Genomic DNA, 72,089 nt, shown 5'->3' on the forward strand with positions numbered 1-72,089 from the left:
GTGGAAAATCAACATGTAGTAGATCGTAGTAATTGGTTGTGGTATGAAATGTGGGGCATGAGCCATTGCTTTTTGCAAAGACTGAACTGAAGAGAATGCTGAAGAGGTTGGCCTTCATGGTTTCATCATTACAGTCTTTCCCATTTGTCCCTTTTAGTGGTAAAAAGGATCTTGATTCTTTAAGTTTGTTGTTTACAAAATTATAGAAGGCCCGGGTAGATTTTGTGTGCAGTAGGTTTTCCTCTTGTTTGTGGTGATAACTGATGCATTCTGCCTTTCCCTGTCGGCATAAGGTTATGTAGCGAGAAAATGAAGGAGCAAGAAATGGGTGGGACCTGAAAGTCATTTCTTCACTTCCATCTCAGAGCTTTTCTTCTTCTTCTTCTTCTTCTTCTTCTTCTTCTTCTTCTTCTTCTTCTTCTTCTTCTTCTTCTTCTTCTTCTTCTTCTTCTTCTTCTTCTTCTTCTTCTTCTTCTTCTTCCCCATTCAGTCTTGTCGAGGTTAACGGTGTCTGGAAACGTGGAAGAAGACATTGAAGAACTTCGGCAAGAGAGACTCTTAGAGGAGGAAGAGAAGAAGAGCAATATAATTAAATTGGGCAGAATCTCAAGCCACTCACAGAGCCTCTTCAACGTGATTTTCATAATGGCCGGGTCACAGATTATTGGCTTTCATGAAGTAAGTCAGACACAGGAGTGAAATCTGGTAGGTTCTGGAGAACCGGTAGCGGAAATTTTGAGTGGTTCAGAGAACCAGTAGCAGGAATTTTGAGTAGTTTGGAGAACCGGCAAATGCCACTTCTGGCTGTTCCCAGACCGGGATGGGAATGGAGATTTTTGCAGTATCTTTCCCCTGCCACACCCACCAAGCCATGGCCACAGAACTGGTAGTAAAAAAAAAATTGAATTTCACCATCAACTTTTGCAGCCTTTCATCCATTGTGGGAATCCAAGTATTCTTCCATGTTTGTGCATTAAGCATTCTTGTTGCCATCTTTTTTTTTAATCTGTTGTTGTTTTGGTTCCTTTTTGTGGGGAGAGGGGAGGAGAAAGCCCTTTACTTTTGAAGAAGTGTTCTGGGAAGATGTCATGATTTAGTCTGCAAATTTGGGGAAATGAACCTAATAGGAATAGCAGTAGCACTTAGATTTACATACCACTTCATAATGCTTTACAGCCCTCTCTAAGCAGTTTACACATTCAACCTCTTTCCCCCAACAATCTGGGTCCTCATTTTACCCACCTCGGAAGGATGGAAGGCTGAGTCAGCCTTGAGCCTGGTGAGATTTGAACTGCCAAACTACAGGCAGCTGGTGATCACCAGAAGTAGCCTGCAATACTGCACTCTAACTACTGCACCACTGACCTCTAAAACACTTGTCTTCTACTTGATAGCTTCCAGATGTGTAGCCTCTTAGTCCTAGAAATCAGGGTAGAAATTCGTTCTCTGAGCTTGGGAGTTGGTTTCCAAACATTTCATTACCAGGCTGGGTAACATCTTCAGTGCAGTTTGGGGAATGTTGGTGTTGGTGTTTTTCTGCTTATCAGAGCTTCCTGTGAACAGTAGACCCTATGATGGAAGGGTCATGTCAGGTGAAGGTCTTATAACGGGTCTTGTAAGAGACTTGTGAGGAGTCAGGTGTGAGTCACATCAGGTGAGGACCTTGCGATGGGTCTTGTGTTGGGCAGGTAACATCAAGTGAGGGTCATTGGGAGATGAAGTTCTGGTGGAATGGTTGCGTAGGTTGATAGAGGGTCTATGCCATTGCTGGTTGCTTGTGTGGTGGATTTGAATTCTCAAGGCCTTGTAGGCTGGTTGTAGGTCGAAGCCTGGCACTCTGCAAGCAATTCCATCCACAGAAACATCGACCCACAACCAACCTATGATTCTCTAAGAACTCAAATCCACCACACAACCAACCAGCGAAATCTCTGAGGGAACAGCTGGGAGTTATCCACACAATAGTTTACCACATCTGGAGAAATCTAGGATATGGAAGGCTGGTTTCAGACAAACAATATTCTCTAGGAAATAAAGATACTCAAAAGGCAGCTGACCCTCCTGTTTCAACTGGTTTACCAGGTTCTCAAAACATTCATATTAGAAGCAGACATGGGGTAGCATTGAAGATTCTGCTGAACTCCCAGTACCCCTTAATTTTAATCTATTCTTCCTCGGCAGGGAGTTATAGTTTAGAAACATCTTGAGTTCTGTCAGTTTTCTACCAAAGCATTAAAGCTTCAATAGATTCTTCCTTTATTTATTTATTTATTTATTTATTTATTTATTTATTTGTTTGTTTGTTTGTCTGTCTTGTATGCCGCCCACTCCCGGAGGACTCCGGGCGGCTCACAAAAGACAAGGGAAAGGGGGGGAACGAGACAAAGACAACATATTAAAAACAAAACCAACATTCACAATTTCCGTGGAGGTAGATGCTTCTCAGCTCCCCCCAGCCTGCTGGAACAGCCAGGACTTGGTGGCTTTGTGGAAGGCTGGGAGGGTAGTAAGGGTCCGGATCTCAACAGGGAGCTCGTTCCAGAGGGCCGGAGCTGCAACAGAGAAGGCCCTCCCCCGGGGAGTCGCCAGCCGACATTGGCTGGCAGATGGAATCCAGAGGAGACCCAACCTGTGCGATCTAATTGGTCTGAGAGAGGTAATCGGCAGGAGGCGGTCTCTCAGGTACCCAGGTCCGATGCCATGTAGGGCTTTATAGGTAGTGACCAGCACCTTGAAGCGGATTCGGAGACTAATAGGTAGCCAGTGCAGCTCGTGGAGGATAGGTGTAACATGGGTGTACCTTGGTGCACCCACAATCGCTCGCGCGGCTGCATTCTGGACTAATTGGAGTCTTCGAACACTCTTCAAGGGCAGCCCCAAGTAGAGCGCATTACAATAATCCAGTCTTGAGGTCACAAGGGCGTGAGTGACTGTCTGAAGGGCCTCCCGATCCAGGTAGGGTCGCAATTGGTGCACCAGGCGAACCTGGGCAAAGGTCCCCCTGGTCATAGCCGACAGATGATGTTCTAGAGTCAGCTGTGAGTCCAGGAGGACTCCCAAATTGCGAACCCTCTCTAAGGGGCATATAATTTCGCCCCCCAGCCTGAGAGATGGAACAGTTGGACAATCTTTTGGAGGGATCATCAGAAGCCACTCCGTCTTGTCTGGATTGAGTGCCAACTTGTTTGCTCCCATCCAGACTCTAACAGCCTCCAGGCACTGGCACATCACTTCTACTGCTTCGCTGAGTTGGCATGGGGCAGACAGATACAGCTGCGTATCGTTTGCATATTGGTGATACTTAATCCCGTGCCGGCGTATGATCTCACCCAGCGGCTTCATGTAGATGTTAAATAGGAGGGGGGACAGGACAGAACCCTGCGGCACCCCATACTTGAGGGGCCTTGGGATTGATCTCTGCCCTCCGACCAACACTGACTGCGACCTGTCCGAGAGGTACGAGGAGAACCACCGCAAAACGGTGCCTCCCACCCCCACCTCTCGCAACCGTCGCAGAAGGATACCATGGTCGATGGTATCGAAGGCTGCTGAGAGGTCAAGAAGCACAAGGATAGAGGGGTGACCCCTATCCCTGGCCCGCCAGAGATCATCGATCAGCGCGACCAAAGCAGTTTCCGTGCTGTAACCAGGCCTGAACCTGACTGAAAAGAGTCTAGATAATCGGCTTCATCCAAGGACCGTTGGAGTTGCGAGGCCACCACTTTTTCAACAACCTTCCCTACAAAAGGAAGGTTGGAGACTGGATGATAGTTACTCAAAATGGCTGGGTCCAAAGACGATTTCTTCAGGAGGGGTCTCACCACCGCATCCTTTAGGAGGGGTGGGAAGATTCCCTCCCGGAGAGAGGTGTTCACAATAGTCTGGATCCAGCCGCGTGTCACCTCCCTGCTGGTCGAGACCAGCCAAGAGGGACATGGGTCCAGTATACAAGTGGAGGCACTCACCGCTCCCATGGCCTTGTCCACTTCATCAGGAGAAGCCCGTTGAAACTCACCTAAAACTGTTTAATTGCTCTGCTTGTCTGCTTTCAGTTATATTATCATAATCAGGACATTTTGCAAAACACAAAACTGAATCACAACTCCGTGTGGATCCTGAAAACAGCCACAAGTTTTTTTCTCTGCCTCACATCTTTGCTTGCGGTAAGTTTTTGTTTTTTCCTTCCTTCCTCTTAACTTCTAATTCAAGAATGGATGCTCTGCATCCTCTGATTTGCAGCTTGGATCCCAAATAATATTGTCCCTCCTGATGAGATTCTACTCCTGGCATTCAATGATAAGCTATCAAAATCTTCTGTTGTTGTGGTTTTTCTCTTTGCAAAATAGAAGTGTTGAACCCTTACATATTTAAAAATATTGAAACCAAATATTGTAATTTTCCTTGGTGGCAAAATAATGCTCAGCTTTATATAGAAAGGGATATGCCAGGAGTTCAGGATGGTTTTTGAAAAGAGACAGTATTATTAATGCACATGGGATAATTAGAAAAGGTCCAAAATGATCAAAAAGTAGTCAGTATGTGTCTTGTCGATTAAAGACATTTGATTATGTTAAGTGTCAGTCTGTGGAACATCTAATTGTCCTCATGATAAATTTATATACAGGACAGGTAGCCATAGTCTAGATATAATATGATGAAACAGAGAGGTTTAAGGCTGTCTGTCTCATCATATTATCCTGGAACAGTAGAAAAAGGAAATGGAGCATCTATGTAACATATTTCAACAAAAATGGATACCCACGGAACTTTATCAAACTGTCAACAGTTCCAAGAAGGCTCCACACCAATTTGCACCACTTGGGTGACCCTGATGATACAGATAAGCCTCCAAGTGACCTTAAAGTTATAGGTTCCCCTTGCATATATGTGTTAGTCATTCCCGACTCTAGGAGCCAGACCAGTGCTCATCTCCGTTTCAAAGCTGAAGAGCCAGTGCTGTCCGAAGATGTTTCCGTGGTCATGTGGCCAGCATAACTAAATGCCAAAGACGCCCGGAGCGCTGTTAACTTCCCACCAAAGGTGGTTCCTAATATTTTACTTGAATTTTTATGTACTTTCGAATTGCTAGGTTGGCAGAGCTGGGACAAGTAATGGGAGCTCACTTTGTTACGCAACACTAGGGATTTGAATCGCCGAACAGCTGACTTTTCTGATTGACAAGCTCAGCGTCTTAGCCACTGACTCACCATATCCCTTCCAAGTGAGCTTAATGATCTGCTGAAAGAATGCAAATGACCAGCTGTCTGGAAGGAGTATGAATCCTTTCATTTCCCAATATCCAATCAGAGCTGAAGAAGCTTCTTGGATGAGAAGCGAAATGTCTTCAAAGAAAAACCAGGAAGTCCACTTGCCTCTTTAAAAAAAGGGCCTTTGGGACAATGAATAGGGCACTTGAAACCAGAAGTGGAGGCAATTGAAACACAAGTAGATTTGCATAGGGGTACACCTAGTTTATCCTTCTGGCTGCTACCTGCTCTTCAAAACCTTTTGTTATAGGGTTACATATACCATACTTTTTGGAGTATAAGGCACACCTTTTTCGCTCAAAAAAGAGGCTGAAAATCTGGGTGTGTCTTATACACTGAATACAGCATTTTTTGCCTCCCGAAACCCTGCCCCTTTCACCAAAATGGCCGTGCATAGCCTTTAGGAGGCTTTCAGAGAGCTCCTGGGGGCTGGGGAGGGCAAAAATGCGCAAAAAACAGGCCGCTTTTTACTCAATTTTGCCCCCCAGCTTCCTAAAGGCTATCCATGCCCCATTTTGGGCAAAAAACGGGCCCGTTTTCATGAAAAACAGGCTGCTTTTTGCTCATTTTTCTCCCCCCACCCCCCAAGAGTACTCTACAAGCCTCCTAAGGGCTATTCATGCCCTTTTATGAAAAAAAAAACCAACGGGCCTGTTTTCACAAAAAATGGGCCATTTTGGGGGGGGGGGGGTCTGCAGAGTGCAAAAACTTTTTTTTTAAAAAATTGCCTCTTCAAAACCTTGGTGCATCTTATACTCCAAAAAATACGGTAGATTGCTGTTGTGTTAACCTATCACCTGTTCATGCTAATATTATAATATTTTTCAGGCATATCTTGTTGACTACGTGGGCCGAAGAATTCTTTATCTGACTGGCCTTGCCGTTTGTATGGTCACAATCGTTTTGATGGTTATGGCGCTTGAATTCATGCGACAGCAGGTACAGTACCAAAGACAGAGTTGCGGGGAAGCTAAGAATGATACAAGCTCCACATATCACAGTTGGCTGTCAAACTTTCAGGGCCCTTAAAGGAAAGTTATAGATAGGAGCAACAGCTTCTGAAAATGCCTGAACGTTTGAATAAGAAGTTATGGAGGAAGAGATTGGACAGAAGGGTTGCTTTAGAATCTAACATTTGCTGCCAAAGTCTCAGTTTTTCATGTCATTTTTCAATCTCCTTCTTGTGCCATATCTGTCATCGGACGTTGATGATCCTATTTTTATCGTCAGCAGCACAAAAAAGTGCTGCTGAGTTTTCTTTAGATTTGGGAGCCATGATGATTTGAGCCAGCTGCGTGCAGCAGCTGCCAAAAAAAAAGCCAATACAATTCTAGGCTGCATCAACAGAGGGATAGAATCAAGATCACGTGAAGGGTTCATACCACTTTATAAGGCCTTGGTAAGGCCACTCTTGGAATACGGCATTCAGTTTTGGTTACCACGATTTGGAAAAGATGTGGAGACTCTAGGCTGGAGCCTCTAGGCTGGAGTACTGCAATGTGCTCTACATGGGGCTGCCCTTGAAGAGTATCCGGCGACTTCAGCTAGTCCAGAATGCGGCCGCGCGAGCGATCGTGGGTGCACCTCGTTTCACCCACACAACACCTATCCTCCGTGAGCTGCACTGGCTACCTGTCGATCTCCGGGTGCGCTTCAAGGTGCTACTTGTCACCTACAAAGCCCTGCATGGTATTGGATCCTAAGAGCCAAGGTGGCGCAGTGGTTAAATGCAGCACTGCAGGCTACTGCTAGATCAGCAGGTCAGCGGTTCAAATCTCACCGGCTCAGGGTTGACTCAGCCTTCCATCCTTCCGAGGTGGGTAAAATGAGGACCCAGATTGTTGGGGGCAATATGCTGACTCTCTGTAAACCGCTTAGAGAGGCCTGAAAGGCCTATGAAGCGGTATATAAGTCTACTGCTATTGGATCTGGGTACTTGAGAGACCGCCTACTGCCAATTACCTCCACTCGACCAATTAGATCCCATAGATTAGGCCTCCTCCGAGTTCCATCAGCCGGTCAATGTCGACTGGCAACCACGCGGAGGAGAGCCTTCTCGGTGGCAGCTCCGACCCTATGGAACGAACTCCCCGTGGAGATTCGTACCCTCACCACCCTCCAGACCTTCCGCATAGCCCTTAAAACCTGGCTGTCCCGACAGGCCTGGGGCTAAAGACCTTAACCCCACCCAAATTGTATGAATGTTGTGCTTTTAACAATGTATTGTCTTATGTGTTTAACTTGGTTTGTCCTCCCTCCCTTTGAACTGTGAGCCGCCCTGAGTCCCCCCAGGGAAAAGGGCGGCATACAAATAAAATACCTATACCTATACTTATATACTCTAGAAAGAGTGCAGAGAAGAGCAACAAAGATGATTAGGGGACTGGAGACTAAAACATATGAAGAACGGTTGCGGAAATTGGGTATGTCAAGTCAGACCCATAGTCAGCTCCATAGGCTCACCTCTACAGAATCTTGCCAAATTCCTTGCCAAACAACTCCAACCCTACGCAGAATCCACCACCTCACACGTACAAAACTCACTCCACTTCATAGAAACAAAAAAGAAACAAAACCGACAACCCAGCGACCTACTCGTGAGTTTCGATGTCATATCCCTCTTCACCCAAGTGCCTATAAAAGAAGCCTTGACAGCTATCCAGAACAAACACAACCCCCTAAACACATCCTGGACCTGACCAGCCACTGCCTAACCAACACATACCTCATCCATAATGGACAAAGATACAAACAGATAGAAGGAGCACTCATGGGATCACCCCTCTCACCGTCATTGCAAACTTAAACATGGAACATTTTGAAACTAACGCCTTAGATAAATCTGAACACAAACCTGTTCTGACCCCACCCACCCCATTCTCCGCTCGTTCACAGACGACAGGCAGACAGACTTCAAAGGAAAGAACTTTATCAGCCTCGGCTCACGCTGGCTGTGAGCCCAAAGCTAAATATAAATAAAGTCTCTGGCAAGAAGATAACAGAATGCAAAACCAAAGATCTCTTACGGCCAAACCAGGTGTACAGAAAGAAAGCAGATCACTTCTCCAAGTGCCTCTCACAAACAAACCACGACCGATGAACAATGAACCATGAACGAACGATGACCGTTGACTTCTGCAACCAGGGCGTGACACCATCAGTCCTTTTATCCCCAGAAGACCACGCTAATGAGCTCCAGCTGCATTGTTATTCCTGCATCCTGACTCAACTCACAGCAACTTCTGCTGAGTCACAACACAAACCCAAACTCTGGCTTAGATATATTGATGACACTTTCATGATTTGGCCGCATGGGAAAGAAAAACTGGACAACTTCCTCACACATCTCAACAGCCTACACCCCAAAATACTATTCACTCCGGAACTAGAAGCAAACAACCAACTTCCCTTTCTGGACATCCCAATCTACAAAAAACCCAATGGCTCTCTAGGACACACCATCTACCAGAAAAAAACATACACCAACCACCACTTAAATGCACAATCCCATCACCACTCTGCACAGATCAACTCTGCAGCCAAGCCCCTTATCTCCAGAACCAAACGCCTAGCCAACAAAGACCACCTGAAAACTGAATTACACACTCTCACAAACGTATTAATCTCCAACGGATTCCAAAGAAAAACAATTACCAACCTAATCCAAAGGGAGACTCCCCCCCCCCAAGAACCGAGACACAGAACAGTACAACTGCATCGCCCTCCTCCCTTACATCAAAGGCACCACAGATGAAATCAGCAAAATTCTCCACAAACTCAATATCAAGACAGCCTTCAACACTGACCAAAAAATAGCCAACATCTTAAGAATCCCCAAAGACAAAATCCAGAAAACCAAGGAGTCTACGAAATACCATGCAAAATCTGCCCTGCAACATACATAAGAGAAATGAACAGGAGAATAAATGTACGCATCGCAGAACACAAGAACGCAGTAAGAAAAAAAGAAAAAAACTTCCTCCCTTTTCCAGTGCCTTAAAGCTACAGGACATGAAATTAATTTTGAAGGATCCAGGTTAATCTCCAAAACTGAGCACTTCAAGAAGAGAATAATTATGGAAGCTATTGGAATAGAGAAACACCCCCACAACATGAATAAACGTGATGATACTTCCCGCCTACCAGACATCTGGAAACCAGCCCTAGTCAACAAACAAGCCCCACCTACCACCCAGGCCATTACAACATGAAACAACAACGGACCCACAGCCAGCACCAATCAGCACCAATCTCCCAATCCCGATACAGCTACACATCCAATCAATTCACTTACTGAAATAATGCCAGCACTCCACATACACCCACCAAGATTTATGGAAAGATGGCAGCTCTGGCCACGCTTTAAGCCAAAAACACCAGCCTGAGGATGGCAAGTGAGACCTTGCCGAAACGTTGCCAAGATAATCTGAATCTTACATGGGAAAAGACCCGAATACAACAAGACCGACATACCTACACATGTGAAAATCTACGAAATATATATACACATACATACACACACATATACACATGTATGTGTGTGTGTTCCCTGCTGAAACATTTTTGAAGAAATTTATTTTACATCAATTGAAAGTAAAGAGGGTCTTTTCAAAAGAGGAAGCAGTACCTAATTTAATGCTCTGGATTTTGAATAAAGATCTCTAAGGTGAACGTAAGCTTTCCCGCAAGAAATTTGCTTGCTTGAAACGTTCAGCTCCTCCTGGATGTGATTTGTCAGGTGCAAACTAGACTCCCATTTGAAGAATATAATTGGCTGTTTTATCGGTCAGGTCTATAACACAGGAATCTTCTGAGGTTGGTGATTTGCATAGGGGTCAGAGTAGATAAAGTTCAACAGCATTTGAACTGGGGTGGGGTTAGACTCTTGTGCCCATGTAGAGATTCTAGATCAGTGATGGTGAACCGTTGGGGCACTGAGTGCCCAAACCAGAATGTGTGTGTATACGGAATCCTGAAGACCAGCTGGTTGGTGCACATCTTTGGGTTTTGGCATGCACGTTGACCACTTTGTCACACACACACTTTAAAAAAAAAACGGGCCCAGTTTCATGAAAAAGAAGCCGTTTTTGGGAGGTTTGCAGAGTGCAAAAACCTTTTTTTTTCCTTTTTGGAAAGCTCTTTAACTGATTGATGAGAATTACATTGATCAAGTGCTGGGCCAGCAGAAACAAAGTCTTAGGTGCTGCAGATTGTCAGCGATTTCCTTCTCCAGCCCATGGATAAATACACCTGGAAATATCTACCTGCCTACCTACCTACCTACTCTCTCTCTTCCTACCTACCTACCTATTATATTTCTCTCTCTCTCTCTCTCTCTCTCTCTCTCTCTCTCTCTTTCTTTCTTTCTCTCTATCCCTCTACCTACCAACCTACCTACTCTCTTTCTCTCTCTCCCCATAGCAATAGCAATAGCAGTTAGACTTATATACCGCTTCATAGGGCTTTCAGTCCTCTCTAAGCGGTTTACAGAGTCAGCATATTGCCCCCAACAACAATCCGGGTTCTCATTTTACCCACCTCGGAAGGATGGAAGGCTGAGTCAACCCTGAGCCGGTGAGATTTGAACAGCCGAACTGCAGAACTGCAGTCAGCTGAAGTAGCCTGCAGTGCTGCATTTAACCACTGCGCCACCTCGGCCCATCTATCTACTGTATTTCTCTCTCTCTCTCTCTTTCTATTTCTCTCTCTCTATCTCTCTACCTACCTACTTACCTACATACTCTCTCCCTACCTACCTACTGTATTTCTCTCGATATATATTTATCTGTCTCTCTCTACCTACCTACCTAACTAACCACTCTCTCTTTCCCTACCACTGTATTTCTCTCTCTTTCTCTCCCTCTCTATCCCTCTATCTATCTATCTATCTATCTATCTATCTATCTATCTATCTATCTATCTATCTATCTACCTACCTACCTACCTACCTACCTACCTACCTACATTTTTTTAATTTGCCTCTTCAAAACCTTGGTGCGTCTTATACTCAGGTGCATCTTATACTCCAAAAAATACGATAGATAGATAGATAGATAGATAGATAGATAGATAGATAGATAGAGATGTATGCGGTATATATGTATAGATAAAAGACATAATGGATGTTTAAAAGATGTAGAAGTGTTGCAAAGATTATATAAATATATACTAAAAATTAAAAAAAAAATTAAAAAGGCCACTGGCCTACAGCTGATTCTTGCTCGACCACCTACAGTATGTCAGTGGACCTCACTGCAATGGGTTATTACTGTAAGTTGTGTTATGATGGTTGTTTATGTTGCAAATTATTAGCAAAATAAACCTCTGAGTCTCAAAGTAAGAATTGTTTGTTTTGTGTTGCTGCTGTTTGTTTCTTTCATTGGATTTCCCCGGTTCCACCACAAATGTGCGAACAACAAAAGCGTGCCTGACTAAAGCGCGGTGACAAAACCGTGCCAACAAAACCGCATGACGAATGAGCGACGAATTAGCCCTGAAGCGCGCCGACAAAAGCACGCCAACAGAAGCGCGCTGTAACGCAACCCTAAACCTAACCCTAAACCTAACTCTAACCCTAACCCTAACCCTAACCCTAACCCTAACCCTAACCCTAACCCTAAACCTAACCCTAAACCTAATCCTAAAACTTACCTTAACTTAAATCGCGCTTCTGTCGGCATGCTGTTGTTGGCGCGCTTTTGACATCGTGGTTTTAGCGCCGCGTTTTTGCCGGCGCGCTTATGACGTTCGCACTTTTGTCGGGTCACGGATTTCCCCACCACAACCTTCAGAATGTTCCTTTCCAACAGTTCATAGGGTGCTTTGCTCAATTCTGACCAATTTTCTCCCACAGATGTCCAGTGCGTCGTTATGTTATATCTGCATCAGCCTGCTTCTGGTGTTCACTGCTGCATTTAGCTTAGGACCAAGTAAGTGCATGAAACACAAGTTGTGAGAAGAGATGTGGATGGGGGGGCAGGGGAGAGGAGCATCTTAGTCAATGGGAAAGAACATTCCGTGACTCACATCTTTTTCTCTCTACCAAGATATGATTTCAGTAATAGTTTCACTGGAGATGTTCCTTCAGTCATCGCGTGCATCAGCTGTTGCTTTTGCAGGATCTATATACTGCGTGGTCAGTATTACCCTAACATTGATGCAAGATAAAATAAAGGTGAGTGAGTTTGAAGCTTAGTGGAAATGGCATGGCTTATTAAACAGAATTTATTATGATACAGAAGGATCTTGACAGACTTGAATATTGGCTGCTATCTACTGTAACAAAATGAAATTCAATGGTGGAAAAAGTAAGGTTCTACATTTAGGCAAGAAAAACGAAATGCACAGGTACAGTATAGGTGGTACCTTGTTGAACAGTAGTAACTGTGAAAAGGATCTTTGAGTCCTAGTGGACAACCATTTAAATATGAGCCAGCTGTGTGCAGCAGCTGCCAAAAAAGCCAACACAGTTCTAGGCTGCATCAACAGAGGGATAGAATCAAGATCAGGTGAAGTGTTAATACCACTTTATAATCCCTTGGTAAGGCCACACTTGGAATACTGCATTCAGTTTTGGTTGCCACGATGTAAAAAAGATGTGGAGACTCTAGAAAGAGTGCAGAGAAGAGCAACAAAGAGGATTAGAGGGCTGGAGGCTAAAACATATGAAGGAACTGGGTATGTGTAATGAAAAGGAGGATTAAGGGTGACATGATAGCACTGTTCCAATATCTCAGGATATTGGAACACAAAGAAGAGGGAGTCAAACATGTATTATTTTATACATGTATTATTTCATTTAATAAGTTAACAATGTACATTTTGGGTTGCTTTATTTACCATCCCTTCTTCCTGTGGTAACACCACCACATTTTCCCTTTCTTTTCTTCCTCCTTCCCTTCTCTACTTTCTTCCTTTTTCCTCTCCTTCCCCTTCCTTCCTCCCTTGCCTTCCTCCCACTCTTCTTCTTCCTTTTCCTCTTCCTACCTTCTCTCCTTCTCTTCCTCTCCCTTCCATCCTCCTCTCCTCGCCTCTTTCTTCTTTCCCCCATCTTCCTTTCGTGTCCTCCTCCATTCTCTTTCTTTTCTATTATTGTAGGTGTCTCTTTCTGCCCTCAATTTGTATTTCCTTGAGATGGTATTTCCGCAGACCCAAATATAATTTGATATCATTACTTATTCCCTTTCCTTCACTAATCTATCCTAGCTATATTTTCCTCCCCTTTATATCTCGTTTTCGGCTGTATACTTATATATTTAATATTTTCTTTCTGTTTTCCCCTTCTTCCCCCCCCCTTTTCCATTTAACAGTGCCTCGTCTGGGTTCTATATCTTTTCTCTATTTTCTTTTCTTGTTTCCTTTCTCTAGCCAATCAGAGAATCTTCCCCATGTCTTGAAGTACTCCAATTCCTCTTTATCCTTTATTTTCAGTGTCAATCTATTCATCGGAGTCATGTTTTTTTTAAAGGGGCTTAGGTATGTGTCGGGTGTCATCTGTGAAGTTTATTCCCATGAACATGTATTTCTTTTAGGAGACTGTTTTAATTAAATCTACTTGTGTTTACAGACCTTCTCCTTTGATGTGTGAATTGAATCTGGGTAATTTATTGGGGGGGGTTCAAGGAAGGTTTTATTATGATTTTTTATTCTCTTACATAGCATTTTAAGTATACATTCACATAGTTGTTATTCTTCTATACATTTATCATTCTTATATATTTAGTATTTCATTTAATAAGTTAACAATGTACATTTTGGGTTGCTTTATTTACAATCTCTTCTTCCTGTCTACTCGTGTTTACAAACCTTCTCCTTTGATGTGTGAATTGAATCTGGGTAATTTATTGGGGGGGGGGTGTTCAAGGAGGTTTTGAGCAAAAGATTTACCCCTATTTGCTATTTTTACTTGACGAACTTAGTTCCAACTTGACTGTCAGTTAAGTAGAGGAGGCACTACTTCCCATTGTGGATTCTGTTGATGTTCAAGGGGGGATAGAGATATTATAATGTAAAATACCTTTTATTTATTGTAAAATAAAATGTATTTTGATATAAAGCATCCCACAACCGTTTCTCTCTTTCCCTCCCCCCCCCCCCCAAATTCTTTTTACGTCTATAGAAAGAACTTGGATCGTACTCCTTACTCATCTTCAGTCCATTCTGTGTGGCCCTCTTTATTTACTTCTACCTGTATATCCCAGAAACTAAAAACCAGACTTTAAAGGATATCCAAAAAATCATGGAAAAATCGAAAAATCGCAAGAAAGTCCATGTAGAAAGAAATAAGTCGAGAAAGCTGACTGACATCAGCCTCTGAACTAATTTGGTGCCCTTTGTGTTTATTTATGTATTTTCTTTGAAATCAGAATTAAAAACGGAATCTTGTTTTTCTTCAACTGTCCAGTGTGGTTGATCTATGGAGTATTCCTTCTGGTTCAGAACCAGCAACTGATCTTAGATTTAGATTAATATTTTTTTGCAAAGTAACATATTGGTCGCTCCAGAAGATGTACCTGGCCGTAAGACGCACTCCCATTTCTGGCTTCTGCGTGCCCTGTTTTCAGCCTCTGCACGGCCCATTTTGGCCTCCGCTAAAGATGTGGAAAATGGGGTGTGCGGAGGCCATAAATGGGACCCATGGAGGCCGAAAAAGAGGTGCGCAGAGGCCGGAAACGGGGCATGCGGAGGCCAAAAAATGGGGCATGCAGAGGCCAAAAATGGGAGGCCAAAAACGGGGCATGTAGAGGCCAAAAACGGAGCACGCGGAGGTCAAAAATGGGGCATGCGGAAAGCCAAAAGTGGGGCATGAAGAGGCCAAAAATGGGACATGCGGAGGCCAAAAAACGGGACCCATGGAGACCAAAAAACGGGACATGCGAAGGCCAAAAACGGGGCATGCAGAGGCCAAAAATGGGACATGTGAAGGCCAAAACTGGGACACATGAAAGCCAAAAAAGAGGTGTGCAAAGGCCAAAAATGGGGCACACGGAGGCCAAAAACAGGACACATGGAGGCCAAAAATGGCCAGCGAGTAGGGGCCGGTGGGTGGGGGCCAGTAGGTGGGCGGGGCTTTGGCAATGTTTGCTCCATAAAATGCCCAGACATTTCCACCCACTTTTGGGAGACAAAAAAAGTGTGTCTTATGGAGCGAAAAATACACAATACCTTCAAGTTTCCCCAGAATTGACTTCCATTGCAGACATGGCTTGCAATTTTTTTCCTCTCTCTCTCTCTCATTCTCAGGGAACTGTTAGGTTTTCAGATTTTGGAGAAATAGTTTTAGATTGTTCAAGACTTCTAGACTTTAACAACGGACCCTATCCAACAACATGCAATTCAGTGGTGAGAAGAGTTAGGTTTCACACTTAGGCAAGGGAAAAAAAAACCAATGCACTGGGATAGAATAGGTAAAACCTGGCTCCATAGCAGTAACTGTGAGGAGAATGTAGATGTCCTAAGGGGAAACCCCTGGAATATGAGCCAGCAGTGTGCTGCAGCTGCCCCAAAAGTTAATGAAGTCCTAGGCTGCATCAACAGAGAGATAATATGAATATCATGGGAAGCATTCGTACTGTTTTTCTTTTTGTGAGACCACACTAGGAATATTGCAGTGGTGGGATTCAAATAATTTAACAACCGGTTCTCTGCCCTAATGATCATCTGGGTGGGTGGGGCTCGGTGGTCATGTGATTGGGTGGGTGTGGCCAACTCAAGGTCACTCAGGTCGATGGGCACTTTGCCTTAGCTGTTACAATGTAGCAAGGGGTAACCAGAGAGGCAGTTTCTGTAAGCAGGTCAATAAAGATGAGGCTAGAAACAACACCAGAATGTTTCCTTCCTGCCTTCCTTACAGGATTAGCCCTGCAAAGTGGGAAAAAAACAAAAGGAAATTTCTTCCAACAACCGATTCTCTGAACTCCTTAGAAAGTTACCAACCGGTTCTCCCGAATAGGTGCGAACTGGCTGAATCCCACCACTGGAATATTGCATTCAGTTTTGGTAATGACAATGCAAAAAAATAAAACCCACATTGACTCTCTAGAAAGACTGCAGCGAAAGATGCTTAAGGGACTGGAGGGTAAAAAAACACAACACATGGTTGCAGGATACGTACGGTAGTAGTGGGATTCAAAAATGTTTACTACCGGTTCCGTGAGTGTGGCTTGGTGGGCATGGCATGACTTGGTGGGCGTGGCAGAGGGATTATACTGCAAAATCTCCATTCCCAGTTCGATTGAGGACTACACGTTGAGTGCGGTTGGTCAGCCAGATCACATGACCATGGGGACGCTGAAATGGTCATACATGCTAGCTTTGGTTTACTCATCTGTTTCCTCTCTACCAGTGGTGGGTTCCTACCAGTTTGGGCCAGTTCGGCCGAACTGGTACTAGTATGTTGGCCTGGGTCGCTGGAACCGGCAGTGACCCAGGCCTGCCATGCCCCTTAACTGGTTCTTCGGTCTCTTCTGGTATCGCTGGCATGTACAGAGCTGTTTTCAGTCAACTGCACACATGCAGCAATGTGCTGTGGGTGCGCATGTGATTGAAGCAAACCGGTAGCAAACCAGTTAGGACCCCACCACTGCTCTCTACCATTGGCCCTCAATTACAAAAGAACTAAAAAATTGTCCATCGTGACATCAAAATATTTTCAGAACCCTCCCTAATGATTTACTGAATACCTTTCTAAGCTGCCAAGAGATGTGTTGTTTCTGTGCTGCTGAGACCAGTGGTGGGGTTTCAATAATTTAACAACCGGTTCTCTGCCCTAATTATTTCTTCAAACAACGAGTTCACCAAACTGCTCAGAAAGTTAACCACCGGTTCTCCCGAAGTGGTGCGAACTGGCTGAATCCCACCACTGGCTGAGACCATAACAATTGGGTTAGCCGTTGTGTTTTAACTAATACTAACCTGTAAGCATAAGAAGCCTTTGAAAACAACAGAAGTGGCCCATATCTCAGAGAAAACCACGCATCCCTTGGTGAAAAGTCTCTGGGAAAAATGGCGCAGGGAAAGAACTTCAACCAAAATGTCCTCAGATCATTATTTATTTGATTTTTATCCCACTTTTATCATTTTAAAATAAATAACCGAAGGCAAAGGAACCTGTATGATACAGGTTGTCCTCAACTTACGGCCAAGACTGAGTGCAATATTTCTGTTTGCTAAGTGAGACTTCAGTTAAGTGAATTTCGCTCCATTTAACCACTTTTCTTACGCCTGTTGTTAAGTGAATCACTGCAGGTGTTAAATTAGCAACCAGGCCGTTAAGTGAATCTGGCTTCCCCATGGACTTGGCTTTTCAGAAAGTTGCAAAAGGGCTTTAATGAGGCCCCCAGGACACTGTAACCATCATAAATATGAGTCAGTTGTCTGGATTTGGATCGCATGACCATGGGGATGCTGAAATATTTGGCCATACATGTGAAAAATGTTCACCTCTTTTCCAGTGCTGTTGTAACTTCAAATGGTCGCTAAATGAACAGTTGTAAGTTGAGGACTACCTGTACTCTTTCCTCTTCCATTTCCCCCACAGAAAGTGGCCCTCTAAAAGTGGGTTAGGCTGAAAGAGAATGACCGGCCCAAAAATCTCCAGCCAGTTTTTATGCCATGGCAGGACTAGAAACAACAAAGAGGATCAGCAGAGTGGAGGCTAAAACATATGAAGAACGGTTGCAGGAACTGGATATGTCAAGTTTAATGAAAAGAAGGACTAGGGGAGACATGATAGCAGTGTTCCGATATCTCAGGGGTTGCCACAAAGAAGAGGGAGTGAAGCTATTCTCCAAAGCACCTGAGGGCAGGACAAGAAGCAATGGATGGAAACTAATCAAGGAGAGAAGCAACTTAGACCTGAGGAGAATTTCCCTGACAGTTAGAACAATTAAGCAGTGGAACAGAAATTGCCTCCAGAAGTTGTGAATGCCCCAACACTGGAAGTCTTTAAGAAGATGTTGGATAACCATTTGTCTGAAACGGTGTAGGGTTTCCTGCCTAGGCAGGGGGTTGGACTAGAACAGTGTTTCTCAACCTTGGCAACTTGAAGATGTCTGGACTTCAACTCCCAGAATTCCCCAGCCAGCATTTGCTGGCTGGGGAATTCTGGGAGTTGAAGTCCGGATATCTTCAAGTTGCCAAGGTTGAGAAACACTGGACTAGAAGACCTCCAAGGTTCCTTCCAACTCTGTTATTCTATTCTAACTCACCATCTCCTGTTTTTAGGCCAACACCAAACTGGCTCACTCATGCACCTATTTTTATCCATGAAACATTGGGAGATGGGGAAACCAACAGTTTGATAGCGCTTCCAGATATTTAGTGTTTCAAAAGCAAATGTAACAAAAGCCATCAGAGAAGATATGTTGATAATATCCACCCTGCTTTTGAGTTGACCGATTTTAATTTGATGCAAATGAGACCTAATAGAGACCAAAGAGTGACTTTATGCACAACTAGGTTGACTACTACTACTATTACTGCTGCTGCTGCTGCTGCTGCTGCTACTACTACTACTACTACTACTACTACTACTACTACTACTCCTTCTCCTTCCCCTCCTCCTCCTTTCCCCTAATTCCTACTTTGTTTCCTTCCCCACCAGTTTGTTTTGAAACTATCATCGTAAACTATTTTCTTGGCACAGATTATCGGTCTTTTCCACTTCCAACAGTTAACAGATTCTTCTAGAACAGCCTGAGGTCCTTTACCTGATTGGTTCCTGATGGGCTGTTAGAATTTGAATTCAAAATATTGTTCCAAACCAAAGATCATTCAGCTTGGATTAATTCTAGAACGCTTCCTCATTCCGAGCTAAGAGTAAGTCCGTGTTTTCTTTGCTTATTCATGTCCTGAGAGATTGAGTCAGGTGGAATGATTCTATAGCTTCCCCTTCCATGGCAGTTTAAAGATAGCTTGCATGAATCAATTCTGGGATTCCTTCAGCTTCTGCTCTTCAAGAAATCCCAGGGATAAAGAATTAGCAAACTCCCCTCAAATAGTCACCAACAGTCAAGGGATCGTAGAAATCCCTCTAGTGTTTCCATTATCAAAATATGTTGCAATGTTCTTTCCCATACATGCATGCATGTGTATGAGTATGGGTACATAGATAGGACTGGGTTTAAAGTAAGATTTATGCAAAATTTGTGTAGTCAAATAATCCTCCCAACGGTGTTGGACATGATGGATTTGCTTGGTTGAATTTTACAGTTCTCCAGAGTCCATCTATTTCTGAATTTCTGGTTGAAAGGATTGCTCTTTCCTGGGCTCATCTATTTCATCCCTTTTGACTTGATCTTGAAATCATATATATGTATCCTGAAAAAAGATAGTAGAATAGATACTAGATAACCAACTGTGAAGCTTGCTCTTATTGTCCCACGGGTGATCCTGAGCTACTCTCCATTCATGGACATCAACATGGATGAACCCAAGAAAAGTGTCCAAATACTGGCTAAAGATGTCAAGGAACCGGAAGTCCTGGAGACATCTCCAAAAAGTGTGAGTTTGGACAAATTTAACTATAGGATGACAAACAAAGCTGATAACAATGTTTATGGGGTTTCAGAGCAAACTGATAGGTAAGCCTAAAGTTTCAGGATTTTGTGTGAAATTTTAATTAAACTTTGGTAGAGTTACAAAAGTTATTAGTTACTAAAAGAGAACGGCAGGAAAAAAAACAATTACTACCAGCCTGTCTTATAGCAATAGCAATAGCAGTTAGACTTATATACCGCTTCATAGGGCTTTCAGTCCTCTCTAAGCGGTTTACAGAGTCAGCATATCGCCCCCACAGTCTGGGTCCTCATTTCACCCACCTCGGAAGGATGGAAGGCTGAGTCAACCTTGAGCCGGTGAGATTAGAACCGCTGAACTGCAGATAACAGTCAGCTGAAGTGGCCTGCAGTGCTGCACTCTAACCACTGCGCCACCTCGGCTCTTCCATTGAGGACCTGTACATTGCATGAGTCAAAAAGAGGGCCATGAAAATATTTACTGTACAGACCACCGCACATTCTGGACATAAATCGTTTCAACTCCTACCCTCAAAACGACGCTATAAAGCACTGCACACCAAGACAGCTAGACACAAGAACAGTTTTTCCCCGAACGCCATCACTCTGCTAAACAAATAATTCCCTCACCACTGTCCAACTATTCACAAAGGCTGCATTGCTATTATTATTAATCTTCCCATCATTCCTATTACCCATCTCCTCCCACTTATGACTTCAGGACAGTAACTTTGTTGCTGGTATTCTTATGATTTATATTGATTGGTTCCTGATTGCTTATTTGTACCCCATGACTATCATTAAGTGTTGTACCTTATGATTCTTGATGAATGTATCTTGCCTTTTTATGTACACTGAGAGCATCTTCACCAAAGACAAATTCCTTGGCCAATCACACTTGGCCAATAAAGAATTCTATTCTATTCTATTCTATTCTATTCTATTCTATTCTATTCTACTCTACTCTACTCTACTCTACTCTAAAGATAATATATGTGTATGGTGATTCTCAATCATCCAGGCCATGGTTGTCCCAAAGGTGCTTTTTCAAGAAACAACTGGACTTTTTGGGTTTTCTCTGAGGACGTTTCACTTCTCATCTAAGAAGCTTCTTCAGCTCTGTTTTTCTCTCAACAACAACTACAACAACAACAACAATAATAAGTGCACTGGAATTACATTTAAAACAGTTAAAAATTGACAAAATCACCATCAGTCAAACACAAAAAGGCGCACTGCTTGGATCTGCACGCATATTACAAAAATATGTTACGATGTCCTAGGCCCTGGGTGGGGCCCGACTAGTAATCAATGCCAAATCCGGAAAAACAACTGGCCGCTGTGATACAATTGTATAATAATGATGATGGTGATGATGATGATGATGATGATGATGATGATGATGATGGTGGTGGTGGTGGTGGTGGTGGTGGTGGTGGTGGTGGTGATGTCGTCAGTTCAACTCACAGCATGCTATTTTTTTAACAGGAGCTGACAAAGTCACTTATTTGGATTTCTTTTGCATCCAGCATGCTAAGCGTGCACCATGGTTACTTTATCTGGATAGTTTATTCACCTAGTGTGGTAAGACCTTCCTTTAATGAAGATGACTTTCTAATCTAAGGGGTTTGCACACAATTCAATCCCTCAAGTAATTATGTCTGTCTGCCTGTCTGTCTGTCTGTCTGTCTCTCTGTCTCTCTTTCTCATCTATCTATCATAGAATAAAATAGAACATCTATCCATTTATAATCTCTCTCCCACCCTCCATTCCCATCCATCCATCCATCCATCCATCCATCCATCCATCCATCCATCCATCCATCCATCCATCCATCCATCTATCTATCTATCTATCTATCTATCTATCTATCTATCTATCTATCACAGAACATCGATCTATCTATAATCTCCCTCCCTACCTCCAGTCTCTCCTATCTATCTATCTATCTATCTATCTATCTATCTATCTATCTATCTATCTATCTATCTATCATCCATCGTCTGTCTATCTATCTATCTATCTATCTATCTATCTATCTATCTATCTATCTATCATCCATCGTCTGTCTGTCTATCTATCTATCTATCTATCTATCATCCATCGTCTGTCTATCTATCTATCTATCTATCTATCTATCTATCTATCTATCTATCTATCATCCATCGTCTGTCTATCTATCTATCTATCTATCTATCTATCTATCTATCTATCTATCTATCTATCTATCTATCATCATCTATTCTATTGTAGAATAGAACATTGATCTATCTATAATCTCTCTCTCTCCCTCCCTCCACTCTCTCTCATGTCTGTCTGTCTGTCTGTCTGTCTGTCTGTCTGTCTCTCCTTATCCCTATCCCTATTCCTTCTCTACCTATTCCTATCTCTCTATCCCTATCCCTATCGCTCTATCCCTATCTCTATCCCTATATCATCTATATCTATCTACACATGCACAAACATACATACAGACACAAGCACCTGCCCATCTTTGTTTAACAAGAGATTATTTTTTAATTTCTGGATTAAGAGTTGACAATTTCAAACCATATTCCATGGTCCTGCCTTATAGTCTTTGCCCTCACCTAAAAAACTATGTGGAGGGAAAGCGGTCACAAATATGTTTGAAGCTGGAATGAGGGATTATCTTGGGGGGGGGGGGAAAGATGAGCTCAAGATGTTTTGGATGCTTAAGTGTCAAAAGTTGTCATCTATGTGAACAGTCATCAGTTTTGATGTTGCAAGAAACATTGAGCTTCACCTGGGCCATGTCAATTTCCTGGGAACTCATATAAAAGTTTGAACTTGCCAAAGGGAACCAAACCAATGATAAGCTCAGACTAAAAGTGCATTTTCTTTGGAGATTTGGAGAAACATGGAGGTCACCATTCCTAAATCGCAGGTTAGAAGTAAGAACAATCTGGAATGGTGTATACTTGGAATAGCAGAGCTGACTCTTTTCAGTTCAGAGATGCTACCTCTAAATTGTACCAAATATCGATTCAGAACAATTTTTCAGATCAAATGGACCACTTCATTAAATTGACCAGCAAAGTGGAATCAAATTAATCCAAAACAGTGCTTTGAATCAAATCAATTCTCAACTGAATTAATAATTGAGATTGGATCACAGAGAAAGAGCCGAGGTGGCGCAGTGGTTAAATGCAGCACTGCAGGCTACTTCAGCTGACTGCAGTTCTGCAGTTCGGCTGCTCAAATCTCACCGGCTCAAGGTTGACTCAGCCTTCCATCCTTCCGAGGTGGGTAAAATGAGGACCCGGATTGTTGGGGGCAATATGCTGACTCTGTAAACCGCTTAGAGAGGGCTGAAAGCCCTATGAAGCGGTATATAAGTCTAACTGCTATAGCTATTGCTCTAGTTGATTTTCACAAATTCTATTGTTCTATATTATCAGTTAAACATGGTTGATTACTGATAGAAGATAGTATATTCAACATACATCTTAAACAGAAGAAAATGTAGTAGGATTCTTAAAAGTTGCAAGTTAATATGCTGACATGCTTAATATGTCTAAGCAAAGTTTGGTGATCCCAGTATTGTTACTAATCTGATAAGAGGTAAATAAAGGCCTCTGATTCCCACTTTCATTTTTGCTAAAAAAAAGTTATTAAATAAAAAGGGAATGATGGTGATATAAGATGGATAATGTAAGAAAACATGTTCCATGATATTTTTGTCAGTATTGTCTGCCAATGGGGCTTTTTCCCCATGAATGTCACACTTGAGTTAGCAAATTGTAATTTTTTTTAATCAATTAAATAAACCACAATGGCTTACAAATAAGCCATTTGTAAGGTCATTTCTAGGGACGCGGTGGCTCAGAGGCTAAGATGTTGAGCTTGTTGATCCGAAAGGCCAGCAGTTCGGCGGTTCGAATCCCTAGCGCCACATAACCAAGTGAGCTCCCATTACTTGTCCCAACCTCTGCCAACCTAGCAGTTCAAAAGCATGTGAAAATGCAAGTAGAAAAATAGGGACCATTTTGGTGGGAAGGTAACAGTGCTCCTTGCACCTTCAGTGTTGAGTCATGCTGGCCACATGGCCATGGAGACGTCTTCGGACAGTGCTGGCTCTTCGGCTTAAAAATTGAGATGAACACCGCCCCCTATAGCTGGGAACGACTAGAACACATGTGCTGGGGAACCTTTACCTTTAAGGGCATTTCTACCATTTTTCCAGAGGTATCACTGCCCTCCAAAATGTATTTGGTCCCCAACTTCTGTTTTTGATGCCATGTGTATGCCTTGTGTTTCTCTTCTAGCTCTTGAGAGAATATTATAATTCCACCTCTTATCAAGTGATAACTGAACGACAGCATAGACTACTTGAATTGGCAATCAATATTTCTATAGTCCCACTTGGAGCTATCTTTGCCTCAGTGATAGCTGGGTTTTTGGCTGATATTCTTGGCAGGTAAGCTGCTTTCATGGTTTATTTGGTAATATATATGTGCCAGTGTTCTATCTATGAAACATTCCATCTAGTTAACACAGTGAAATAATAACAATAACAACAATAATAATCAAAAACGAGAAGGTGAAGATCCTGAGGGACTTTCAAATACAGACGGATCATCGTTTGGAACACAACATGCCAGATATCACAATTGTTGAAAACCAAAATGTACAAGTTATTGACATCGCGGTACCAAGAGATGCCAGAGTGGAAGAAAAAGAACTGGAAAAAATAATGAACTACCACGTGATCTGGCCATCGAAACTACGTGATTATGGAAGAAACATGTAACAGTGATACCCATTGTCATTGGGGCACTTCATGGATCTTCAACTTTTAACTGGGTGGGAAAACCTGGAAGCGTTCATATTCAGGTTTCCCCAGATGTGCCAATATGGCTCTCTTAATAAATTAGAATTTGAGGAATCTTCTGCCTTCTGCCCTACCTAAAATAGGGTGAAAACTTGGGTGCATCTTATACACTGAATGTAGCCCCACCCACCGTCCCCCACCCTTTGGCCTCTGCCTCCCAGCAATTTACCTTGTGGGCTTGTGGAGGCTGCAATAGGCTATAGCAATCCCTGCAGCCTGAAACAGCTGATAATCGGGAGAAACTGAAAGTGAAACTTGCTGTTTGCTCCAAGACACAAATTGCTAGGAGGCAGAAGCAGATTTTTTTCCCCCTTGTGCTAATCAGGCTGTTTGCTGCAAGGAGGTAAGTCACTAACTATAAATGCCTATAGAATGTTCAAATTATTAGACTTATTTTTTTAAAGACTGCTTTATTATTGTTCTAGACAACTTAACAAAATGAAGAAGCTTTTAAAAAAATAAATGCTTGATCTGAAGAGGCCCCAGTGCTATTGTATCTTCCTTTAAATAGCAGAGAATAACTATGCTTCCAGAAGGCACATCAATTTTAACAGCATCTGTACAAGTATAGTCTGAAATGTAAAACTCCAAACAGTGTATATTGTCTGTGCTGTTTGTTGCAAGGAGGAAAATTGCTAGGAGGCAGAGGGAGATATTTTTTCCCTTGTTTTCCTCCCCAAAAGCTAGGTATGTCTTATACTTCAGAGCATCTTATACCACGAAAAATATGGTACTTTTGGATGCTATTTGGAACCCTAACAGGCCCCCTTCCTTGCTGTATTGCTACTGGACATAAACCTTCCTCCTATATATATTCAATTTGAATATTCCAAAAGGCAACAACTTTAATTGCTTTTTTTTTCTTTAAAATGTTTCACTTCTCATCCAAGAAGCTTCTTCAGTTCTTATTGTTGTGCTTATTGTTTTTCTCTTATAAACATACATATACACATACATAGAGTGGGAGGGGAGGGGAATGTAATACTTTTTTATTCAATATTTTGTATTTGGTCTCAGGGCTCACAATCTCACAATGACCAAGAGATCACATGACTTGTACAGTTAACCTTTCAAGTGTTGCTTAGCCCGTAAGTCTGTAGCAGAGGTGGTATTCAGCAGGTTCTGACCAGTTCTGGAGAACCTAGTAGTAGAAATTTTGAGTAGTTCAGAGAACCGGTAAATACCACCTCTGACTAGCCTCGCCCCCATCTATTCTCTGCCTCCTGAGTCCCAGCTGATCAGGAGGGAATGGAGATTTTGTAGTATCCTTCCCCTGGAGTGGGGAGAGAATGGAGATTTTACAGTATCCTCCCTCTGGAGTGGGAAGGGAATGGAGATTTTACAGTATCCTCCCTCTGGAGTGGGAAGGGAATGGAGATTTTACAGTATCCTTCCCCTGGAGTGGGGAGGAATGGAGGTTTTACAGTATCCTTCCTCTGGAGTGGGAAGGGAATGGAGATTTTACAGTATCCTTCCTCTGGAGTGGGAAGGGAATGGAGATTTTGCAGTATCCTTCCCCTGGAGTGGGGAGGAATGGAGGTTTTACAGTATCCTTCCTCTGGAGTGGGAAGGGAATGGAGATTTTACAGTATCCTTCCCCTGGAGTGGGAAGGGAATGGAGATTTTGCAGTATCCTTCCTCTGGAGTGGGAAGGGAATGGAGATTTTACAGTATCCTTCCCCTGGAGTGGGAAGGGAATGGAGATTTTACAGTATCCTTCCTCTGGAGTGGGAAGGGAATTGAGATTTTACAGTATCCTTCCCCTGGAGTGGGGAGGAATGGAGGTTTTACAGTATCCTTCCTCTGGAGTGGGAAGGGAATGGAGATTTTACAGTATCCTTCCTCTGGAGTGGGAAGGGAATGGAGATTTTGCAGTATCCTTCCCCTGGAGTGGGGAGGAATGGAGGTTTTACAGTATCCTTCCTCTGGAGTGGGAAGGGAATGGAGATTTTACAGTATCCTTCCCCTGGAGTGGGAAGGGAATGGAGATTTTGCAGTATCCTTCCCCTGGAGTGGGAAGGGAATGGAGATTTTACAGTATCCTTCCCCTGGAGTGGGAAGGGAATGGAGATTTTACAGTATCCTTCCTCTGGAGTGGGAAGGGAATGGAGATTTTGCAGTATCCTTCCCCTGGAGTGGGGAGGAATGGAGATTTTACAGTATCCTCCCTCTGGAGTGGGAAGGGAATGGAGATTTTACAGTATCCTTCCCCTGGAGTGGGGAGGGAATGGAGATTTTACAGTATCCTTCCCCTGCCCAGCCTTCCATGCCCACCAAGCCACATCACGCCCACCAAAACATGCCCACAGAACCAATAATAAAAAAATGTTGAATTCCACCGCTGGTCTGCCGGACAAATTGTATAAGGCATGGATACTGTTGCCAGTTCCAAAGAGTTCACACGTCAGATCTGACCCACAAATATACATATGTTCACTTCATTGCATTGAGTGTACATGGAAATAGGTAGGAGTTCAAGGATTGAATCAGAGTGCAGACTTGCTATTCCTATCTTGATTTCTTTCCATAACAGCACCTCTGACTTATCTAGATTCAGTTTTAAATTGCTTACTTTCAAGAAAGCCATGATCAAACATGGCAAGGATGAAGAGAATTACAGGCTTCCCAAGAAAAAGATAGCAGTGAAGTGTAAAGTTAGGAGTCGCCGGTGTATAAATGCAACTCATTTCAAAGATGTAGTTGATTTCATAGCCTAGGGCTCAAAATCGAACCTTCTTTCCTTGGCAAGTTTCTAATCCCAGTTCTACTATTCAAATGGGTCTTCAGTTGGTCTTTTATATTAATGTGTCTATAGCGATGGCATGAAAACAGTTTCTTAATTCCAGTAGCATAAAAAGCACCTGTCCTTCTGTTGTCTTCTCTGAGCTTTTCTTAGGCCCATATTTCTTTCTTCTGAAATATACTTCCAGTATATTTCTGTATATATTCTATATTTCTTGCTGTATGTGTAATATCTTTCGTATTAAATCCAGTGTCAGGCCTGCAGCCATCTTTTCTTTGGGTCTTTGGCCTGCCACACTTTCTATTATTCTATGCATTTTCTATTGTGGGAAAATGGGAGGGGTATCATACTATGTAGCCCTTAGAAAATTCTTTCTAGAAAACCAAGGTCATCCTTTGACTTTGGACCTCTGCACCTGACCGGAAATGGACGGGTGGAACTGTCAGCATGGCAGTGGATGATTGGACCATGGGATGGACTTGTGGGTGTGGGGGCAAGATCTTGAACTTTCAACTGGGTGAGGCAAATCGGGAAGCTTTCAGATTTGGGTTTTCCCAGATGTGCCAACATGGCTCTCTTAATAAACTGGAACTTTGAACAATACTTTGCCCTGGAGTCTGATTTACTTTTGGATGCTATTTGGAATGCTGACATCCAGATCTTCTTCTCTTGGTATTCCAGCTGGGACACAGAAGGCAGAGAATTACTCAAAATTGGTCAAAATTTCCACTACCTGTTCTCCAGAACTGGTCAGAACTTGCTGAATACCACCTCTGGCTCAAACTCACCAAAAATATCACACATGGCTAAGGGTGGTTCCCATGTATTCACTGATTACTCTCCAGCCCCTTATTCCCTTGATGTCTTTTATTTTTCAGGAAAGGCGTTTTGGTGATAGCTAATCTTTCAGCAATAACTTGTGCAGTCTTGATGAGTGGTAAACATTTGGTAAATAGCGTCGAATTCACCTTTTTAACTCACTTGTTCACTGGACTATCTGCAGGTAGGTCCTATCTATGGATATAATAATTTAAGTCTTTAAAAAGTTTCGGTTACTCATCTGCTTTTATTCGTTCCATTCTGTTCTACCACAGACTGATCAGTAGCTTGCAATGTTCCATGAAGCATTTGCAAACAATCCAAAATAAATTTTTAAAAGAAACTTTGAGAAACCCAAACAAATAAATAGTAAGACCACAGTGTTAAGTCTTTATGACCACATGGGCAGATTTTGTCCGAGCAATACACAACACAATGAAGAAATATTAGAGAACCGAACGATTTATGATTTCGGTATAGAAATAAGGACTATAAAATCATAGCCATGAGCCACTGTCATGCAGTGGTTAGAGTGCAGTACTGCAGGCTAAGTTTGCTGCCTGCTGGCTGCCTGCAATGTGGCAGTTCAAACCTCACCAGGCTCAAAGTTGACTCAGCCTTCCTCCTGCCCTCTGCTGCTTTGCAAAATAAGTTGGCCCCATGTCCTCTGTTGCATACCCTCAAATGCTGGAAGACTGCTATCATGTCACACCTAATTCTTTTTCTTTTCTTTAGACTAGTCACAACCAAATCCTGCAGCCGTTCTTCATATGTTTTACTCTCCTGGCCCTTGATCAACTTAGTTACTCTTCTCTGAATTTTCCCCCCAAGTCTCAACATCTTTTTTGTAGAATGGTGACCAAAATTGGTTGCAGTATTCCAGGGGTGGCCTTACTAAGGCTTTATAAAGCAGTACTAATACTTCACACGATCTTGATTCTATGCCTCTGTTTATACAACCCAGAACTGTATTAGCTTTTTTAGCTGCTGCTGAACACTGCTGAGACATGCTTAAATGACCATAAATGGTCTAGAATGCGACTGCGCATGTTATCATGGGGGCACCTATGTGCTCCCGTGTTACACCCCCTTTTAGGCGGCCTGCACTGGTTGCCGGTTGTCTTCCGGGTGCGATTCAAGGTACTAATTATGACCTTTAAAGCGCTCCATGGCTTAGGCCCAGGGTACCTGCGAGACCACCTACTGCCACTGGTAGCCTCCCACTGTCCAGTGCGATCCCACAGAGTTGGCCTCCTCAGGGTGCCGTCGGCCAGACAGTGTCGGCTAGCCACCCCCAGGGGGAGAGCCTTCTCTGTGGGAGCGCCTTCCCTCTGGAATGAGCTGCCCCCGGAGCTTCGTATAATCCCTGACCTCCGGTCCTTCCGACGCGCCCTAAAATGTTGGCTTTTCCAGCAAGGCCAGCCTGGCCTGAACAAAACAAAACAAATTATTGATCACTGTTAATTTTAATTCGATTTTTTTAAAAAAATGTTATTGTCAATTCTAATTGGGTTTGTTTGGGATATTCTATTTAATTTTTTTTTAACTTTTGTGTTATGTGTTTCTTTTAATGTTGTACACCGCCCTGAGTCCTTGGGAGAAGGGCGACATATAAATCTAATAAAACCAAACCAAAACCATCCACTGGGATGCCAAGGTTCCTCTCACAGAGCCGAGGTGGCGCAGTGGTTAGGGTGCAGTACTACAGGCCACTTCAGCTGACTGTTAGCTGCAGTTCAGCGGTTCTAATCTCACCGGCTCAAGGTTGACTCAGCCTTCCATCCTTCCGAGGTGGGTGAAATGAGGACCCAGACTGTGGGGGCGATATGCTGACTCTGTAAACCGCTTAGAGAGGGCTGAAAGCCCTATGAAGCGGTATATAAGTCTAACTGCTATTGCTATTGCTATTACAGTTTTTGAGCCAGGCCTCACCTAATTTGTATTTGTACCTTTAATTTTTCCTGCCTAAATGCAAAACTTTTCTAGTCTCCATGTTAAAATTCATTTTGTTGGATGGGGGTCTACTGTTCACGTTTCGGATCCCGAGCTTGTCTTCTGGAGCATTGGTTATTCCTGCCAGCTTAGTGTCATCTGCAAATTTGATGAGTTCCCCTTATATTCCTTCATCTGTCAGGGGTGTCAAACTCGATTTCATTGAAGGCCACATTCAAGTTGTGATTGACCTCTGGGGGCCGGGGGTGGGCATGGCCATCCAAGGTGAATGTGGCCAGCTTGATATAACTCATGTCGGGGGCACCTGTGGTGTCCCGAGCATTCTGTCAGCAAAAATGGACTCCTGAGCTCCGTTTTCACCTGCCGTAGCCTTCTACAAACCTCTCCCAGTGAAAACCATTTTTGCTGGCAGAAGGACCATGGGCTGGTCCTTCGCTGTTTCCAGGGAGACCTCACGGGCCTGATCTAAGTACCCCACAGGCCAGATCAGGCCCCTAGGCCTTGAGCTTGACATACTTGATCTAAGTCATTTATGAAGATATTGAAGAGTACTGGGCCTAAGACGGAGCCTTGTGATACCTCACTGCTTACTATTCTCCATGTCTATGTAGTGCCATTAAGGTCTACTCACTGAGTACTATTTTGTCAGCCAGCTACACATCTGTTCATACATTTCTGTGCCCCAATGTAATTCGCATGTTGTGTATTATTCTTTGCTTTCTCTTCCAAACCAGGTTTAGTTTTATGCATTGTTCCCTTATATTTGGGTGAAATAGCCCCAAGGAACCGCCGAGGAGGCGTTGTTTTCATACACCAGTTCTGTTTAAATGTCGGCATCATGATCTCTCAGATATTGACAATAAAGGAATTTATAGGAAACATAAAAGGTGATTTGAAGAAATGAACTGATAAGCAATTTGTTGTGAACCTAGATCAACAGTGTCTGTAATTAAACCCGTAAACTCTAACTCTATAAATGCATTACAGGGAGTCCTCGACATATGACCACAATTCAACCCAAAATTTCTCCTAGTAAGACAGTTACAGAGTGAATCACCGCAGTCTTTAAGTTAGTAACACAGTTGGTAAGTGAATCTGACTTCTCCACTGGCTAGGTTTGTCAGAAGTCACAAAAGTGGGACGCATGGCCCTGGGACACTACAACCATCATAAATGGGAATCAGTTGGCCGGCATCTGAATTTTGATCATGGGGATGCTACAGTGATCCTAAGCGTGAAAAGGGGTCATAAGCCACTTTTCTCATTGTAAGTTCAAATGGTCACGAAACAAAGTGTCGTAAGTCGAGGACCACCTGTACCAGTGGTGGGTTCCAGATCCCAGTGCAAATGGTATGTCCAGGCGTCCACCATAGGCACGCGCACAGCACGCGGGCTTGCATACTTACTGCATGTGACGCTCCATGATGCTCCAGCTGCTCGGCGGAGCGTCGTGCAGGCGCCGTACACTCCGTGCGCATGTGCGGAAGCCCCGATTGGCTCAAATACAGGTAAGAAGGGCGGGTGGGGGTGGGTGGGGGTGGGTGGGTGGGGGCGGGTGGGCCCTCCGGAGCACTGTACCGGAATGGTACCTGATGCTTCCAATAGGCACCGATACGCCCATACCCATATGCCCATATCCCACCACTGACCTGTACATAAAAACAACACAAAATCACAAGAACCAAATAACAAATGCTTCTCTATTGGTATTTTATTGGCCTTAGTTTAGCTGGGACCCCAAGAGGAACTTGGAATTCTTCCTTTCTGCTGCCACTTAGGCAGGTCCTTTGCACTCCATTCATGGTCTTAGATTTCCCACAATTCAATTTTTTTCTCAACAAAGTGCCCTACATTAACTTGGTAAAGAAGATTCCATAGTTAGCAAGCATGGGAGACTTATTAATTTAGAAACCATGGTAGGTGGGCTCAAGATCCAGATGGATCTTGACAGATTTGAACACTGGGGCCCTATCTAACGTAGAGAAAAGTAAAGTCTTTCACTTAGGCAAGAGAAACCAAAAGTACAAATATCGAATGGGTGCAAATCAGACTTAATGGCAGTGACTGTGAAGGGGATCTTGGAGTCTGAGTGGACAACCATCTAAATATGAGCCAGCAGTGTGCAGGGGCAGCCAAAAAAGCCAATGCAATCCTAAATTGCATTAACAGAGGGATACAATCAAGATCAAGTGAGATACTAATATCACTTTATAAGACCTAAGTAAGACCACACCTAGAATACCACATCCAGTTTCGGTCACCACACTATAAAAAAGATGTGGAGACTCTAGAAAGAGTGTAGAGAAGAGCAACCAGGATGATTAGGGGACTGGAGGATAAAACATCTGAAGAACGGTTGCAGGAACTGGGCATGGCTAGCCAAGTGACGAGAAGGACCAGGGGAGACATGATAGCAGTCTTCCGATATTTGAGGAGATAATAATTGTGGACAATTAATCGCTGGAACACTTGCCTTCAAAGGTTGTGGGAGCTTCATCACTGGAGGTTTTAAAGAAAAGATTGGACTGCCATTTGTCAGAAATGGTGTAGGGTCTCCTACTTGGGCAGGAGGTTGGACTAGATGACCTACAAGTGCACAAAAGAGCTACTGGGATGATTAGGGGACTGGAGGATAAAACATACGATGAACAGTTGCAGGAACTGAAAGGGGTCCCATACCTGTCCATGTGGCGGCTCCGGCCCTTTGGAACGAGCTCCCCGCAGAGATTTGGACCCTCACCTCTCTCCAGGCCTTCCAAAAAGCCGTTAAAACCTGGCTGTGTCGGCAGGCCTGGGGTCGATGAGTTCCCTTCCCCTCTCGAATTGTGTGGCTGTTGGTTGTTTTTAAATGCCCTGTACTTTTTGCTGTAGTTTTTGTGTTTCCCTTCCCCTCCTTGGGTTTGTGCGCCGCCCTGAGTCCCGCTGGGAATAGGGCGGCATATAAATAAAATGAACCTCGAACCATTCTGTTATTTTTGTTATGCAGCCCCTGCAAATATGCATCTCCTTCCCTTCCTTCTGAGTTCATGCCATAAGCTAGCATTTTTACGGCAAATGGCTCTATGGCAAATGACTCATCAGTACAATCAACAGAAAGAAAAGCTATCACCAGAACGAACATAAAATAGCAGTTAATTCTATGGAATGGAATGGAATGGAATGGAATAGAGTTGGAAGAGACCTTGGAGGTCTTCTAGTGTCCAATCCCCTGCCTAGGCAGGATACCCTATACCATTTCAGACAAATGATTCTCCAACATCTTCTTGAAAACTTCCAGTGTTGGAGCATTCACAACTACTGGAGGCAAGTTGTTCCACTGATTAATTACTTTAACATCCAGGAAATTTCTCCTTAGTTTTACGTTGCTTCTCTCCTTGATTAGTTTCCACCCATTGCTCCTATAATCAGGGACAACTAACTAACTAACCAACTAACCAACCAACCAACCAACTAACCAACCCAAGAGTCAAATATGGGTAGGTGTGATCCCTCCTCCCGGTTCAACTGGGCTTAGCTTCTAAGAAGGAAGAAGCAAAATGAAGTGGGGGAGCCTAGATATTTCTGAAGATGAGCCAGCAGTGAATTTAGAATCCACATAAGCCCTGAGCTTTGATCTGGAGAAGTTCCATCTTTGCGTGTAGCAGTCAGGTGGTCGCTATGATTTCTTTGCTGCTTCTATGTCACTGTTTAATGTTCTGGTGCAGGATGGACTACAGCGATGGGTGTGGCAGGAATTCTACCCTTGATTCAAATGTTTCTAATACCCTGCATACCTGAAACTCCAAGGTACTTAATGATTCATAAGAAAAATGAGCGTCAAGCAAGAAAAGGTAAAATAGATCTCTTAAGATGAACATCGTACATAGTGGGGCATAAATATTAGTGAGAAAGGTAGTGAAAAATTCATTCTTTTTTGCTTCTCTCATGAGGTCTCAGGTAGATGCTTTGCAGTTCCTATGATATCATGAAGATAAGTCAAGGCATGCAAAATTAATATCAATGTTTTATATAGCAGTCATTCCAATATACACTGAACGGGTCAGATCCCGAAGGTGGTTGCCCACCTTTGAGTTCCATAATGTAGGCCATGGAATACAGTAATCGTCTTTAAGTTTTAGGAAATCGGATTCCAATTCAAACTTTCTAATGGCGTCATGGCCCCGTTGGAACCGGAGTCTACAGAGGAAGCTGGGGGAGCTGGAGCTGGGGCCAATGGAGATCAAGGAGGCAGCCTCGTTGGCTCTGGAGGAACCTGGGAAAGAGCAGGATGAGGCAACCCCAGATACATTGGGCCTGGGGCAGCTTGCCAGCAGGGAAGCATTGGGGCACGACAATGGAGAGAGGGGAGAAGAGATGGCAGGCAGTGGAGATGAGGAGTGACAAGAGCTCAGGTCACAAACAAGGACTGCTCCCTCCTGATCCCCGAGCATGGACAGTGGAGAGGAGGTGGGAGCAGCACAGGTCACCCGACAACTTGGGGGGAGAGCGCCCTGCCCTTCTTCACAAAGGCACACCTAGCGACTGAGATTGAAAGAGACATTGTGGAGAGAGGAGCTTGTCAGGAACAAGTGCTGAATATGTGGAGTTTTGTGTGCCGTTGCCGATGTCTGGAGTTCACTGAACTTCTTGCCGTGAAGCCGTTGTGCTAAGAGTGTTTTGCTGCACTACTCACAGCCAGAGGCTGCTGGAGCTGTGTGCAAGCGCTTTGCTCTGGGACTTGCCAAAAACATAGCAGCATTTGGGGAAACGCTGGAGCAATAAAGGGGAGTTTGAAATATCAGCTGGCTGTGTTGCCTCTGTGCATTGCTCCGGGTCGTCACAAATAGGGTCGGGTTTGACTTTGTGACCAGTCGGGCCTAGGAAAAAAAGTTCCTTTGCAGTTCAGTTAATGTTCATGATGACTGTGGGAAGAGAAGTTTAGAAGTTTTCTGAAAGAAAAAAAAAAAGTACCGCATTTTTCAGAGTATAAGACACACCTTTTTCCCTCAAAAAAGAGGCTGAAAATCTGGGTGCGTCTTATACACCGAATACAGCAATTTTGCCTCCCAAAGCCCCACCCCCTTCACCAATGTGGCCGTGCATACCCTTATGGAGGCTTTCAGAGAATTGCTGGGGGCTGAGGAAGGCAGAAATGAGCAAAAAATGGGCCATTTTTGCCCCCCAGCCCCCAGCATCACTCTATAAGCCTCTGTAAGGCTATGCATGCAATTTTTTTGACAAAAATGGGCCTGTTTTCGTGAAAAATTGCCATTTTTGCCCATTCCCCCCCAGGAGCACTCTGCAAGCCCCACCCCAAGGCTATTCATGCCTTTTTTTAAAAAACTGGCCCGTTTTCACAAAAAATGTGAAATGTGAAACAATGTTTTGGGGAGGTTTGCAGAGTGAAAAACACTCCCCCCCCCGGAAAGCTTTTTAACTAATTTCATAAGAATTACATTGATCAAGTGCTGTGCCAACAGAAACAAAGTCTTAGGTGCTACAGATTGTCAGTGATTTCCTTCTCCAGCACATGGATAAATACACCTGGAAATATCTACCAACCTACCTACTCTCTCTCTCCATATCTAACTACTGTATTTCTCTCTCTCTCTATTTCTTTCTCTCTATCCCTCTCCCTACCTACCAACCTACCTACTCTCTCTCTCCCTACCTATTTACTGTATTTCTCTCTCTCTATTTCTCTCTCTCTCCCTCTCCCTACCTAACAACCTACCTACTCTCTCTCTCCCTACCTATTTACTGTATTCCTCTCTCTCTCTATTTCTCTCTGTCTATCTCCCTACCTACCAACCTACCTACTCTCTCTCTCCCTACCTATCTACTGTATTTCTCTCTCTCTCCCTATTTCTCTCTCTCTAGCCCTCTACCTACCTACCTACTTACCTACCTACCTACCTACCTACCTACCTATCCTCTCCCTCCCTCTCTCTTTATCTCTCTATTTCTCTCTCTCTCTCTCTCTGTCTCTCTATCCCTTTATCTACCTATCAGCAGCCATGTTCAGAAGCACATTTCACACATACCTTCCTCAAGGTCGGATCTCATATTACTGGAGCCGGCCTGAAAGGCGGGAGTTTTACAGCCCACAAAAGTGCCTCATTGGACAATGTGATTAATGACAGACTCCGGGAGGTGGGGGAAACAGGGTCATAGTTGAACCGTATAACATGTGGCGGAGCTGACCTTAACCGGGAACACTGCTGAGATGCTGTGCCTAATGAATAACTGGATTTCTTTTGAAATGTGGCTCAAGGCTCATGAGTTAATTGGGGCATCCATTGGAACTCTGACACTATTTTCATCTCAAAGAATGACTGATAGGTCACATGTTATCTGGGACCATCTAAATTTCTATGAGTATTATTCATTTTCTTTGAAATTATAATAGTAAAAAAATTTAAAAAATAAATAAAAGAGAATCTTTTGCGCAATTCATACAGATGGAGTGAAATCTTGGACTGAAATATGGTAATATTAGTTATGCATAGGAAAAGTTCCATTTAGAGATCAAGAGAAAGTATCAGGGTAATGATGATTTAAAGCTGATCAGCCAATGTAAAGCTGATTCAACTGTAAAGCTGATGAAATATAAGACTGATGCAATGAAGATGAATCAGCATTGGTATAGCCCAGGGGTTGGCAACCTTAAACACTCAAAAGAGCCATTTGGATCTATTTCCCACAGAAAAAACACCGGGAGCCACAAAACCTACAGGTCAATAAATTGCATGCCGGTGGGTGTCGCACATTGGTGGTTGTGACACATATTTTGAGTGACAGGGAGCCGCAGCAGAGGGATGAAAGAGCTACCTGCAGCTCCAGAGCCGTGGGTTGCTGATCCCTGGTATAGCCAGTTTAAGACTAAAGGGTCTTAAGTCTAAAGACTCACAAGTCTTTACCACTTTAAGAGGTGGTTATATAAGGCAGCCAGGAGAGGGCATATTTCTCTCTCTCCATGTATCTTTCTCCTTATGTCTGGTATCCATTGTTAAGTTCTCCATGTAGTTAAGTAAATATCCAAGATAATTAACCCAGAAGAGTAGCATGACTACTATTAGGAGACAACTCAGGAGCAAAACACAGCACACAGAGACTTAGACATTTAACAGTGGTTTATATACAAGACATATACAGAAATATACGTGGTAGCAAATACCTGACAAGAAGTCAGTTAAGAAGAAGATTCACCTGTCTAAGTCTGAATGAAGTAGCTGTGGCACAATTTGATCTAAATTATGGACAAGACATGGAGACTGTCTCAATCCTGGTGCCAGTAGCACCATTGGGTCAGTTATCTGAATGACTTTCTCATTCATTTTTCCAATGCAAACATTTTCTCTTATTCCCCCTGCCAAACCCAGTCCTGAAGATGCTGAGAGAGAGAGATGATGTGGAAGACGAAATTGAAGAGCTGAATATCGAGGACCTCGCTGAGGGTAATAACAAAAACATGACCCCACTGAAATTAATCAGGACACCAAGTATGCGGTTGCAAATCATCACTGTAGCTGTCGTCACGGCTGGTTCTCAGCTCAATGGCATAACTGTGGTAAGCAAGGCTTTAAGTAGTTTGAAGGAATGTTATTAATTTCTTGAGACGGAATGCATATACAGGAAACACTATTTTTGTTTTGTCTTTCTTTGAAATGACTCCATACCTGTCGGGCTAAACCTGAGAATAAGGCTAAGCCATTCATCCAGAGTTCAGTTCTTTATTTGCTTACATACAGTAGACAGAATCTTGCCAGGGTAAAGTCTTGCTGCTCCCTCCTATGGATACACTTTGGGAGATTCTCAGGCACTTCTAGTTTACTCTCTTCCTCTGTCTCCTATCCAGCTCTGGACTGTGATGCCTCTTGTCTCCTTCCACTTTCTGGAATGTGCTCCCTTCTTCCTGGGAAATTGCCATTTTCCTGTACTGTGTCAACCAAGTCCCCCCTCCATGGGCATCATCTTGTACAACACACCTAATGGCACACCACTATCAGTGATGTCACTGGCTTTTTCAACTTTCCTACCCCAAAACATTTCTGTCTGGAGCACAGATTCCATTCTATGTACAATCCCAAAGCCCACGGGTAGGCAAAATACATACAGTTTGACCTAAGCTGTCCATTTGGGTTTCATATAAACAAACTCAGAAAATGGGTCATCTTGAAAAGGCCCTCTCCTGACCATCTCAACATTTAGAAAGGTTCTTGTCAGAATCCCACTTCAATCACATGTTATAATTGAAGTTGAGGGAAAACCCCACTGTAGCAACAACATATCACATTCTTCATCCACTTTCCAGTCATATGACAGAACTTGGTCAAAAGACACACGGGTGAGACAGGAATCTAGGAACATACAATCGATTTCAAAGCAGATCTCAGCAGGAAAAAAAAAATAATGGTCCAGGGAGTTGAATGAGATCTGTATCCTATCAGAAGCAATTGGGAATCTATGTGGAATGAATTATGCGACATAATTTATCTGTCAGGGTTCTGACGGATGCCCTAATTAACTCATGAGTCTCAAGCCAAGTTTCAAAAGAAATCCAGTTATTGATTAGAAGTAACATGTCAGCACGTACCTGAGTGAAATCAGCTCTGCCCCAGATAGTTTATGATGCAACTATGACCCTGTTTCCCCCCTCCTCCCAGGGTGTGTCATAAATCACATTCTCCAACAAAGCCCTTTCACGGGCTATAGAAAACACGTCCAGCTGGCTCTGGTAACCTGAGAAACAGCCTTCAGAAAAGTATATGTGGAATGTGCTTCCGGTCGTGGCTGCTGAGCTGCTCCATCAGTTCTCCCCCCTCCTACCTATGGCAACTTGAGAGCAGGCCAGGAATGCTTTACAAGTTGACATAGTCCTTGACTTATGACCACAACTGACCCCATCCCCCAAATTTTTGTTGCTAAGTGGGACAGTTGTTCACTGAGCTTTCCCACATTTTATGACCTTTCTTGTCACCGTTTTTAAGTGAATCCCCACAGTTGTTCAATTAGTGACATGTTGGTTAAGTGAATCTGGCTTTCCCTTTAACTCTGTTCACGTTTGACCCCAGGACACTGCAACTTTCATAAAATGCGAAATGCTGCAACGGTTATAGATGCGACAAATGGTCATAAGTCACTTTTTCAATGCTGTTATAACTTCGAATGGATACTAAATGAACTGTTGTAAGTCAAGGATTAGCTATAGACTGCTTGGACAATCCAACTCTGAGAGGTCTGGTTTATTGAGAGAATCCAAATCTGGAGCATTCAGGAGAAGGAAATTGAACTCTTCCCCAGTCTCATGCTTTTTGCATGCATGGATCCCTAAATCCCACCTACCTAGTGAATCCTGGGAAATATAATCTCTTATATTTGACCGAGAAAAAATGAAACTCTTTATTGATGAAAGTTTTTTTTTAAATTTTTTTAAAAAGAAACTTCTGTAAAAAAAAAAAAAAGGAGTTCACCTCCAGGCTCAGTGGTGGGTTTCAATTTTTTTTAGAACTTCTTCTGTAGGTGTGGCCTGCTTTGTGGGAGTGGCTTGCCAACCATGTGACTGGTTGGGAGTGGCTTGCCAGCCGTGTGACTGGGTGGGTGTGGCCAACTTGTAAAATGTGGTGAAACTCATTTAACAACGCTCTTGCTTAGCAACCAAAATGTTGGCTCAAAAACTCCGGCATTTGAAGCCCGCAAGTCTTAAAGCTCTCAAGTTACAAGACCCTTGCACCCCTAACCCTTTAGAGAAAAAAAACCCAGGGGTGTTCAAACTTGACAGCTTTAAGACTTGTGGACTTCAACTCCCAGAATTCCTCCTCTCGCTCTTCATCTTGATGATGTGCGGACAGGCGGGGGGGGGGGGAGAGAACCAGTTCTAAACAGCACTGTAGATTTGTGGAACCTCTTCTATAGAAGAGGTTAGAACTGGCAGGAACCCACCCCTGTCCAGGCTCCAATAAAGAATTTTTCAGTTTCTCAACCAACTCACTCACAAATAGGTCATTGTGTCTCTTGAAACTTTGGTAAACCATCATTCTTGGTCTTCTTCACCAATGTCCCTATTCCAGTGGTGGATTCCGGATCCCGTTGCAACCAGTATGATGCAATGGGGCCCGGCATCTCCCACATGAATGTTCACAGCACGCGCATGCGTCCTTACCTCCGCGATGCCTCCACAATGCTTCAGCTGCTCAGCAGAGCCTCACACAGGCAGTGTATGCTCTATGCGCCTGTGCGGAAGCGCCGAAGAGCTCTAATACAGGTAAGGAGCTCGGGCGGGTGGGTGGGCCCTCTGGAGCACCATACCAGAATGGTACCCAGTGCTCCTGGCAAGCATCAGTACACTCGTACCGGGGCGTACCGCCTGCAACCCACCACTGCCTTATTTCTTAGGAAAGTTTGCTGATATTTCAGCTTTTGAAGGATTTCTCAACCCAGCTCTGAATCTCTAGTCGGTTTTTTGTTTGTTTGTTTGTTTGTTTTTAATCCATTCACTTTTTATTTTGCTCTGGTCTACTTTCAGGCCTACTTTTCTACAGAACGGATTTTCTTGATGATGCCTATCGATGCCAGCCACCTGAAGTACTTAAATAATGCAGCAATCCTTATTATGACCTGTTCTGTTCTGTTAGGGGTAAGAAAATACCTCCTCTCTAACCAGGTCGTTCTAGTGGTTAAAGTACCTAGCTAGAAATCTGGAGGGTTCTAGTTCCACATGAGGCCTGAAAGTCAGCTGGGTGACTTAGGGCCAATCACCAGGCGATGGTGAACTCTAGTCCTATCTTAGGCATGAAAGCTAGCTGGGTGACTTGGGATCAATTACTCTCTCCCAACCCAGCTCACCTCACAGGATTGTTCTTGTGAGGAATATAGGCAGAGCAAGAAGTATTAGGCATGTTCACCACCTTGAGTTATTTATAAAAATAATAAAGGTGTGATATCTGCATACGTCTTTGGAGAGAACTTAGGATAGCTCTAGAGGGATTCATTATATATTCTGCATAATAGGGTGAATCTTCTCAGCCTAGGTCTTCCTGGTTGTTGTGAATCACAACTCTCTGTAGTCCTGGCATTTAATTATCAAATTTTTGGACTATAAGACACACTTTTTTGCCTCCTAAAAAGGGGCTGAAAATACCGGTGTCTCTTATAGACCAAATATTGCTGAAGTCCGGCCCAGTTGCCAACCATTTTTGGCCTCCATTTTCAGGCCTTTTTTCAGCCCATTTTTGAGGCTTTTTTCTGGCCCGTTTTTGGTTGTTGTTTTTTCCAGCCCATTTTTGAGGCTTTTCTTGGCCCACTTTCAAGGCTTTTTCAGCCCATTTTTTCAAAACAATGGGCCAAAAAACCCTCAAAAACTGGCCAAAAAGCCTCAAAAATGGGCCAACAAAAGCCTCAAAAATGGGCCAACAAAAGCATCAAAAATGGGCTGAAAAAATGCCCCCAAAATGGGTCAAAAAAGGTCTGAAAATGGAAGCCAAAATATGGTTGGCAGATGCCTAGAAAACAGGCTGAAAAAAAGCCTCAAAAATGGGCCAGGAAAGGTCTCAAAAATGGGCCAGAAAAACCTCAAAAATGGGCCAGGAAAGCCTCAAAAATGGATAGAAAAAAGGCTGGGAAAGAGCTGAAAAAGCGTGACCCGACAAATGCGCGAACGTCAAAAGCGCGCCGACAAAACCGTGGCGCTAAAACTGCGATGTCAAAAGTGCGCCGACAACAGCGCGCCGACAGAAGCGTGCCGACAGAAGCGCGATTTAAGTTAAGGTAAGGTTTAGGGTTAGGGTTAGGGTTAGGGTTAGGGTTAGGGTTAGGGTTACAGCGCGCCAAAAAATAGGTACATTGAGGCCAAAACCCTTTTTTTGTTCTTTTCTTCTTCTAAATTTAGGTGTGTCTTATAATCAGGTGCATTTTATAATCTGAAAAATACGGTATTCAGACATGATTGGAATTATTCACCTCACCTAGTTTCCTTGTGTCAGCATTATGTTCCTCATAGCTTGTGGATAAACTCATCCTGAAATTCAGATCAATCATTGTCCAATTTCTGATGGTTGAAACAGATATTGAGAAGCAATATCACTTAGACTTATATACTACTACATAGTGCTTTTGCAGCCTTCTCTAAGTGGTTCACAGAGTCAGCATATTGCCCCCAACAATCTGGGTTCTCATTTTACCGACCTCAGAAGGATGGAAGTCTGAATCAACCTTGAGCAGGTGCGGATCAAACTCCTGGAAATCATCAGAATTACCGTATTTTCAGAGTATAAGACACTCCGGAGTATAAGATGCACATAGCTTTTGGGGAGGAAAACGGGGGGGGGGGGGGAGGAATCTGCCTCTCCCTCACAGCAATTTGCCTCCTTGCAGCAAACAGCAAACAGCAAACAGATGATATAAACTGTGGTTTTACATTTCAGACTATACTTGTACAGAAGCTGTTAAAATTGATGTGGCTTTATTGAAGTATACGTTATTCTCTGCTATATAAAAGAAGATACAATAGCACTGGGGCCTCTTCAGATCAAGCATTTATTATAAAAAGCTTCTTCATTTTGTTAGGCTGTCTAGAACACTAATAAAGCAGTCTTTAAAAAAATAAGTCTAATAATTTGAACATTCTATAGGCATTTATAGCTGTTGACTTACCTGCTTGCAGCAAACAGCAAACAACCTGTTTCAGTTTAGCCTGATTAGCACAAGAAAAAAATCTGCCTCTGCTTCCTAGCTATTTGCCTCCTTGCAGCAAATAACAAACAGCATGTTTGACTTTCAATTTCAGTTTTAGCAGGGGCCTCCCAATGATCAGCTGTTTCAGGCTGCAGGGATTGTCATAGCCTATTGCTGCCTCCTCAAGCCCCATTTTCCCCGTTTGCTGCAAGGAGGAAAATTGCTGGGAGGCAGAAGCCAAAGGGTGGGCCCAGCATGTGGGCGGGGCTCCATATGGTGTATAAGACACACCCCAATTTTCACCCTCTTTTAGGGGGAGAAAAGGTGCGTCTTATATCTGAAAAATATGGTAGCTTGCAATACTGCATTAAATACATGAGCTGAACAGCACAAAATTAGGATATTTTGTCTTTCACCTCATTGACCTATGATTAAAGGCTTTTTCTCACACCTTCTCTTCATATTCTCTAGATGTACCTGGTTGATTCTGTGGGACGGCGTCCCCTTTATCTTTGGACTTTTGCAGTTTGCATCATCACCTTCATTTTGTTATTAGTGTCACTTCGACTTCAGGTTTGTAATTTGGAACACCAAGCATGGGGAGAAGTAAGGAACTAAGAATATTCCAGGGATTGGCTTGCTTTCCCCCCACAATCTATGCAATGGAGTTCCATGTCCATTCGCATCTGGGTCCAACATCTGATTAATTCCTTAGCAGCAAAGCTATTTTCGATAGAAAATTTGTTTATTTTCCATTTTCATAGCATATAATTACATGTATACAATTACATAGTCAATATCATGTTGTATTAATAAGTAATTACATCAATTCATCTTACCATCAACTACCAAAGAAAAAAGAAAAAAAAACAGTTATTGGCTCTTCTGCTCTCCATACACCATATTTATACCTTATACGACACTTTCTTCTCCCTCTCTCCTCCCCCTTTCTACATTCTTTCTTCCCTCCATCATTTTCTACTCTACTTCCCCTTCCTTTCTCCTTCTCCTCTCTCCCCTTACCACTCCTCCTTATACACCTCATCCTCCCCCTTCACCCTCTCTCCTATCCCTCTCTTCCTATCTTTCTTCTCTCCTCTGCTTCCCACTCTTCCTCTAATTCACTTGGTGTATTTCAACTTCTGAGCAAACTCCCTTTTGTGTTGATGGTATTTATAATTCCATTTCAATATACATAAAAAAGAAAAAAAATAGCAGTATACATGTACAATCATAATACCTTAAAGTCCAACACCTCTCCTCCAACTTAGTAAACTCCGCTCCCTCCCACCCTCCCCCCCCAATCCCAAAAAAGCTATTTTCATTCACAGAGCCCCAAGCATACCCTTTCCTCCTGTTCTTAAGAAACCACTCTAATCTGAAAATCACTAGTTCTACCCCAATCCCAGCAGAAGTCAAACGAGTATCCTCTAACTCAGGAATTAAGAAGAAGGGTGGAAGAGCAGGAAAGGAAAGAATATGCTCTTGGCTGGAAGGGTTGGCTGTTTGGGAGAAAGGTAGGCAGGCAAACAGATCAGGCTGAGAAGACAAGCTAGGTGAGAGCAGCATGGTGGGAGATGGCATCCCCTGTGCCTTAATAGGTATGGGATTCTAACAGTTTGGATTGGTTCGGGCAAACCGGTAGCTCCAACGATCAGCTGGGAGTGAACAGGTTTGCTCCAAAGATCAGCTGGGAGTGAATAGGTTTGCTCCAAAGATCAGCTGGGAGTGAACAGGTTTGCTCCAAAGATCAGCTGGGAGTGATCAGGTTTGCTCCAAAGATCAGCTGGGCCCGCATTTTACTGACCTATATCCTCTCAGCTGAGTTGCACAGCAGAGTGGATTGCTGCACCTCAGCTGTTTTCCTCCCTAGCACTAATGCGGAAGGTAAGTTTTCTCAAAACTGTTCATGGGCATGCAACGTGTGATCACCGAATCAGTTGTTAAACCGGTAGGATCCCACCACTGCTTTACATGTTATTCTCTAAAATGGTGATGAAGCTCATTCTTCTGGTTCAAAAAAAAAAAAAAGAATGGAATGTAGGGACAAAAATCTCACAAATATATGCACCAGTTTTGAATATCCAGCCATATTTTGTGGGAAATCATCTAGAGCAGTGTTTCTTAACCTTGGCAACTTGAAGATGTGTGGACTTCAACTCCCAGAATTCCCCAGACAGCAAGGAGTGGAAGTTCACACATCTTCCACTTGCCAAAGTTGTAAAACAATTGATCTAGGGGTTGAGCAAGAAGCAATGCTCATTCTCACTTGCAGCTGTGCACAAGAATGTGAATACTACAATTGTAAAGGTTTGACGTTGCCTGCTGATTGTTCTTATAAGCTGCCTTATGGAGAGCCAAACAACAATGGTTTTAAAAAGGGGTGGTATTCACTTACTTTCCCTACCAGTTTGCAAATGTGGATGTGTGCCTGTCCACGCATGTTCACTGCCTTCCACGCAGGTACATGTGCCCGGCTGCAAAAACATCCCTAAATAGGAGTAAATAGAGCCCAGGGCAGGGCCACGCATGATTCCCACTATCGGTTTGAGTGAACCAATCTGAACCGGCTGAATTCCATCTCTGGTTTTAAAACTATCACCTGGGCCAGTGTATCTCAATCCTGGCAGCTTTAAGCTGAATTCTCACCCTGAACAATTCCACAGCCCTTCAAGCAGCCAAGACTGAGGTATATTACTTGAAATATGGCGTCCACAATATACCCCACAATTATAAAAAGAAAAGAAAAGATGATGAGACTCTGGAAAGAGGGCAGAGAAGAGTAACAAAAATGATTAAAGGGCTAGAGGCTAAAACATATGAAGAATGGTTGCTGGAATTGGGTTTGGCTAGTCTAGAGAAAAGAAGGACTAAGGTTGACATGATAGCAAGGTTCCAATATTTGAGGGACTACCATGAAGCAGAGGGGATCAACCAGTGGTGGGATTCAGCCAGTTTGCACCTATTCGGGAGAACTGGTTGTTAACTTTCTAAGCAGCTCAGAGAACTGGTTGTTGGAAGAAAAGTCCTTTTGTTTTCTTCCACTTTACAGGGCTAATCCTGTAAGGAAGGCAGGAGGGAAACATTCTGGTGTTGTTTCTAGCCTTTATTTGCCCTGCTTACAGAAACTGCCCCACCGGTTAACCCTTATCACATTGTAACAACTAAGGCAAAGCGCCCGTCGACCTGAGTGACATTGAGTTGGCCTTGCCCACCCAGTCACATGACCACCAAGCCCCGCCTACCCAGCTGGTCATTAGGGCAGAGAACCAATTTAATTGCTAAATTATTTGAATCCCACCACTGGGAATCAACCTGTTTTCCAAAGCAGCAGAAGGCACGGCGAGAAGCAATGGGTAGAAACTAATCAAGGAGAGGACCAGCGGAGAACTAAGGAGAAATTTCCTGACAGTCAAAACAATGGAATAGCTTGGCTCCAAAAATTGAGGGTGTTCCATCACTGGAGGCTTTTAAAAAGACACTCGGCTGCCACTAGTCTGGAATAGTATAGGGCTGTGATGGCGAACCTATGGCATGATTGGTGCCCTCTGCGGGCATGCACACACACCTCCTACCTGCCAGCTGATTTTTGGGTCTCTGCCGCACATGCGGGAGACAAGAACACATGTGTGTATGGGGGGGGGGGGTCACGTACACGTGTGCCAGGCTGTGAGGGAGTGCGTGGGGGCCCAGTTTTGGTCCCAGGAGGCTTCAGGGAGGCCTGCTAGGCCCAAAACGGGCCACAGGGAGAAAACACTGTATCCCTCCCCCCGTGGCCCCTTTTGGGCCTAGGAGGCCTCTCTGAAGCCTCCTGGGTCCAAAACAGGGTGCGGGGAATGCAGAGGGGGAGGGGGGGTCACACATGTGCATGTGGGCAAGGGGAGCATGAGTGTTGATGTTGTTGTTGATGTTGATTTTATTATATGCCGCCCTTTTCCCCCGAAGGGGACTCAGGGCGGCTCACAACTCCCCCCCCCTTTTTTTGAACTGTGAGCCGCCCTGAGTCCCCCCAGGGAAAAGGGCGGCATACAAATAAAGGGAAATAACAAATAACAACTCAACCAGGGAAGGGGGATACAAACAAGAATTTAAAACGACATAAACAACAATGCATAATTAAAACACAACAGTCATACCAATTCGAGATGGGGGCAACAGCTCTTTAGCCCCAGGCCTGTCGGAACAGCCAGGTTTTAAGGGCTTTGCGGAAGGTCTGGAGGGTGGTGAGGGAATCCCCACGGGGAGTTCGTTCCAGAGGGTCGGAGCAGCCACAGAGAAGGCTCTCCTCTGAGTAGTCGCCAGTCGACACTGACCGGCGGATGGAATTCAGAGGAGGCCTAATCTGTGGGATCTAATCGGTCTAGTGGAGGTAATTGGGTGGTCATGTGCATATGCACAGAGGGCGTGGTGCATTGCATTATGGGTGTGGGGCACTTGTGTGTGTGTGTGCTGTCTCGTGTGCGCACACACACAATTTCAGCCCGCGCGGAGAAAAAGGCTAGCCATCACTGGTATAAAGTTTCCTGGTTGAACTTGGGGTTTGGATTAGAAGACCTGTAAAATCCTTTCCACCTCCCTTACTCTGTTACATTTCTGCCAGGTTTCTGTTACCTCCCCTGGCCTAGATAAAGAAAGCCGATTCCTCCAGCCCGTCATTGAAATGCCTCTCACTTTCCTCCAACAGAAAATTTTTAAAGAGTTGTCATATTTCACCTCCTTTATACTCGTCCTATTCATTTGTGCACATGACATGGGACCTGGTAAGTAATGCAATGTTGGAAGCCCCTCTGGGTGACGATCCAGCTCCCAACCAGGAGAAAGGATCTTGCCCCTGAAAAGTGATGCTTCGTTTCTTGCCTTCTTTCTGTCTACCAAGCACCCCTTCCACATATCGTTACACTGGAGCTGTTCTCGCAGTCGTCAAGAGCTTCGGCCTTTGTGATTTTGGGGGCTGTGCTTTGGAGCATAAGCTTCCTCACGGGAATATCATTCTTCTACCTAGAGGTAAGCGAGTGGGGTCTGTGTGTGTCCCTCGGTGTTCTCTGAGCTTGGTTGTTTCATGACCTTCCTAGGTAACATCATCAAGAGCTAGAAGGGAGAGAGGTTTGCTCTCTGTGTAAGAATAGTGAGTCAGTTTGAAGAGCAACTTGCTGGGAAAAAGTGAATTGGCTTAAAGTCTACGGAGATTCCCAGACATCCAGGTCATGGTTGCCTCAAAGATCAGGGGTGGGTTTCAACCGGTTCGCGGCGGTCCCTGCGAACCAGTTGGTCGCCGAACCCGGAAGTAAGTAACTTCTGGGAACGGCGAAGCCCCCCCCCCGCGCCCGCGCGCGCCCGCTCCTTACCCGGTTTTGATGAATTCTGCGCTTCCACGCATGCGCAGGACGCATACAGCGCCTGCGCGATCCTCCAGTTTAGGTAGGTTAAGGGATAGAGAGTAGGTAGGTTGATAGGTAGAGGGATAGAGAGAGAGAAATAGAGAGAGAGAAATACAGTAGATGGGTAGGGGGAGAGAGAGAATAGGTAGGTAGGTAGGTAGGTAGGTAGTTAGGTAGATGATGGATGGATAGATGGGTAGATGGAGAGAGAGAGAGAGAGAGAGAAAGAGAGAGAGAGAAATACAATAGGTAGGTAGGGGAAGAGAGAGAGAGAAAGAGTAGGTAGGCGGGTAGATGTTTCCAGGTGTATTTATCCATGGGCTGGAGAAGGAAATCGCTGACAATCTGCAGCACCTAACGCTTTGTTTCTGCTGGCCCAGCACTTGATCAATCTAATTCTCATCAATCAGTTAAAGAACTTTCCGAAAGAGAAAAAAAAAGTTTTTGCACTTTGCAAACCTCCCAAAAACAGCCTGTTTTTTTTCGCAAAAATGGGCCCATTTTTTGTCAAAAAAATTGCATGCATAGCCTTATGGAAGTTTATAGAGTGCTGCTAGGGGCTGGGGGGCATAAAAGCCTGTTTTTTGCTTATTTCTGCCATCCCCATCCCCCAGCAGCTCTCTGAAAGCCTCATAAGGGTATGCACGGCCATTTTGGTGAAGGGGGCAGAGTTTTGGGATGCAAAAAATGCTATATTCAATGTATAAGATGCACCCAGATTTTCAGCCTCCTTTTTGAGGGGAAAAAGGTGCATCTTATACTCTGAAAAATATGGTACTTACTTACCTATTTACTTACTTATTTACTCGTTCGTTCATTCATTCATTCATTCTGCATGCAACTCATCTCATCAGAGGTGAATCTAGGAGGATGATAGGCATCCAACTGAAATGCACCAGAAAACATGAAAGCAATAAATAAGGACCATATTTGACATTGTGCAGGGGAAGAGAGATGGTTATCCACAGAGAACACAAGCACATGGCCATAATTGAATACATTGTATTTCTTTTATTAAACAACGGGGTTGTTAAGGGAGTCATATCCAATTTTACAACCTTTTTGGCCATGGCTGTTAAACTCATCCGTGCAGTTGTGAAATGAATCACACAGTCTTTAAGCAAATCCGGCTCCCCCCCCCCGCCCCGCCCCGTTGACTTTGCTTGCTGGAAGCTGGATGGGAAAATGGGAAATTGGCAATCATGTGAACCCAAGATGCTGCCACCATTACACCAAATACATGCCGGAATCCCAGCGACCAAATTTTTGATCCTGTAATCGTGGGGATGGTTGCAACAGCGAGGACTGGTTGTAAGTCACCTTTTGCGGTGCTGTTCTAACGTTGAACGGTTTCTAAGTGGAAGTCTACTTTTATCTTTCTCTCTGTCTGGAATTATGAATGGCAATGCAGAGAAGATACAGATGGGAACTGTTGGTCCCATTAGGAGTAGCTTCCTCCTGTATTTCTTGGACATTTGGCCAGCATAAGAATCTCAGCAACTAGAGGCTAATATAGAAGGATAATAAAGATGCCAGAATGCTATTTATGGGGTGAAAGGTGTATTTCTCTCTCTTTCCTTCTCTGAATTTCCCATGAATTCTTTTCCATTTTCAGAAGGCACTTGACATCTACAGCTGTGCCTTCTTCTGGCCCTTCTGTATAGGAACCCTTGTATACATCTACAAAATGGTTCCGGAGACCATGGGGCAATCTTTTCCGGATATCAAGAAATCCATGTCATTCAAGACAACCAAGAGGTTCCATTCTAGAGAGTCAAGGAGAAGAATGAACCTCAAAAGACATGTCTGAATTCTTCCCTCTCTCCCTCCTTCTCTCTCTTTTTCCTCCCTTCCTTCCTAAAAAGAGAATCCCACTTTATCCTCAATCTTCTTCAAATGTTGACATAAATAAATATAGTATTTCCTCCTGATTAAATAAGACACCATCTCTGTCTTATTTTGATGTATATTTGCTAAAATGTGTTTTCCTGTTTTAATAAAGTTATACGTTTCAATGGATTTATTATTACTATTATACAATTGTATCACAGCGGCCAGTTGTTTCGCCGGATTTGGCATTGGTTAGTAGTCGGGCCCCACCCAGGGGCCTAGGACATCGTAACATATTTTTGTAATATGCGTGCAGATCCAAGCATTGCGGCTTTTTGCATTTGACTGATGGTGATTTTGTCAATTTTTAACTGTTTTAAATGTAATTCCAGTGCTTTTGGAATAGCACCCAATGTGCCAATTACCACTGGAATTACCACTGCTGGTTTGTTGTTGTTGTTGTTGTTGTTGTTGTTATTATTATTATTATTATTATTATTATTATTATTATCATCATCATTCTGTGCTTAATCTTTGGTGAGATTCACAGCCTTTGGGGCTGGCTCAACAGCTCGAGTCTTAACCAAGGACCCAGGAACTGTTAAGGTAACGTCGGAGGATATAAGCTGTTCCAAGGTTTTTTGTAGAATCAGAATGTTCAAGTCCGATAAATTTAGAATTTCCAAATTATTATGTGGTTAATCTTTGGTGAGATTCACAGCCTTTGGGGCTGGTTGGTATCTCAACAGCTCGAGTCCTAACCAAGGACCTAGGAACTGTTAAGGTAACATCAGAGGATATAAGCTGTTCCAAGGTTTTTTGTAGAATCAGAATGTTCAAGTCTGATAAATTTAAAATTTCCAAATAGCGAGGTAGCCCTTTAGGTATTGCTCCAAGGGCTCCAATTACAATCAGGACAACACACAATTTCTTTTTCCACAGTCGCTCAACTTCAATTTGCAAGTCCCGGTACTTTGTGATTTTTTCTTGCTGTTTATCTTCAATTCTTTGTTTGTTTTGCTGATACAATGCAAAGATTAAGGACCATACATTAAGTTTATTATTTATTATTAAGATGTATTGTTCAAGACTATACATAAGAATCTAGTCCACTGTTTGATACTAAATTGGTGCGAGATAAGGGTCAACAGAATTCAAGAGTGGTTGGATTTAGACTATTCCTGGTAATATAATGACTTTAGGCTGATGACTTAATTAACTTTGCCCTCCCCAGAACTGCCTGTTTTGTTCTACATAATACTCTCTAATACCATAATAATGTAGATATTCACAATAATTCAGCTATGCCTCCCATTGGTATAACTCTTAAGAACAAGACATGTAGTACCACTTTCATCATAACTTACAGGAGAGATTTAGAGATATAGATAGCACCTCTATAATTAGATACTTTCAGCTCCCTTTTCATGTAAACTCTATAGTACAAAGTTTTTTTAAAAAAAATATCCTAATTTTAACTCGTAAATGAAGTAGAAAATTAATTACACAGAAGATTAATGCAACGGTGTTCTAATAAACGGACACCATGGAAAAGTAGAATGATTGAAAATGTAATGCAAATCAAATCTGTTTGAAACCAGAATCCTTAATTTTGATATGATTCACTTAATAGAGTCGCAATTTATTCCAGGGCACATCAATTTAATAAGTAAGTGAATGCTCTGATTCCAGACAAATTGATCATATTTTTTAAAAGCTTCATTACGCACTTTATTTTACTTGAAGAAGGATTATGTCCATGAATGAGCAAATATCTGTCATACTTATGCATCTGTTTCTTTTTCTCTTCTTTTTTCAAATATTGGATCCTATCTAACAGACTGAAATTCAATGTAAATAAAAGTGAAGAAGGTTTTATACTTAGGCAAGAAAAACCAAAAGTACAGCAGAGGTGGGTTCCTACCAGTCCGCACCTATTCGGTAGAACCGGTTCATCAAATCTACCGGACCGGTTAGAAGAGGTTCCACCCGTGGACCCGGAAAGCAGGCCACACCTACAGAAGAGATTCCAAAAATGTTTGAAACCCACCACTGTTAAAGGGTTAGGGGTGGAAGGATCTTGTAACTTGACAGCTTTAAGACTTGCATGCTTCAATGCCAGAGTTCCTGAGCCAACGTGACTGGGGGAGGAATTCTGGGAGTTGAAGTCCACAAGTCTTAAAGCTGTCAGGTTTGAAGACCCCTAGTTTTTTTTTTCTAAAGGGTTAGGGGTGCAAGGGTCTTGTAACTTGACAGCTTTAAGACTTGCATGCTTCAATGCCAGAGTTCCTGAGCCAACGTGACTGGGGGAGGAATTCTGGGAGTTGAAGTCCACAAGTCTTAAAGCTGTCAGGTTTGAAGACCCCTAGTTTTTTTTTCTAAAGGGTTAGGGGTGCAAGGGTCTTGTAACTTGACAGCTTTAAGACTTGCATGCTTCAATGCCAGAGTTTCTGAATAGATACTTGGACCAACCTAAGTACTAATTCATAATTTCATATCCGGTCACATGGGCGGCAAGCCACTCCCATCCGGTCACATGGGTGGCAAGCCACTCCCACAAAGGAGGCCACACCCACAGAGTAGGTTCGAACAATTTTTGAAACCCACCACTGAAGTACAGGTACAGATTAAGTGAAACCTGGCTCAATAGCAGTAACTCTGAGAGGGAGTCCTAATGGACAACCACTTAAATATGGCCAAAGAGTATTCAGCAGCTACCAAAAAAGGCAATGCAATGGTAGGCTGCATTAACAGAGGGATAGAATCAAAACCGCGTGAAGTATTAGCACCACTTTTTAAAGGCTTAGTACAGCCACACTTGGAATACTGCAACCAGTGTGGTCATCAGAATATTTTTTTAAAAAGATGTTGACACTCTAGAAAGAGTGTAGAAAAAGCAACAAAGATGAGCATGCAACTGAAGGCAAAAACTTATAAAGAATGGTTGCAGACATTGGGTATGTCCAGTCTAATGAAAAGAAAGGCCAGGGGTGACATGATAGCAGTCTTCCAATATTTGACAGGCTGCCACAAAGAACATGGGGTCAACCTGTTTTCCAAAGCACCAGAAGGCAAGGGAAGAAGCAATGAGTGGAAATGAATTCAAGGAGAGAAGCAATCTAGAACTACGGAGGAATTTATTAATAGTGAGAATAATTAACCAGTGGAATGACTTGCCTTCAGAAGTTGTAGGTACTCCCTCACTGGAGGCTCCCTCCCTTTTCCTTCCTTCCTTCCTTCCTTCCTTCCTTCCTTCCTTCCTTTCTTCCTCCCTCCCTCCCTCCCTCCCTCCCTTCCTTCCTTTTGTAGGGTCAGTGGGTGAAATAATAACCCTAAAAGAAAACACACATGTGGTCCTTGAGAGTTTGCAGAAACGAGGAAGGATGGATCCAGGATTTCTAAGTTTGAGTACCAATCAATTCCCTTCTTATAGGGTGGCCTGATTATGCATGCTGGTTGCTGGGCAACATACAATATAAAACATCAGAGTTAGGAGGGATGTTGGAGGTCTTCTAGTCCAGGGGTCACCAAACCTTCACACCTCAGGACCACTAAATTCATAATTTTAAATCCCGCGGACCACTAATATGATCTGCCTAATGACCGGCTGGGTGGGCGTGGCAAGGTGGTCACGTGGCCAACTCGATATCACTCGATGTCAAGACGTGTCTTGCTAGCCTCTACTTGCCACTCCTCACCTGCCCGCTCGGGCTCCTTAGGGCCCCAACAGGAAGTAGTTGTTGGAGCTAAGCAGCCACCATGAGAAAGGGTTGGCAAAACAGCTGGCTCAGTTCAAATTGGATCTGACTGAGAAGGAGGCTCAGCAGAAGCACCTCACTGAGGACTACAAGCATAGACTTTCCCAGTAGAAGGAACATCTGTGGGAGTGCAAGGCCAGATACTGGCACCTGGAGGCTCAGTGGGCTGAGATGATCAGCCAGTTCCAGGCCATGTTGCAGTCCCACTGAAACAAGGCCCTCCAGCTCTTTACCACCAACGGTGCTTCCCTCCAGCCTTCGCCCAAAGCCCCACACCAGGAGGCTGAAGCAGACCCCGAGTTGGAATTTCTGCCCCCACTCCGACCCACACAAAAAGACCCAGAAGGTGGAGACTCTCTGCAGGATACGTTCATTGCACGTATCCATCCCAGGGGCCGTATTTTGAGGACCCCTGATTTAGTGCAATGTAAAAAATGCAAATAGCAATAGCAATAGCAGTTAGACTTATATACCGCTTCATAGGGCTTTCAGCCCCCTCTAAGCGGTTTACAGAGTCAGCATATTGCCCCCAACAATCTGGGTCCTCATTTCACCCACCTCGGAAGGATGGAAGGATGAGTCAACCTTGAGCCAGTGAGATTTGAACCTCTGAACTGCAGATAACAGTCAGCTGAAGTGGCCTGCAGTACTGCACCCTAACCGCTGCGCCCCCTCGGCTGTATTTTTTTCTGCAGGCCACCAACATTTTCTCGTGGACCACCAGTGATCCACAAACCACCAATTGGTGGCCACTGTTCTTTTTATACCCCCTGCTCAAGCAAAAGACCCTACACCATTTTAAAAAAATGGACACCCAGTCACTTCTGAAAAGCCTCCAGTGATGAAGCTCCCACAACATCAGAAGCAGAGGTTGGTTGTTCCTGGTTCGTCCCGGTTCGGCCGAACTAGTAGTAGTAGAATTCAGGCCTGGGTTTCAGAAAGAAAGAAAGAAAGAAAGAAAGAAAGAAAGAAAGAAAGAAAGAAAGAAAGAAAGAAGGAAGGAAGGAAGGAAGGAAGGAAGGAAGGAAGGAAGGAAGGAAGGAAGGAGAGAGGGAGAAGGGAAAGAGAAAGAGAAATAAAGAAAAGAAAGAGAAAGGAAGAAAGAAAGAAAAGGGAGAGAAAGAAGAAAGAAAAAAGAGAGAAAAGGAAGAGATAAGAAAGAAGAAAGAAAGAAAGAAAGAAGGAAAGAAAGAAAGAAAGAAAGAAGAAAGGAGGGAGGGAGAAGGGAAAGGGAAAGAGAAAGAGAAAGAAAGAGAAAGAGAAAGAGAGAGAAAGAGAAAGAGAAAGAGAAAGAGAAAGAGAAAGAGAAAGAGAAATAAAGAAAAGAAAGAGAAAGGAAGAAAGAGAGAGAGAATAAAAGAAAGAAAAAAGAGAGAAAAGGAAGAGATAAGAAATAAAGAAAAAAAGAAAGGAAGGAAGGAAGGAAGGAAGGAAGGAAGGAAGGAAGGAAGGAAAGAGCTGGGTGAGGGAAAGAAAGAAAAAAGGGAAAAAGAGAGAGAGAGGAAGTAGGAGAAAGAAGAAAGAAAAAAGAGAAAGAAGATGAAGGAAGAAGACAAAAGAGAGGGAGGGAAACTCCATGGAGTTCTGAAAATATTCATTGATATGCAAAAATCCAGGAAATAATGTTGAGTATAATGTAGTGTCTGGTGAGTTCATAGGTATTTCTATGTGATTTTTTTTAAGCAACTGGCTTGCCGTTCCTTTTTCTTTTTGTACCTTTTCTTTTTAAAAAAAAACCTTTCAATCTGGCCTCTAATTTTTCTATGGATCCCCAGGAATCCATCATTCAAATCCCAACCCAATCCAACCCTCCTTAGCTTCATGGCTTAGGTAAGTCCATCTGTTGAAACTTTGCACGCAGCCCTGCTGCTAGGTGAGATTCTAGACAAGGACTTTCCATTAAAAAAATAATAATAAATACACAACTGAAAGAGGAGCAAGCAATTGTTGTTTGTGCACAGTTGAAGGAAGAATTATATTTCTGGGCGTGGCATACTATGGTTCATGGGTCCTGAAGAGTTGGACATGAACAACGACTGAACAACCACAAACCTTGGAGAGACCCATCTGAGAGCTCAAAAAGAGCCCAAAGTTACTTCTGCTAGAGTGATATTATAAATATCTGGATTTAGTCTTTATCCTTATGTGCAATTAGATGCCGAGAGTTTGATGCGATCAAAGAAGCTTCTGTCTTTGGAGCGATGCCACAGTGAAATAATATTCCAGTTTGGTTGGCAAGATTCTTGATTGGAAGGGGGCGAAGAAAGACAAAATGTCCTGAAGTAAGCCTCCCACAGGGAGAGAAATGAGCAGGAGCAACCCCAGAGACATTTAAAAAAAATAAACTGAGTTACGCAAAAAAAAAATTGGAAGCCAAGAAAGCTGTAGTAACATCGTTCAGTACATCCTAAGGGCCTTAACTTCCATGCAATTGTCTTGCGAGTATTCCAGCCCCTTTCATTTCCTAGAATGATATTTCTTTTTGACCTTCATAGCAATAGCAGTAGCAATAGCAGTTAGACTTATATACCGCTTCATAGGGCTTTCAGCCCTCTCTAAGCGGTTTACAGAGTCAGCATATCGCCCCCAACAATCCGGGTGCTCATTTTACCCACCTCGGAAGGATGGAAGGCTGAGTCAACCCTGAGCCTGGTGAGATTTGAACAGCCGAACTGCAGAACTGCAGTCAGCTGAAGTATCCTGCAGTGCTGCATTTAACCACTGCGCCACCTCGGCTCTTCTTTTTCTTATTCCTCTGTCCTAAAGTAATTCCCGTGGGAATTCCCCTAGTGTCTTCTACTGTATTTCCCATTTTTACATCTTTGCCCTGAGCTAATGAATCTTTGTTGTCACTCCAATCTTTTCCTTTCTTAAAGCAATAGCAATAGCAGTTAGACTTATATACTGCTTCATAGGGCTTTCAGCCCTCTCTAAGCGGTTTACAGAGTCAGCATATTGCCCCCAACAATCCGGGTCCTCATTTTACCCACCTCGGAAGGATGGAAGGCTGAGTCAACCCTGAGCCGGTGAGATTTGAACAGCCGAACTGCCGAACTGGCAGTCAGCTGAAGTAGCCTGCAGTACTGCACTCTAACCACTGCGCCACCTCGGCTCCACCTCAGCTCTTCATGTCAAAGTTCTCTGAGCAAAACATGATGACCAACAGAATCTCTTCCTATGTTTTGGAGGACTCAAGATGATATCAATCCCAGTATTCTGAAACAAGAGCCATGTCCAGAGGATAAAACATTCCCATGGGAAGTATCCTATTTTTGCAATGATTATTCTTCTCCTTTCCTCTTCCTCCTCCTCCTTCTCTTTCCCTTTCCCCTTCCCTCCCTTGTCCCCTCCTCCTCTTTCTCTTCTCTTTTTTTGGACCTCTTTCTCTTCCTTTCCCCTAATTATCATCAAGCTGATTTCTGATTCCTTTTTAATACGCTTGTCAATCTACCTACATATAAGTTATTTAGAGCAGGAGTCACCAACCCTTTGGATCTCAGGGACCACAAAATTCATACTTTTAAATCTCGCGGACCTCTAATACAATCTCCCTAATGACCGGCTGGGTGAGCATGGCTAAGTGGTCACGTGACTGGGTGGGCGTGGCAAACTTGATGTCACTCACATCAATGGGCGCCTCGCTGGTCTCTACTCACCCATCCCCCTTCCAATTATTCCTTCCCTACCCACCTGGGCTCCTTAGGGCCCCAACAGGAAGCAGTTTTTGGAGATAAGAAGCCAGCAGAAGAAAGAGTTGGCAAAACAGCTCAGTTCAAATTGGATCTGACCGAGAAGGAGGCTCAGCAGAAGCACCTCACTGAGGACTAGGAGCATAGGCTTTCCAAGCAGAGGGAAGACCTGCGGGAGTGCAAGGCCAGGTACCAACTCCTGGAGGTTCAGTGGGCCGAGATGGTCAGCCGGTTCCAGGCCATGGTGCAGTCCGACTGGAACGAGGCCCTCCGGCTCTTCTCCATCAGAAGTGCTTCCCTCCAGCCTTCGCCCAAATCCTTGCAAAAGGAGGCTGAAGCAGATCCCAAGTCAGAATTTCTGCCCCTCTCTGACCCACACAAAAAGACCCCAAAGGGGGAGACTCTCTGCAGCAACACGAACATTCATTGCATGCATCCAGCCCAGGGGCCGTAGTTTGAGGACCCCTGATTTAGTGCAGTATAAAAAATGTAAGTAATTTTTCTATGGACCACCAAAATTTTCTCGTGGTCCACTAGTGGTCCACGGACCACCAGTTGGTGACTGTTGACTTAGAGCAGTGGTTCCCAAACCTGGCAACTTTAAGACTTGTGGACTTCAACTCCCAGAATTCTCCAGCCAGCAGAGCTGGCTGGAGAATTCTGGGACTTGAAATCCACAAGTCTTAAAGTTGTCAAGTTTGGGAACCACTGACTTAGAACATCGTTCCTGAGTTTTCACTCATGAAAGCTACTGAACATTCATTTATGAGTTAAACCCCAACTTCTGTACATCAACTGAAGGCAGTGCACATACAGGTTATGTGCATTGCAACCATTCAGTCTGAAGCCATTCATACATGTCACTGAAAAAAAGTGACTTATGGACTGGTCCTTACACTTATGACCATCACAACGCCTCCACTGTCGTGTGATTAAAATTTGGGTGCTGATCACCATTTGCAAACTTCCCTGATGGCTTTTGACGAGAAATTGCAATCTGTGTGTGACTATGTTTCTCTTAGTTACATAAGATTAGCTTCCCAAACATCCCTTTACAAGCTTAATCCTGTGGCAATTTGTTGTGTTTCTCAAAACAAACAAACAAACAAACCGAAAGGTTTTGAAGTTGAAGAGGGGTCTGCCAACCCCAGTTGTTCAAAAACCATTACTAAAAAAAATGATGTCACTAGGATTTGCTTTGCAGGATGCATGTAGGACTGTAAATTTTATTAACCCAACCTTTAATAACCTAATCTTTAGTGTAGAGTAGTACACGACATAGATGTAATCTATGTTTAAAATGGATGGCTAGCAATTGGGACTGGGAAGGATTTCTTTTTAATGTGTGGAAGGGAGGGAGGGAGGGAGAAGGGAAGGAAGGAAGGACATATAAAGAGGAAGGATGGAAATAAAAAGAAGAAAGGAAGGAAGGACATACAAAGAGGAAGGGATGGAGGGTGGGGGAGAGAGGGAGGGTAGAAGGGAGGGAGGGAAGGAGGGAGGACATAAAAAGAGGAAGAATGAAAGGAACACAAAGAGGAAGGAAGGATATAAAAAGAAGGAAGGACAGGAAAGGAGGGAAGGAGGGAGGAAGAAAGAGAGGAAGGACGGGAGAGAGATGGAGGGAAGGAGGGAGGGAGAGAGGGAGGGAGAGGGAGGGAGGAAGAGAGAGACGAAGGGAGAGGAAAGGAGGGAGGGAGGAAGGAAGGAAGAGAGAGGGAGGGAGAGGAAAGAAGGGAGGGAGGAAGGAAAAGAGAAGGAGGAAGGGAGACAGAGGGAGGGAGCGAAGGAGAGCGGGAGAGATGGAAGGAAGGGAGGGAGGGAGAGGGAAGGAGGGAGGGAGGAAGGAGGAGAGAGAGAGGGAGAGAGGGAGGAAGGGAGACAGAGGGAGGGAAGGAGGGTGGGAGAGAGGGAGGGAAGGAGAGAGGAGAAGGGAGAGATAGAGGGAAGGAGGAAGGAAGGAAAGGAGAGAGAGGGAGGGAAGGAGGAAGGGAAGGAGGAAGGGATGGAGGGAGGAAGAGCGAGGGAGGGAGGAAAGGAGAGAGGGAGAGAGGAAGGAAGAGAGGGGGAGGGAAGGAGGAAGGAAGGGAGGGAGAGAAAGAGGAGGAAGGAAGAAGGGAGAGAGGGAGGGAAGGAGGGAGGGAAGGAGAAGGAACAAAGGAAGGAAGGAAGGGAGAACCATCCTGAGACACATTAAAAAGAAATCCCTTCCAGTCCTGACTGCAAGCCATCCATCTGAAATATAAATTGCATTTATTAGTATTGCTCTGCCCTGATAGAATAACAGTTACAGTCTTGCACATCCTGCTCAGAAAATCCTTTTTTTTTCCTTTTAACACTTGAAAAGCTACAGCAAGAGGGCAACGAACCATGAAAGCAACAAGATCGAACATCTCCAGCCAGCAAAATGCACCACTGACTGCCTCTTAGAATATTAGATTGGATGAGATTGGAAGGTTATCCATTCAACCTCATGCCCTGCAGACGCCACGCGGCCTCTCGTTAAACACCTCTGTTCAATCCACAGAATGCAAGAAATGAACCGAAGGAGGCTCACGGGCACACGTAAATGAGCAGGCCAAGGGCAAGAAAGTGCTGGATTTGTTTGTTTGTTTCGTTTGCCTTTTCAACACATGCTGAAGTCTTCAGGTCCATTAGCCACTGAGCCACTGTGTCCCATGCTCTTAAGCCTTATTCAAATCCCTCCTCAAACATGTCCCCCGCCCGAAGTGGAATGAAAGAATAAACAAACACACAAATCTGTCACTATTCTCTCCTTTTTCTACATCCAACTTCTATGCGTAGTCCATAAAGTTTTCTGTTCTTTCGCGGGTAGATTAATAGTAGATAAATGCTGCAAAGGAACGTCGCTGATGTCACCAAATGCACAAATGGACCACTGTTCTTTACGTGCAGTATTTCTCCAGGTGTGTTCATTGATTAAAAATAATTTTTGAGCCCTGGGAAACAGAGGTCATAAATTGAGAAGGCTTTACAGTTGATTGCATCAATATTTTTAGAGAATTTCACTACCCTTCAAAAGCGAACGGTTTTCTCCAAGCAAACCCAAAAGTCAATAACACACATCGATTTCTAAATATTACACTTTAAAAAAAAGAGGGGGGGAGAGAAATCCTAAAGAGAATCTTGCCGTACTTTCTGCAAATTATTTTTTTTTAAAAAAAGAACACCAAATCAGAACAATGACAAGATGAAAGGCCATAAATTAAAAGCAGTCCAATTTCAATACAATAATTTCAAAGCCAAAAGATTTTACAACCTGTCCAACAGTGACAGAGAAAAATGTTAAGTATACTTCTTGGAGGGAGAAGGTGAAGAAGGGGAAGAAATTTGGACCTTCTGTCAATTTGGTAGTCTCTTCTGGAAGATTTGGATTCAGGAGCTCAATGGATGACCTTTAAACCTACTTACAAATAGTTCCTGACATACAGTAAAACTATAGTGGAGCCGGTACATTATGATTGCATGTCATGATGGAAGGTATGCAAGACAGCAGCACTTAGAACATAGAATAATAGAGTTGGAAGGGAACTTGGAGGTCTTCTAGTCCAACCCCTTACTCAAGCAGGAGACCCTATAGCAATAGCCATAGCACTTATATATGGCTTTAAAGCCTTCTGCAAGCAGTTTACAAAGCCAGCCTATTGCCCCCAACAATCTGGCTCCTCATTTTACCGACTTTGGAAGGATGGAAGACTAAGTCAACCTTGAGATGATGAGAATCGAACTGCCGAACTGCTGACAGTCAGAATTAGCCTGCAATACTGCATTCTTACCAGTGTGATTTGATTTGATTTGATTTGATTACATTTATATGCCGCCCTTTTCTCCAAGGGGGACTCAGGGCGGCTCACAATTCAAATCAGGGGAGGGGGGTACAGACAAGAAATAAAAAAGACGGAACATAACAATACATAATTTAAAAAACACACAGCAGTCATACCATTCGAGGCGGGGGGCAACAGCTCTTTAGCCCCAGGCCTGTCGGAACAGCCAGGTTTTAAGGGCTTTGCAGAAGGCCTGGAGGGTGGTGAGGGTTCGAATCTCCACGGGGAGCTGTGTGCCACCACAGCTCTTCAACCATTTCAGTCAAGGGGTAGTCTGTTTTTTTCTTTATAACCTACAGTGATGGATCACCCACAATTTCTGGAGGCAAGCCATTCCGCAGGTTAATTGCTCTCAGTGATAGAGAATTTCTCTTTAGTCCACGTTGCTTCTTACTGTTCTGACCGAGGCCTCCCAAGAGCATGAAGCAAACTCCTTGTCCCAACAAAAACCCCTTTTATTGATTTGCTGTGAATTCTGCTCATTCACGTCCATCAAAGTCTTTCAAGGGAGGATTTACAGTCACAGACCTTATCTGGCTTGGAGAGGTGCCAGGCCGATATCTGCAAAACTAGGCAAGGAGTCTCGGAGAGTCACGAACTGATTAAGAGAACTAATTGTCTCCTGCAAACTCCACTCCCCTGTTGCTCCTCTTTTATTTCCTCTGGGAGGGGCCATTCATCATCCACCTGTAGCCTTACTCCCAAGTCAACCCTTGTTCCTTAGCTGTTCCCTTCATCTGGAAACTCTGCACATATGCGCACCGGAAACAGGCTCCAGCTGCTCATCTGCCTCACTGATGTCTGACTCTGAAGGCAGCTGATAACTGGCATACGGCTCTGGCCCCCTCTCTGCCTCCGACATAGAGTCCTCCTCAGAGCCTTCCCCGGACTCCAGGACTGGCCCTCTCCAACCTCCTCACTCTCTGAATCTGCTGCCAGCTCTGCTGGCAGGCCACAACACTTTCCAACATTAGTTTCCGTCCATTGTTTCTGGTCCTGCCTTCAGGTGCCTTTGGAAAATAGGTTGGGGGTCTTTGAGGCAACCCCTCAAATATTAGAATTTTTTTCCTTGGCTTCATAAGTGGTCCCCATTTTACAAGCTCCGTGTCTCTCCCCCCAAGAATTGTGATCGTAGGGGTGATGCAAGACTTGTCAGGTGGCAGGAAATGATTGTTGGTTTTTTTTCTCTATTTTTTTTTTTGCAGGAAATTACACAAAGTGCCCATATCCGCCTGCAGACGAGATCTACAATATCCTCATCTCAGTCTCAAGCAGATGGGGAATTTGATATGTGTTCAGCACCTCCCATTTTTTTGGTTTTTTTCTATCAGGTTGCACACTGTCCCTCCCTCCTCATAAAAAATGCAAAAAAAAAAAAAAGTAAAAGAAAAAGCTTTTCTTCCTATTTGGCTAAGCACGATGAAGCTGAAAAGGCACAGAGTGGGAGGCCATCTGGGAAAGAATACTGGGCTGATTCAGGATGCAGCAGCCGAACACAAAGCTGCTATTTATCTTCTTCCAGCTTACAACCTGTTTCAAGGAGGACAAAGGATTTTGGCCTAGCTCATCTCCTCCCTCTCTTCTTTCCTCGACTAATGCAGGAAGGATACTAGGCAAAGGTGGGTTCCTACCAGTTCACACCTATTCGGTAGAACCGGTTCGTCAAAACTACCCAACCGGTTAGAAGAGGTTCTACCAATGGACCCGGAAAGCAGGCCACACCTACAGAAGAGGTCCCAAAAGTTTTTGAAACCTACCACTGGTCCTTGGATATGATTATTCTACACTATCATGCTCCTATTTATAAAACTCAGTGCCTCTGTGAAAGGTAAGGATGACTACTGCGTTTGTGGTGCAATCAGAACATTGCGTGTGTTGAAGTTGTTTTAACGCAAACCAAAGATGCCTTCTTTTAAAAAACAAGTTGACATCATATTCTTATGCATGCCAGTGCTGTGTGTGACGTAATTTAAGATGGTTCTGACAAGTGTCGTCGGCATCTTCATATGCGGTCACATGGGTGGCAAGCCACTCCTATCCGGTCACATGGGTGGCAAGCCACTCCCACGAAGGAGGCCACACCCACAGAGTAGGTTCGAACAATTTTTGAAACCTACCACTCATACTAGGATAACAGAATAATAGAATTGGAAGGGACCTTGGAGGTCTTCTAGTCCAACCCCCTGCTCTTGCAGGAAACACTATATCATTTTCTACAAATGGTTGTCCAATTTCTTCTTTAAAACTTCCAGTGTTGGAGCACCTACAACTTCTGGAGGCAAGTTGTTCCATTGATTAATTGTTCTTACTGTCAGGAAATTTCTCCTCAGTTCTAAGTTGCTTCTCTTTTTGATTAGTTTCCACCCATTGCTTCTTCTCTTTGCTTCTGGCGCATTGGAAAATAATTTGACCCCTTCTTCTTTGTGGCAGCCCATCAAATATTGGAATGCTGCTATCATGTCATCCCTAGTCCTTCTTTTCTCTAGACTAGTGTTTCTCAACCTTGGCAATTTGAAGATGTCCGGACTTCAACTCCCAGAATTCCCCAGCCAGCATTCGCTGGCTGGGGAATTCTGGGAGTTGAAGTCCGGACATCTTCAAGTTGCCAAGGTTGAGAAACACTGCTCTAGACCGACCATACCCAATTCCTGCAGTGGTTCTTCATATGTTTTAGTCTCCAGGCCTTTAATCATCTTAGTTGCTCTTCCCTGCACTTTTTCCAAAGTCTCAACATGTTTTGTTTTTTTTGTAATGTGGTGACGAAAACTGGATGCAGGATTCCAGGTATGGACTTACTGAGGCTTTATAAAGTGGTGCAAATACTGCAGGTGACTTTTGATTGTACACCTCTATTTATACAGTCCAAGATTGTTGCATAAAAGTAAGCAGCCACACATGGCTGGCTCATGTTTAAGACATCCCACATTGGGACTCCCATGATCCCTCTCACGGTTACTGTTTTTGAGCCAACATTTTCTAATTTCTACATCATTGCAAGGAGCACACTACAAGCTCCGTCAGATTCCCAGAGTCTTTACTCCACCTGACCAGACCGATCCTTCAATTATATTGGCAGCCATCCATTTCTATTTGTATTTATTCGTTTGTCAAACATGTACAAGATAGCGGGTATAAATATAAACATGGACATGAACAAAGGAAATGAATACAAAGAAATGGGGATAGTACAACAATGGTGGTAGGCACGCTGGTGCACATGCACGCCCCCTTTACAGACCTCTTAGGAATGGGGTGAGGTCCACGGTAGACAGTTTATGGTTGAAGCTGTGGAGGTTAGAGGATGTAACAATGGAGTCAGGTAGAGGATTCCAGGCGTTGACCACTCTGTTGCTGAAGTCGTATTTTGTGCAACTGAGTTTGGAACAGTTTCCCTTGAGTTTGAATCGATTGTTTGCCCGTGTATTATTGAGGTTGAAGCTGAAGTAGCTGTTGACAGATGGGACATTGTACCAGACAATTCTGTGTACTATGCTTAGGTCAGACTCTAGGTGGCGTAGTTCCAGGTTGCCCAAGCCCAAAATTTTGAGCCTGGTGGCATAAGGGATTCTATTGTGAACAGAGGAATGGAGGACTCTTCTCGTGAAATATCTCTGGACCCGTTCAATCTTATTAATGTCTGATATACAGTGTGGATTCCAGGCAGACGAGCTGTATTGGAGAATTGGTCTAGCAAAGGTTTTGTGTGCCCTAGTTAGCAGTTCAATGTTGCCAGAGAAGGAGCTTTGCAAAATTACGCTAACAACTCTTAATGCCTTTTTGGCAATGCTGTTACAGTGAGCTCTGGGGCTTAGATCGTTTGAGATGAGTTCTCTCAGGTCCTTGACAGAGTCAAGAGATGAGCGAGACGGAGAACAAGATATGTTCACCTTTTTTCATCAAGTCATGACATCCTGGTCTTCTTCTCGGAACGAACAATAGCCCAAAATGTTCAAACGAGAACTCGTGAAAGAAAAAATCAAGCTGAACTCCACATGAACATGCACAGAAATGAGGCTGTTGCTTTCTTCTCCTCTCTGGCCTCGTCAGGCTAATCCTTCCCCCTCTTTTCTTTCCATTCTTCCGCGTCTTGCCTTTGTCGATTGAGAGCTGGCAAACAGGGCATGTCCTTTCTACATGAAAGACTCTTTAGTTGGGAGGTTATAATGGCCTGAAAAGGAACATTAAAATGCTGCAACTCATTAAATCTGAGGGCTGAAGCCGGCTGGTTAGATTTTGTTAGATTTCCACCACCCCTTGCATGTTTTGTAGGACTGGTAGAATTAGGACTTTCTTTTTTTCTTTTTTAACACTAAATTGACAGAGGAAATAAATATTCATTTTTTAAAAACGGTTAATGGTTGTTTTTCATGGTGCTTAACTTTGTAAAAGGCAGTTCCTTTGATTTTACTTTTTTTATTTATACAAAACTAGTCTATCCATGCATGTTGTAGCATCCATCCCATAACTATTGTGGGGAAGATTGTCTGGATTGAGAAGGTTGATGATGGGCTATTGGAGAACAAAGATGTATTTTTTTCTTAATTTTTATTTATTTGAAACAATTTTATAGCTATTTGTCTTGAAAACAAACTCTGTGCGGCTCATAATCCCCAAATAAGACAGTCGACCACTTGATCAGTGGGCGCAGCAAAATTTCACAAACTGACTACCTACAACGCCATGACCGCGTTGCTAAGATTATTCACTGGAAATTGTGCCAAACGTTTGGATTTGAGTACAGCAAAAACCACTGGGTCTGCCTGTCCGAACATGTCTCTGTGGTCATATGGGGGGACATGACTAAATGCCGAAGACGCACAGAACACTGTTACCTTCCCACCAAAGGTGGCCCCTATTTTTCTACTTCCTTTTTTCATGCTTTCGAACTGCTAGGTTGGCAGAAGCTGGGAAAAGTAATGGAAGCTCACTCCGTTACACGGCGCTAGGGATTCGAACCGCCGAACTGCCGACCTTTCTGATCGACAAGCTCAGCGTCTTAGCTACTGAGCCACCATGTTCCTTTGTTACGAAGAGGGTGAGAAAAACAAGAGTAGCATGTTAGAAACATAGAAAACTGATGGCTGAAAAAGACCAAGTGGTACATCAAGTCTGTCATTTGAGGGTTTTTTTAATTTTTATTTTTAAATTTTTTATCAGGTGGTGGACCTGTGTTTATCCCAAGAACGTTTAAACTTATTTACTGAGGATTGACCCAGTAGAGTGGTGGGATTCATTTTTTTTTACTACTGCTTCTGTGGGCGTGGCTTGGCGGGCGAGGTGTGGTTTGGTGGGCGTGGCTTAGTGGTTGTGGGAGGGGAAGGATACTGCAAAATCCCCATTTCAGCTGGGACTTGGGAGGCTGAGAATAGATGGGGGCGGGGCCAGCCAGAGGTGGTATTTACTGGTTCTTCGAACTACTCAACATTTCTGCTGCTGGTTCTCCAGAACTGGTCAGAACCTGCTGGATACCACCTTTGACCCAGGACCTCCACTGGAAGTTGCTTCCAAGCTTTCCCTGCTCTTTCTGCGAAGTAAGACCTTCTATCGTTCATTTTCAATTCGCCTCCTGTCCGTTTGCGATGATGCCTTCATGTTCTTGATTTTGTCTTAACGCTGAGAATACGGTAGCTTGAAATATTGCTTAATATTGAAAATGTTCTCTTTGTTTTCCTCTTGTCAACCCATCAAGAGGCTTGTGGATTTTTAATGTTTTTTTTTTTGACAAGTTATCTCCCAACCTTCTGCCAAGATTGCTGGGCCCACTGTGTAGATCAAAGCTATCTCAGAGGGCTGTTTATCTAACCATTTGTTATGATGTGAAATAAGCCCCATGAAAATGGCTGAATCTAGATAATCGGCCAAGGCAAGACAGCCTGTCTTAAGTACTTTGATTGCTGGGTGATAGGCTAAAATGTACATAATTATAAACAATTTGCCAACTTCTTCTTATCCTGGATCTTTCTCTGTCCGTTTTTGTTTTTTGTTTTTTACCATTTCAGATATTCATCAACTGCTTTCCCCCAGAACAAACTGTTGTAGGCAGTGGTGGATTTCATTTTTTTTACTACCTGTTCTGTGGGCGTGGCTAGATGGGGGACATGTGACTGAGTGGGTGTGGCCAACCTGATGTCATTCACACACACTCAGTCCCATGACCCCCCTAACCAAGCCACGCCCACCAAAACGGTGGTGAAAAGTTTTGACGGGGGGTGGGGGGGCTCCAGCCTCACCAGAGCTAAGTTACCCAGTAAGAAAAAGAAAAACATTTTTGTCCTCCCCAGCCCACAGGAACACTCTGCAGGCTTCAGCAGGGCTGGGGGAAGGCAAACATGGGTGGGAAACTGGCCATTCTTCGCATAAACGGGGGCATTTTCCCTTCCCCAAGCCCTGCCGAAGCCTTCAGAGTACTTCTGGAGGCTGGGGGAAGGCAAAAACACCTCCGTATTTTGCCAAAAATGGCCCATCTCTGAGACTGGCATGCACACACCATTAAAAAAGGGAAAAATTACATTTTTTTTCAATGAAGTTTGTTCTGTGCATGTGCAAAACAGAAAATAAAGATGGTGGCACGCAGGATAGAACCGGTATGGTCACATGTTCTGGCCAAGGTACTTCCTATTCAGCTGAATCGGTAGGAACCCACCTCTGTCTTTTTTGTAGGTGCTTACAACCTTGTAATGAATGAAATCTTCACAAAGTTTTCCTGGAAGTTAATTGATTTTGGGAAGACTTTGCATTGTGGGAAGCACACCAGTTCAGCCTGAAATGAGTTTTGCAATTAACCTGCAGTCATATTCCTTTTAGGATCTTTGGCCTGCCACACACTCTCTCTCTTTCTTTGCTATGCTGTTTCATTAGTGGGGTAATTGGGAGGGGGAATAGTAAGATGTAGAAGATGGTGTTGTCAAAATTAAAAAAAAAATCCTTTCTAGAAGCCCAAGGTCATCTTTTGTCTCTACATCTCTGCACCTGACCGGAACTAGATGGGTGGAAATGCCAGCGTGGCAGAGAAAGATTGGACCATGTGATGGACTTGTGGGTATGGGGACAAGATCATGAACTTTCAACTGGGTGGGAACCCCAGGAAGCTTTCAGATTCGGGTTTCCCACAGATATACCAACATGTCTCTCTTATTAAATTGGAACTTTGAGGAAAGCTTTGCCTTGGACTTTGATTTAATTCTGGATGATATTTGGAACGCTGACACCTGTGTTGTAAGAAATATCCATCTGGCTCCATTCTAAGACAGGAGAAATACACTGGAAACATGGAGGTTGATTGGAAAGAGGATTTAATGGTGAAGCAGGACCACAAAGCACATGGTTCTCGGGGATGGTAGGCACGCTGTTGCTCTTATACATCCCCCTTTATGGACCTCTTAGGAATGGGGTGAGGTCTATGACAGTAGACAGTTTAAAGTTGAAGCTGTGAGGGTTAAAGGATGTAACAACGGAGTCAGGTAGAGTATTCCAGGTGTTGACCATTCTGTTGCTGAAGTCGTATTTTGTGTAATTGAGTTTGGAGCGGTTTACCTTGAGTTTGAATCAATAGTTTGCCCGTGTATTCTTGCGGTTGAAACTGAAGTAGCCATTGACAAGTAGGATGTTGTAGCAGACAATTTTGTGTACTATGCTTAGGTCAGACCATAGGTGGCATAGTTCCAGGTTGCCTAAGCCCAAAATTTTGAGCCTGGTGGCATAAGGGATTCTGTTGTGAGCAGAGGAGTGGAGGACTCTTCTCGTGAAACACCTCTGCACCCGCTCAATTGTATTAATGTCCGATATACAGTGTGGATTCCAGGCAGATGAGCTGTATTGGAGAATTGGTCTGGCAAAGGTTTTGTATGTCCCAGTTAGCAGTTCAATGTTGCCAGAGAAGAAGCTTCGCAAAATTACGCTAACAACTCTTAATGCCTTTTTGGCAATGCTGTTGCAATAAGCTCTGGGGCTTAGATCGTTTGATATGAGTTCTCCTAGGTCCTTGACAGAGTCAAGAGACGGGCGACATGGAGGTTCCACCACAAAACCGCGGTCGACTAAAGCGCATGTGACTAAAGCGCAGTGACAAAACCGCGCCGTCAAAACCGCGCGACACCAGTGCGCCGACAACAGCGCGCCGACAGAAGCGCGCTGTAACATAACCCTAAAAATAACCCTAAACCTAACCCTAAACCTAACTAATCCTAACCCTAACCCTAACCCTAACCCTAACCCTAACCCTAAACCTAACCCTAACCCTAACCCTAACCCTAACCCTAACCCTAACCCTAACCCTAAACCTTACCTTAAGTTAAATTGCGCTTCTGTCGGCGCGGTGTTGTCGGCGCGCTTTTGACATCGCGGTTTTAGCGCCGCGGTGTTGTCGGCGCGCTTTTGACGTTCGCGGTTATGTCGTGCCATGGACATGGAGAACAAGATATTCTCACTTTTTTTCATCAAGTCATGACATCCTGGTCTTCTTCTTGGAACGAACTATAGCCTAAAATGTTCAAACAAGAACTCGTGAAAGAAAATTCAAGCTGAACTCCAGATGAAGATGCACAGAAATGAGGCTGTTGCTTTCTTCGCCTAAGGGCTCTGAGTTTCTGTCTCCCTTAAGATTTTTTTTATTTCTCCTTTACGGGAAATATTTTATCCTCCCTTTTCAAAATATTTCTCAAACTATTTTCATTCTTCTAGGAGGCCCGTAGATTCCCACATCTATAATCTGCAGGTGTTTTGTGCACATGCCTAGTGTAAAGGTCTCAACACCCATTCTCACATCACTCAATGTCCATGGCACAACTTTACCTTGGAAAACTATGGGGAACAAGTTGGGTGACCCCGTGATTTGCTTCATATTGGAATGACAAAATGCCTTAGAGCCGAGGTGGCGCAGTGGTTATGGTGCAGTACTGCAGGCCACTTCAGCTGACTGTTATCTGCAGTTCAGCGGTTCTAATCTCACCGGCTCAAGGTTGACTCAGCCTTCCATCCTTCCGAGGTGAGTGAAATGAGAACCCAGACTGTGGGGGCGATATGCTGACTCTGTAAACCGTTTAGAGAGGGCTGAAAGCCCTATGAAGCGGTATATAAGTCTAACTGCTATTGCTATTGCTATTAAGATGACAAGAACTCTGGACTCCACAATTCACTTTATGATTTCTTTTATGCTCAGGTCTCAATTGAATGGAGAGACATCCACCTTCTAGGTCTCTGCTGCCCCCCCCCCCCCCGGATGATGGCGTCTCTGGTCAGATCTCCATGGCATTTCTTTCATCAGTTTCTGCTTCCCTGCAAACGATGAAACAGAAGCTCAGGAAAGGAAAAGATCTCACTCTGGAAACACCGCTGATGTTGGGATGGCTGGCTTCCTGCAGCTGGCTGGACTTCGGGGGTCTGCTGCGCATGCACACATACCTGCAGATGTGCGCTTTCATGTTGGCACATGTGTGCATGTCACCTTTCAGTCTGGCCTTGCACGCACACAGTTTGGGCACTCATTGTCTAAAAGGTTCACCATCACTGCTGTAGTTGAGATGTTTGTGAAGGATCTACTTATGCGGTTTTAGATTTCTTCCTTTTTTAATCAAATGAAGTACCACACATCTTACACTCAGCAGGATGCGGTTGATTGTTCTTTGATTTTACTGTAGTGTTGTATATAGTGTGAGCTGTTGTGAGTCTTGATTGGATTAAAGCAGCATATGGAAGGAAGGAAGGAAGGAAGGAAGGAAGGAAGGGAGGGATAGAGGGAGGGGGAGGGAAGGAGGAAGGAAGGAAGGGATATAGGGAGGGGGAGGAAAGGAGGAAGGAAGGAAGGGATAGAGGGATGGGGAGGGAAGGAGGAAGGAAGGAAGGGATAGAGGGAGGGGGAGGGAAGGAGGAAGGAAGGAAGGAAGGAGAGAGGAAAGGATAGGGGGATGAAAGAAAGGGGTAGGAGGGAAAGGGAGGGACTTACACGACTATATCTCTATTTTGGGGGTGGTGGTAGCAGGGGTGAGTTTCAACCGGCTCGCGGCAGTCCCTGCGAACCGGTTGGTTGGCGAACCTGGAAGTAAGTAACTTCCGGGAACGGCAAAGGGCCACCCGCCTGCCTGCGCTCCTTACCGGTCTTTGAAGTCTTCTGCGCTTCCACGCAGGCGCATGGCACATACAGCGCCTGCACGATTCTCCGCAAGCAGCTGGAGCATCACGCAGGCACTACGACGCATGCGTGAACTGCGCGCGTGCATGAGGACGCCACTGGCCCCGTTCCAACTGAACCGGTTGGAACAGGATAAGCAACCCACCACTGGGCGGTAGCAATGCAGAAGTGATTTGGCATTTTTTCAAATACTAATCAGGCCCTACTCTGTTTAACATTCAAGTGAAATAGGGCAAAGTCTGTTGGAAATTATCAGCACTTTGGAAGGAATAAATGACAATTCATACCAAGATATATCTGTGATATAGGTTTTAGAGAACTACGTAACCTTTCCTGTCTTCCTTCCTTCCTTCCTTCCTTCCTTCCTTCCTTCCTTCCTTCCTTCCTTCCTTCCTTCCTATTTCTAGCTCCCTATCTTCCTATTTTACTCCCTGCCTCCCTTCCTTCCTCCCTCCGCCCCTTTCCTTCCTTACTCCCTTCCTCCTTTCCTCCTTCCCTTTCTTGCTCCCTTACTCCTTTCTTCCCTTCCTTCTTCCCTTCCTTCCACCCTGCCTCCTTCCCTCCTTCCTTCCTCCTTTCCTCCCTTTCTCCCTCCCTTCCACCCTGCCTCCTTCCTCCCTTCTTTCCTTCCTTCCTTCCCTTCCTCCCTTCTTTCCTA

The 72,089-nt window shown here is 43.9% G+C and overlaps 1 protein-coding gene across 1 annotated transcript; it reads left to right on the plus strand.

Moving 5' to 3' along the window:
- The first annotated feature begins 19,676 nt into the window (after positions 1 to 19,676).
- On the plus strand, positions 19,677 to 49,990 carry LOC116512028 (solute carrier family 2, facilitated glucose transporter member 5-like). The gene is made up of 12 exons (XM_032222302.1): positions 19,677 to 19,769; positions 21,272 to 21,367; positions 24,071 to 24,222; positions 28,258 to 28,382; positions 30,886 to 31,038; positions 33,856 to 33,981; positions 37,513 to 37,700; positions 40,656 to 40,766; positions 43,274 to 43,408; positions 47,403 to 47,562; positions 47,679 to 47,806; positions 49,796 to 49,990. The coding sequence occupies exons 1-12, from the start codon at positions 19,677 to 19,679 to the stop codon at positions 49,988 to 49,990; spliced, it is 1,662 nt and encodes a 553-aa protein (XP_032078193.1).
- The last annotated feature ends 22,099 nt before the right edge of the window (positions 49,991 to 72,089 follow it).

This window comes from Thamnophis elegans, chromosome 8, assembly GCF_009769535.1.
Source record: "Thamnophis elegans isolate rThaEle1 chromosome 8, rThaEle1.pri, whole genome shotgun sequence".
Lineage (NCBI taxonomy): Eukaryota > Metazoa > Chordata > Lepidosauria > Squamata > Colubridae > Thamnophis > Thamnophis elegans.

Coding starts and splice junctions, on each gene's coding strand:
- LOC116512028 (XM_032222302.1), top strand. CDS start 19,677: ATGGACATCAACATGGATGAACCCAAGAAAAGTGTCCAAATACTGGCT. Junction 19,770..21,271: donor TGGAGACATCTCCAAAAAGT/GTGAGTTTGGAC, acceptor TTTTTTTAACAG/GAGCTGACAAAGTCACTTAT. Junction 47,563..47,678: donor TGCACATGACATGGGACCTG/GTAAGTAATGCA, acceptor CTGTCTACCAAG/CACCCCTTCCACATATCGTT.